We start from the raw sequence: 57,345 nt of genomic DNA on the forward strand, positions 1-57,345 counted from the left end.
GCTCACACTCATGATCCTAAGACTAAGAGTCCCATGCTCTACTGACTGAGCAAGCCAGGCACCCCTTCATGATTTTGTTTTTTAATGTTTATTTATTTATTTTGAGAGAGAGAGAGAGAAAGAGTGAAGGCAAGTGGGGGAGGGCCAGACAGAGAAGGAGAGAGAGAATCCCAAGCAGGCTCTGCACTGTCAATGCAGAGCTCGATGCGGGGCTCAGTCTCACAAACCGTGAGATCATGACCTGAGCTGAAATCAAGAGTCGGACGCTTAACCGACTGAGCCACCCAGGCACCCCCTCCATGATTTTCTTAATAACATTTTCTCTAGCTTATTTTATTGTAAGAATACAATATGTAATACATATAACATACAAAATATGTGCTAATCTACTATTTATGTTATTGGTAAGGCTTCCAGTCAACAGTGCGCTGTTAGCAGTTAAGATTTTGGGGAGTCAAAAGTTGCATATAGATTTTTGAGTGCAAGGTGTGGGGGTGGGGTCAGTGTCCCTAACCCTGTGTCGTCTAAGGGGCAACTGTAGTCAGAACTCCTTCCAAACAAGGGCAGCATAGTTCAATTAGATTTTCAATGCAGTGTAATTCTCTGGGTTATAGCTCAAGACATAAATAATTTGCATTTCAGATCTGTAGCAATGTCAGATGTGGGTACTAAAATAACACAGTATACTGAAATATCAAAAACGAGCGTTTAAACCACTAGGTAGGATAAGGATTAGAAACCTGGTCAAGGTCAGGGAGATGGTTTGCCTCAGAAAGGGCTTAGTGTCCAGGGCAAGGCTGGGATCAGAGACGGGGTGCATCTTAGGAGGGGACTGGGGTGTCAGAGACGGTAGAGAGCCAGGGATGGGGCTAGGTTAGGGTTGAGGGGAACATCAGGATAGAGTGGGGGACAGGGATTGGGATGTGAATGTATGTTCTGCTCAATGCTTGCTAATTTTTTTTTTTTTCAACATTTTTAATTTATTTTTGGGACAGAGAGAGACAGAGCATGAACGGGGGAGGGGCAGAGAGAGAGGGAGACACAGAATCGGAAACAGGCTCCAGGCTCCGAGCCATCAGCCCAGAGCCTGACGCGGGGCTCGAACTCACAGACCGCGAGATCGTGACCTGGCTGAAGTCGGACGCTTAACCGACTGCGCCACCCAGGCGCCCCAATGCTTGCTAATTTTAAGTTTTGAAAATTTGTCTTGGGGGCACCTGGCTGGCTCAGTGGGAAGAGCATGTGACTCTTGATCTCAGGGTCATGAGTTCAAGTCCCACACTGGGTATAGAGATTACTAAAAATGAATGAGTGGGGGCGCCTGGGTGGCGCAGTCGGTTAAGCGTCCGACTTCAGCCAGGTCACGATCTCGCGGTCCGTGAGTTCGAGCCCCGCGTCAGGCTCTGGGCTGATGGCTCAGAGCCTGGAGCCTGTTTCCGATTCTGTGTCTCCCTCTCTCTCTGCCCCTCCCCCGTTCATGCTCTGTCTCTCTCTGTCCCAAAATAAATTAAAAAAACGTTGAAAAAAAATTTTAAAAATGAATGAGTGAATGAATGAACTTAAATAAATAAAGAATATCAAGTTTAAAAAAAATAAAGAGAATTTGTTTTGTAGGCTTGGTTAAAATTTTCCAGCCTCCATGTAATTATGTTGAAATACACTATTTTTCCCTACCCTAGTTACACTTCTGACCGACCATGGCCCCATCACCATCTCTTGCCCTCAGTTCAGTGGCCCGTTCTTACTAGTTCCAGCAAAAACATTAATTGATAGTCTGGGTTTTATTCGAAAGGGGTTTAAGATGACCCTTTTCTGTGCAACTTGCATTCGAACTAGCGTCTTTCAGAGGCTGAAAATTCTCATAGATGCAGTCAAAATAAAAGGGCTGCCTCCTCTTTGGTCTAAGGGTCTTTCCTGAGATGTGTCTTTTCTTTTTGTTTTTTTAATTAAAAAAATTTTTTTTTAAAGTTTATTTATTTTTGAGAGAAAGAGAGAGAGACAAAGCACGAGCGGGGGAGGGGCAGAGAGCAAGGGAGACACAGAATCCGAAACAGGCTCCAGAATCTGAGCTGTCATCACAGAGCCCGACTCAGGGCTTGAAACCCAAAGCTGTGAGATCACGACCTGAGCTGAAGTCGGACGCTCAACCAACTGAGCTACTCAGGTGCCCCCTGAGATGTGTCTTTTCTGAGGTGACCACTAACCAAGAAATCATGATGGACTACAGCCTTTTGCTGCAGAGGTTGGAGAGGCCAAAGATCTGTGGGTTTGTCCCTTCTAGAAAATCCTAAGTGGCTAACACCTATGTTCTTAACACTGTTGTTTGTATCCATCCTGGTATTCTGCGTTTAAACTCAAGATCCTTCTTCCAACCTTGAGGGTAAACATGAATTAAAGAATTAGAAATATATAAAATAAACAGAACATGTTTCAGACTTTCTAAAATTAGTTTTTTAAGAAATAAAAGTATTTCATGTACATTGTTTCAAAAAAGTGAAATAGCTTTATAAAGCTTATAATGAACATTAGCAGCAACCCTCCTACACTACTCCTTGCAGGGAAAGGCAACAACTTTCAACTCTCATAGCTGTTTCATTTAATGGTGCTGTACACATTTCTTTTTTTAAAATTTTTATTTATTTATTTTGAGGCAGAGAGGGGCAGAGAAAGAGGGAGAGAGAGGATCCCAAGCAGGCTCTGCTCTGTCAGCACAGAGCCCAACTTGGGGCTCGAACTCACAAACCGTGAGATCATGACCTGAGCCGAAGTCAAGAGTTGGTCATTTAACCGAATGAGCCACTCAGGCACCCCAATAGTGATATACATGTATCTGAATATCATGCTTATTCAGCTGATTCTTGATTCCTGTCCCCTGCACCCTCCCCCCCGCCCCCCCCCCCCCCCCCCCAGTTTTAGATATCATTTATTGACCTTCTCCTTTGGCTTCTGAGGATTTAACGCTTTTTCAAACTCTCTCCAGCATTTACCACTGTCCAAGCAAACGTAAATACTGTCTCTCCCATTCTCCCAGGAAAGATAATCACACTTTCTGGTTAAACCAACATTCCATGTTTTTGCTATAATGACTATGTAAAAAATTATTCGTAGTTGGGTACAATGTTTACATTTCCTTTCTTTGTACAAGTTCTATTGTCTCTGGAATTAACAATAGGATTTTCCATTACTTTTTATTACATCATTCTCAAATGTCTCCCTCAATACATCAATATTCATCAGATAATCTATATATATATTTTTCTTTCTTGGAGACTTCATTCATGGGGCCCTTCATAGTTCTGTTTTCGATCTGGACAGGTTAACTATCCAGGCCTGCCTTTTTTTTTTCCCCCCCTAAATGGTTTTAACTACATTTCCAGATAGATTTTAGAGTCTGATAGCCAATTTCTACAAAATTATCCTACTGGGATTTTGATATGGATTATTTTGAATCTGCAGATCAGTTTGGAGAAAGTTGATATCTTAACAATATTGGGTTTTCCAATCCATAGCATGGTATCTTTCTCCAGTTTTTTATGTCTTTTCTTTAAAAAATTTTTTAAAAAATGTTTATTTATTTTTCAGAGAGAGAGAGAGAGAGAGTGTGTGTGTGTGAGCAGGGGAGGGGCAGAAAGATATGGAGACACAGAATCCAAACCACAGAGCTGTCAGCACAGAGCCCAATGCGGGGTTTGAACTCACAAGTGGTGAGATCATGACCTGAGCAGAAGTCAGACGCTTTTTGAGAGAGACAGAGAGAGTGTGAGCAGGGGAGGGGCAGAGAGAGAGGGAGAGAGAATCCCAAGCAGGCTCCGCTCTTAGTATGGAGCTGGAATCAGGGCTTGATCCCGTGACCCTGGGATCATGACCTGAGCTGAAATCAAGAGTCAGATGCTTAACTGATCCACCCAGGTGCCCCAACCAGTTTTTTTTTTTTATGTATTTCCTAATTTATCTATGCAATGTTCTGTAGTTTTCAGTACATAGATCTTGTACCTATTTTGTTAAATTTGTCCCTAGGTATTTTGTGGTTATTTTGATGCTTTTATAAATGGTATTCAAATTTTTTTCCAGTTTCTTTTTCTTACCAGTATATAGAAATATAACTGCATTATGTAACTTGACCTTGTATCCTGGGACTTCAGTAAATTCTCTTATTAGTTTTAGTGGCTTTATTTTTTTAAAGATTCTTTTGGATTTTATAGGCACATAATCATGTCCTCTGAGAATAAAGACAGTTTTATTTCTTCGTTTTATTTTTTATTTATTTATTTAAAAATTTTTTTTTTAACCTTTATTTATTTTTGAGACGGAGAGAGACAGAACATGAACAGGGGAGGGGTAGAGAGAGAGGGAGACACAGAATCTGAAACAGGCTCCAGGCTCTGAGCTGTCAGCACAGAGCCCGATGTGGGGCTTGAACTCACGGACCGCGAGATCATGACCTGAGCCGAAGTCAGACACTTAACCGACTGAGCCATCCAGGCACCCCTATTTCTTCGTTTTAAAAAATTTCTTTTAGTGGGGCACCTGGGTGGCTCAGTTGGTTGAGCAACCAACATCAGCTCAGGCCATGATCTCATGGTTTGTGAGTTTGAGCCCCTCATCGGGCTTGCTTCTGTCAGTGCAGAGTCCACTTCAGATCTTCTGTTCTTCTCTCTCTCTGTCCTTCCCCCTCTCCTCTCACTCTCAAAAGTAAATAAAGTGTTAAAAATTTTAAAATAAACAAATAAAATAAAATGTCTTTTATTCATTTTTCTTGCCTTAATTCATTGTCTAGGACCTCCAATATGATGCTGAAGAGAAGTTGTGAGAGTGGACATTCTTGCCCTGTTCCCAGTCTTAGGGGTAAAGCATTCAACCTTTCTCTATTAAATGGGATGTTAAGTGACGATTTTTCACAGAGGATCTTTATCAGGTTGAGGAAGTTCCTTTCATGAATGAGTGTTAAATCTTCCTCTTTCTTTGAGCGCATGGCTCTGGTGCTTTAATGCTTACTATAACTACTGCTTTGTGACCAAGGGCAGATTTCTCAGCTTTCTTCGACTACCTTGTAAAATGTGTATAATAACAATGCTCAGCTAAAATCTATGAGGATTAAATTAAATGAGCACACAGCCACCAATATAGCATTTAGAAGAATGCCTAGTATACAATAGGTACTATATAAATATCATCTATCGTCATTATTTTGGTTTATCCTTTATTTTGCTAGATTAGTGGGTCTTGATAAGGAAGGATATAAGGGAAATAACTTTTTGAAGACCTTAAATTTCCAAAAAAGCTTTTATTCAGCTCCTGACTGGTATTTGGGCTGAGTATTGAATTCTAGGTTGCAATTCATTTTCCTTCAGAATTTTTCAGGCTCTTAGTTTCATCTAGCTTCTAGGGTTGCTGTTGACACTGCTCGTGCTATTCTGATTCTTGACCTGTTGTATGAGACTGACTTTTCTCTTAGAAAGTTTTAGAATATTCTCTTTATCTTCTTAGTGTTATTTTAAATTTATTTTTAATTTTTATTTGAGAGAGAGAGAGAGAGAGAGAGAGAGCATGATGAAGGGAGAGACGTAGAGAGGGGGAGAGAGAGAGAGAGAGAGAGAAAGAGAGAGAGAGAGGGAATCTCCAGCAGGCTTCATGCCCAATGTGGAGCCCAATGTGGGGCTCAATCCCACAACTCTGGGATCATGACCTGAGCTAAATCAAGAGTCAAGCTCAACTGACTGAGCCACCCAGGCACCCCAATCTTAGTTATAGAATGCACAATGATGTGCCTTGGCGGGAGCTCTTTTCTCATTCATTTTGCTGGTGAATCCGTTTAATCTAGAAACTCAGATTCTGTGAAATTTTCTTGTAGTATTTATTTGGTACTTTTCTACCCTTCATTTTCTCTATTCTCTTCTTTCTGGGATTCCTTTTACTTGTGTGTTGAATTCCCCAAGGTTGATTCTCTAATATATATTTTTAAATCACTCTTTGTTTTTCAATGTCTTCATCTTTCCACGTCTCATGAAGTTACCCTTAACTTTATCTTCCAGCCTGTTAATTGGCATTTAAAATTTCTAATATCATATTTTGAATGTCTAATAGGCTTTTTTCCTGTTCCTTAAGGTTCCCTTTTAGAGCACCTCTTTCTTGCCTCACCAATGCAATATTTCCTCTTATCTTTCTGAGGTTATTATGGTTTTTGTGAAGATTTCTTTAGCTCCCTTCATTGTCTTTGTGTCTTTTCTTCTGGTCCAATAACATCTACTTTTTGATTTCTATTAAAAAATATCTCATGTATTCTTTCACATTTTCTTTGTTCTTTACCTTGTGGGATTATACCTTTAGTGTCATTTTTAGTGGATTTTTAAAAATATAATTTACTGTCAAATTGGTTTCCATTCAACACCCAGTGCTCATCCCAACAGGTGCCCTCCTCAATGGCCATCACCCAATTTCCCCTCTCTCCCACCCCCCATAAACCCTCTGTTTGTTCTCAATATTTAAGAGTCTCTTATGGTTTGCCTCTCTCTCTCTCTGTAACTTTTTTCCCCCTTCCCCTCCCTCATGGTCTTCTGTTAAGTTTCTCAAGATCCACATATGAGTGAAATTTACTGGATTTTTGAGAGGGAGAAGAGATAAAAACATTCCTTCAATCTTGCACTTTTTTAGATAAAACTCTCCTGGATTTAAAAAATATACTTATTGTTTTTATTTTATTTTATTAAAATTTTTTAATGTTTATTTATTTTTGAGAGAGACAGAGCATGAGTGGGGGAAGGGCAGAGAGAGAGGGAGACACAGAATCAGAAGCAGGCTCCGGGCTCTGAGCTGTCAACACACAGCCTCACATGGGGCTTGAACCTACGAACTGTGAGATCGTGACCTGAGCTGAAGTCGGACGCTTTGCCGACCGACCCACCCAGGCGCCCCCCAAAATATGCTTATTATAAAGGCACATTCAGATGCTCTGTTATCTCCAGTCCCTCAGGTATAAATTCTCCCAATTGTCATGTTGGCTGAGTGTTGATGGTAGAGGTATTAATTCTATGGAATATTGATTGTGAGCTCATATGTTGAAGAGCATTTTGTTTCATGGGCATCTTGCATATGTTTTGGATTATGAAGAAGTCTACCCAGGGGACGTGTCATGGCTATCTTTACTGGAGCTCTACTGGGTCACATGGTTCAGAGCATTTGTTGTTGTTGTTGTTGTTTTTCTTAGTCCTGGGTTTCCACACCATTTCAAAGGGCAGATTTGTGTCCTCACCATTTGTCACTCAGGCTTGGGATTTGGGACTCTCCCCCAGGTGGCTCTCTTTTCCCTAGGGCCTAGGGAAGGTAGTTCACTTACAGGACACGTCTCAGAGCTAACTGGTATTTTTCTATCTCCAAACAAGCGTGGGCCAACTCTTTCTTGGTTCTTAGCCTTTTTCTGGGAAACCAGTTCCAGTTCCCTGCTGCGGGGTCTGTCAAACCTACTGTAGACCTTCTGTTGTCACTATTCCCATCATTAAGATACATGACCAATTCTAGCATCCTTCTGGGTTCCTGTGGTTTTAGGTCCTTCCTAATAAGTCCAAACCTCTTTATGTTCCTCTTCTCTCTCTCTTTCTCTCCTTTTGCTTTTGATCTCACATATTTACTTAAAAACTTAAAAATACATGTTATCTAACACTTCTCTGTAGATTGTGTGTGTGTGTGTGTGTGTGTGTGTGTGTGTGTGTGTGGTTGTTGGTGTTTCCCATGCCTCCTCAGCCCAACATCATGATGATGGGATATCAGTAAAAATTGAAATATCTCATGAAATAAAAACAAAGTTTCCCTTCCTGTACTCTACTTCTTCTTTTCAATGAAGATAAGCATTGTTAAAACCTTCTTCCAATACATTTTAAATGTCAACCTGGAAGACACATTGACCAGATTTCTAGTTAACTCACAGTGTGATGTGTATGTGTGTGTTGGAGGTACATGGCACTGGGTTATCTCAGAATTATCACCCTCTTCTTTCAGCCAGGTTCAAGATTGGGGGTGTGGGAGAAGTAAGATATAAAGGTAAGTAGGAAGGTGCTTGTGAAGAAATCCAGTCATTTCCGACATTGTATTGCCCAACAGAAATGTGAGGCCACATCCGTACCTCTTTTGGTTCCCATGTTGTAAACAAGGCTATCTTCCTGAAAGGGTTGGCTTTGCTCCAACTTTGAAAGTGTTGAGGGTGGAGGGAGATTAAGGACACAGTGCAGGGCTCCCCACTTTGACAGTGTACTGTGCACTCCTCTTAGCTGGGATCCTGATGATACTTAGCATGTACTATGCCCTGTGCACATTGATTGAGGTGTTCTAGAAAACATACGTTCATAAGTTAGGATCAAATAACCAGTTATTGGATTATGTATCAAATGCCTACTATGCACCCAACTTCGAGTTAGTTCCTTAAGACAAGGGCACATACTATAGAAATGAAACTTAGGGGACAAAGGAAACTTGTGAATGGAGGATATGTGAAGAGTTATGAAATTTCCTGTCGCATCATGGTGGCCAGAACAAAGACATCTAGCTGGGGGTCCTATTGTACTACAAGCGGACTATGAAGATTTGGGAAAATGCTTCTAATTAAATAAAAGAGAGAGAAAAGAAAGACTTAGCAGCTGTGTGACCTTGAATATTCACTTACACTTTCTGAACATCAGTTTCCTCTTCATTGAATAGAAGTTTGATTAGGGAAGCTCCCTTCCAGTTCTAAGAGGTGATCTAAATCTAAGAGTCTACTGAGAAGTACACATGCATCTATATTTGTGCAGATGTATAGCTCCATGTAAACTTGATAAGAAACTTTTATCTTTGCTCAGATCATGATCATTAGTGATTAGGTACGTCACAGAAGGCCACTTTGTGCTTTCCAGGCAGATGCTGACTAGGCCTAACATGAAGGGTTCCAGAGAGGCCTCCCTTCTCTCCCTTGCTCTCCCCTCTTTCCTCCTTTCTTCCTCCTTCCCTTCCAATATCTCCTTTTCTTATCTATCAGCAATTAATTCCTTTGGGTTAGGCAGGTCATCTGGAAAAAGGGAAAATGCTCCTGGGTGAGGGAAATACTTGTCTTTCAGTCATTAAGCCTAGAACAAAAATGGTTGGAATCATTCCCTTGCACAGAAGACTCTCTCCTTCTGAGCCTTCAAGGTCATGAGAGACTTGCATGCTGCGATCTGACATGTCAGCTTAGCTTGCCACTAACAGATGTGTCTGCTAATTGAAAACCTACTCTGTGCCAGGCACTGTGAAAAGCACTTCTTACATTCATTATTTCATTTAATGCTCGCCGAGACCTTATGTTAGGAATTATTACTATCCCCATTTTACAGATGAGAGAAATAAGGCCCAAGGAGATTAAGTACCTTGCTCAAGGTAACATAGCAACAGAGAAGTGGCAAAACTGGAGGTTAAATCAAGGACTAAGTGCTTTCAGAGTCTGAGCTCTCAACTGCTCATGGTAGGTGGAGAAGCACTATGCTAGAGCGAGAGCCATGTGGGGCTTTGAGTCAGGATCGGTCTCGGTCTATCCTGACTTCTTTAATCCCGAGCAAGTAACTTAACTTGTCTGAACTCCTGTCTTCTTGAAGGGATGATAGCATGAGATGCTTGGCAATATACGGCAGACTCTTGGAATAGACCAGGGCCTTGACAAATGGCAGACATTATTATCATAGCAGAGCCTTGGAAGGGTGACTCAGTTGAAGAGCTGGCAAGTATCCTGAAACCTTCTAACTTTAATGGCAGTGCTTCCTGCATGATGTTACAGGGGTTGGGGGCTAATAGGAGACAGTTGGTATACATTACTTTCAAAGGCATCAGGCCACTCTGAGATGAAAGGACAGAGCTTGGAAAGGGGATCAATTGTCTTGCTTCATGTTCCTACAACCATTTTTTTTTTCTCCTGAATCATTCCCATTAGCATCTAAGCTCCCTTCTTATAATAATCATCCCTTCACCCCACATCCCTGTCAGCTACCGTCCTATTTCTCTGCTCCACTTTGCGGCTAAGATCTGAGTCTTATGGCTCAAGGGATGCTTCAAACCCATGAAGGGAGATGAGGGACATTGAGCAGAGTCTCAGTTGGAACCTGACCTGGGCCATTCTGGGGGTTCATGTAAGCCTGAGCACACCTGAAAGGAACAAGAGGTCAGGAGCTTTTTAGGAAGTGAGCTCATTTCTATGGGACTAGAGTAAAGTCCATGGGCCTGCAGAGGGTAATGAGTCAGAACTGGGGGCAATGGGAGTGGGCGTTGTGGTTAAGACCATGGACTCTGGCCCATGGATTCTCACCTGTCAGGGAGATGGGGCTGGGAGAGAAAATGAAAAACACTGGGAGATTTTGCCAGTGCAAGCAACATGCTCAGGGAGACTGGGCCTGTTCTTTCTAGGTGGCCAGGCTGGAATTGGCAGAGGAATGAGGGCCAGCTTGACGAAAAGGCCAAGGGGCTTCAAAGGGGCAGGTGGGAGGCAGTCCCAGAGAGGTTCCCTGAGGTGACAAATCACAGCTTGCTCACTGGGTGTCTACATACAGGTTGTAAGCAAAGAAAGAGCTCAAGAAGGAAATGGCGGGCAGATTTCCGGGACCACCAGTAGCAGAGGAGGGCATTACTTCTCCACAAACCTCACTTCCTCCTTCTTAAAGATCTATTCTCCCTGGTCTCCTGCTTTCCTTCTGCATGTTCGTCTTCTTTTCAGTCTCTTTGGAAGGCTCCTCTTCCTCTCCCAGACTCCTAAATGCTGACATTCTTCCAGATCCAGTTGTTCCCCTTTTCCTGCTCTTTATCTATTATCATCTTTCCCTGGGTGATGTGATCTACCCCTGTGGCTTTAATGATCTGCCACCTCTGTGAAAATGATGTTCAAAAATGTGTTTCTAGGGTAGCCATTTTTCCTGGGCTTCCCGAACTAAATTTTCCAAAGCACATCGACATGCCTACTTGGACCCTCACCATAAATCCAAAATGAAAGCTGGTGTCTTCGCTCCAAAACCTGCTTCCTTCAGGCTGTTTGTCCAAGCTACGGGTGGAAGAAAACTTTTTGACCCATTCCCTCTTTTTCGCTTCCTCACTCCTATCCTTGATGGCCGAGTCCTGTTGTCTTGCCCTTAAAGGTCTCTTAAACTCCACCCACATTGTCCTTACTTTGCCCAGACTTTCATCATTTCTGCTATAGCCTACTGACTGGACTCCTGCCTGAGCCTCTAGATCTCTGGGTCCATTCACACACTACTCATGGAACAGTCTGATTTCATTATTTATCAGCTGAAAGCTTTCCCAGAGCTTCTATTTCTTGTGGGATAAAGCTCCAACATTTTGGCACAACACTCAAGGCCTCCTGAGGTTTGGACTTGCCCAGTCTTATCTTTCTTATCCTCACATCTGTTATGACCTTTGCTTTGGCCAGACTGTTTTCCTTAAATTTCCCCTAATACATAATGCTGTCTGCTTTGGCCTAGATTTCTTTGCTTGTAAGTAACAGAAACTTGCTTTAAAGAGACCAAAGCCTGAAAGGAATTTAGTGGAAGGGTCATCTGATGGAACCCAAGGGTGAGGAGGTTCTAGGAGGGACAAGAACAAGGAGGAGGAAGGGAACTCTTTTCTTGGGCTCTCTTTCTTTGGGGGCTACTGATTTTTCACCTCTACTTCATTTAGCAAGTCTGTTTCACTCCTCTTTCTAGGCATACCAGCTTTCTCTGCTTCTTCCTGCTTACAGCTACTCCATAAGTGAATTTATATCACCCTAAATCAATTGAAAATTCCAGGAAACATCCCAGGCTTCCATTTCCAGGCAAGCAACTCTTGTTGGCCCAGCTTTGGCAATGGAGGCAGCTTCTGGGCAGAACATACATAGCTTCATAAGGGAGGCTTGGATGATACCTTCAAAGAAGTCTCTAAACTCTCATTGCTGAGCTTTTGCATATACGATTCCCTTTCACTGGATGCCCTTTCTTGCATCTCCAGCTGTTAAATTCTACTCATATCTCAAAAGTTGGCTCAAAATTTAGACTGTTTTGAAAACCTCCCTACACAGAGTTATGAGTCCCTCCATGTGTTCCCATAAAACTATTGTATATCTTGACTCGAATGCTTATTGCGTTTGGGTTATGTCAATTAATTTTCTCCGTCTTTCCTTTAGACCTTAAGATCTCGGGAGTAGACACTGAATCTTTTCACCTCTTTTTCTTTAGAGTCGGGGGAAGAGTGAGGCCTAAAATGGGGGTAGATCACCTTTTAGATGAATGAAGAGAAAGGTGATTAATCTCCATCTACTGCATGTAGGTATTTTTCAGGGAAGGATTCAGGCATATGGTGGGAAAAGAGAAAATACCACATTGACTTCTAATGGCAGCATGTTCTTTCACTGTTCGTCAGAGTCCTACGAGTGTCAGCCCCGAGGAAGCTGTGTGATTTAGGATTAGTGTTCTGCAGGTTTACAGGGTTCTGACTTCCTCGATAAAAAGGGCCTAATCTGATTTATAAGCTGATACAAGAAAATGAATGGCTAAACGAAGAACAGACTGGGTTGCAGAACACGTTTTAAAAATGTTACCACCTTCTTAGGACAGGCAAGTTGATAGTGGCTGTGTTCATTTTATATTAAATAGTTGGGAACTCATTTGAACTTTATTATCAATGTTGCTGTGCATAAAGTTTAGCCCAAATTATGACTGACCTCTGTAAAGTCAGAGCAAAATTAAAATTTTGAATAAAAATTAATAGCTAACATTTATCGGAGTTTACAATGCTCTATTACTGGGCTAAGTGCTTTTTTTAAATATGTTTTTTAAAAAGTTTATTTAGTTTGAGAGAGAGAGAGAGGGAGAGAGAGACAGAGAGAGAGAGAGAGAGAGAGAGAGAACACGCGTGCGCACGCGCACAAGCAGAGGCGAGGCAGAGAGAAGGAGAGACAGAATCCTAAGCAGGCTCCACGCCTTCAGCACGGAGCCCGATGCAGGGCTCAAACTCAGGAACTGTGAGATCATGACCTGAGCCAAGATCAAGAGTCGGACGCTTAACTGACTGCACCACTCAGGTACTCCTGAGCTAAGAACTTTAAAAAAAATTTTTTAATTTTAATTCCAATTAGTTAACATACAGTGTTGTATTAGTTTTGGATGTACAATATAGTGATTCCATACATCATCTGGTGCTTATCATGACACGTGCATTCCTTAACCCTCATCACTAGTTCCCCCATCCCCCCTTGCTCCTCCCTCAGGTAACCATCAGTTTGTTCTCTATGATTAAGAATCTGTTCCCCGAGTGCCTGGGTGGCTTAGTCGGTTACAGCTCAGATCATGATTCCGCAGTTTGTGAGCTCGAGCCCCGCATCGGCCTCTGTGCTGGGGCTTGGTGCTGACAGCTTGGAGCCTGGAGCCTGTTTCAGAGTCTGTGGACCCCTGTCTCTCCGCTCCTCCCCCACTCATGCGCTGCCTCTCAAAAATAAACTTAAAAAAAATCTGTTTCCTGGTTTGGTTCTCTCTCTTGTTTTTTTCCCTTTGCTTGTTTGCTAAGTGCTTTAGATGTGTTCACTAACTACTCTGATCCTTACAACTACCCTATGAGGCTGGTTTTATAATTAGTCCGTTTTGCAGAAGAGGAAGGCGAGGCACAAGAGTTTAACTAGAGTCGGGATGTGCCTGTAGGGATCTGGCCCCGAAGCTAAACCTGCTTACAGGTGGTAGACCCTGGGGCCAGACCCTTAAGTAGCTAAATCTACCACCTAAACCAGCTCCAAATGTTTACCTGCTTCTCACGATGGGTGGGAATACATGAAGAAGTGTTGGGGACAGCCCTCTAAGTCTCTAATTTTGGGTTTTCTTATCCCTTGAATCTTTATCTATAGGTGCTGGAAGAAAAAGGTCATGGGCACAATCTCATGAGTCTTGCTGTCAGTCCTATGCGAATTAGTTTCCCCGGCGACTTGACTGGAGGCTTCCTGGTCTAGTGAAGAGGGTAATGGATGGGGAATCTGGAGACCAGGGTCCAGCTCTGCCTCTGTCACTTGTAGTTCAAGACCTTCGGCAAGGGTCCATCTGCTCCCGGTCTTGAGTCACTCACCTGTCAAAAGGGGAGTTCAGACTGGAAGGGGATATTTTTAAGCTCCCTTCCAACCAGTCTAGATTTGGGTAAAGCAGTTCAGGGCCACCACTCGTAGATGGGCAGGTTTGACACTGCACAGTCTAAGGGGGGTGCCATTTGCAGAGTATGAGGTGAATAACACACACACACACACACACACACACACACACACATATATATATATATATATATATATATATATATATATATATACACATGTATGCCCTAAGCTGAATTAGCAGGACCTCCCCAAAACGGAGGGTTTTTGTGCAACCCTGACCCTGGTCCCCGGGAGCTACTATGACATTGAGAGTCCTGAGCCTTTCAGAAGCTCCCTGGAAGTCACGCTCTTGCATTTTGACAACTGAGTGAGACCCTCGGCAAGCATAGACTTATGGGACAGCAGAGTTGCCCAAAGTGCCAGCTATGCAGTCTCGTATAGTAAGTCCCGTAGCATAATGCTGGACATCCGACAAAGTCCCCTAGAAATGCTAGTTGGTATTATTACTGTAGTGGAATAGAGAAGAAACATGGGTCAGATCACCTCATGGGATTCAAGACCCAATCTCTGAGGTGGCTTGGCACAGAGCCAGCTTCGATAGGAAGCTGACCTTGCCATTTATGGCTGGGGGAACATGTCTGACATCAGACCTTGCAAGGCTCTGTTGAGAAATCAGTTGTGTGTCTGTCTTCTCCGGGAAGGTGACTTCTCCGGGAAGAATGTCTCTGAAGGGCTGGGGGAGGGGCCTTGAGTTGGGGATGTGATCTCTGTTTTCCCCGCTCTCCCTCCCCATCCCCACATCTGTTCTATTTTGAGCGGATGGAATGGTCAGGAGGAGGCTGAAATGCAAGGCCACCTTGGTTTGGGCTAGGGGTCAGCAGGAGTTGGAGGGTCTTAGAAACTGGAAGCATACACGGAGAGAGAGAGAGAGAGAGAGAGAGAAAGCAGAATACATACCTTGTGCAAGGGAAAGACTCACCTTCACACACAATTCTAATTGCAATGGGGCATTTCTCATCTCTGGTTTGGGCAGCTCGGCCATCACTGCTTCTGGGTCAGTGGGCTTTACGCTTGAGTCTTGATGATACTCCTCTGGGACTCCAGATTTCCAGGACCCCACCCTCAGCTATTCAGATTCGGTAGGACTGGGACCCTCCCCTTACATCAACCTCGGGTTGGAGCGGTGAGTTGGATACCTTCCATGCATCCACTCTCTGCCTTTCTTACCCTGCTCTATGCTGTGGGATGCTGACCGATAGGCACTACCTAAATGGATTCCCCTGTCCTCTGGATTCTGAGCTCAGCCAGCGGGAACCCTAGTAGGAGATGGGTGGGCTGAAACTTCAAGTCAGGGCATTTATTCCCCCTCCCCCCCCCCCCCCCCAGCTCTGTCCCTGCTAGTTGCTGGGATTGGCTCCTGCTGGGCGGCCATCATCATACAGCTTCCTCCCTGGGCTCCCGTAATGTCTCCCTTGCTTCACTCCTCAGACCTAGGGGCAGTGACAGCTCCCAACTGTTACTGGCCTTGGGGTGCTGCACCATCACTCATTTTCTTTTCCTCGAGCCATTTCCACATGGTATTACACTCTCACCAGTCTGATAAAACTCTCTCTCCTTGCCCAGCTTCAGTACGCCACCTGGTCCTGCCAGGGCTCTGATCCATTCAGGGATTGTCCATAAAGCTGCCTTTTAAGCAAGGGGTCCATCTTAAACATGGAGAACTTTTAGAAATACTGCTTTATGGCCTTTTATGCTCTCTAGTTCTTTTTCAGTCCCTTGGTGCTTAACTCATTTGAGACTAAGGTGATGTTTTGCAAAGGCAACTTTACCAGAAAATGAAGTTAAAAAAAAAAAAGACTGTTCAATGGGAAAATATAAAAGCATAGGAACATATCCATAAAGCCTAGCCTCCTTGTCTGTAAGGAGACCGATATGCGTGCAGCCTGGCATGCCCCCTCCCCAGACAATAGGCCTCCATTCCCCCCCATTTTTGAGAAAATCCCACCCCAATCAAATATGTGAAACAATGCAAAACTGTATGAATTAATCCTAAATATTATTCCGCTGTCTAATTCTCTTTAACTCTAACGCCTTTCGATAACTTTGTGTATATCCTCCCAGATATTTTTCTGAACATTTATAAACCCATATATATTATGGTTTTTTTTTTTTTTTACAAAAATAAGCCATTTACTGTTTTACTTTCCTTTTTCATTCAGCATGCTTTCTTAAAGATCTTTCTGTGTCCATGCATATAACCACCTCATTATTCTTTAAGGATTTTTAAAACAGCTTTATTGACTATAATTTACTTACAATAAAATTCACCTGCTTTAAGTATATACCATCCAATGACTTTTGGCAATTTTCCAGAGTCGTATGACTATTACCACAATCCAGATGTAGAATATTTCCATTGCCCCTAAGAGTAGTCTTGTGCCTGTCTTCAATCATTCCCTGCTCCCATCCCGAGCCCTACGGCTCACCTGATCTCTGTCTCTGTAGATACGCCTTTTTCAGACATTTTATGTCGATGGAATCATACAATGTGTTTTCTGTTCTGACTTTTTCCACTGAACACCATGTTTTTACCTTGTGTTTAAACCACTGCATTCAATGCATTCCATGGTGTGGATGTTCCTTCGAACCTTATTGCATCTTTCCCTCCTGTTGAACATTTAGGTTGTCTCGAAGCTTTGAGTTTTAACAGCAATGCAGTGACAAATATCCTTTGTCTACCTACGTGGGTATTTGTATAGGGTAGATTTCTAGAAGAGTAATTCCCGGGTCAGAAGGTATATACACTAAAATAATACAATCAAATTACCTTCTCTAAAGGGTGTCCCTATTTACCCTGCTACCAAGTATGGGTGATGATATTGTCTTCTAATCTGGTGGCTTCTGACCCCCAAAACTATAGGATGTGGCAGCCTCCCCTTGACTCCCTGCAGTGGCTGCTCCAAATGACCAGAGTTGTCCTTTGTTCTTCTGGTAACTTCCTTCATATTCTTTCCCTTAATTTTAGTGATTAAAAGCACTTTTATGGTGAATAGAACACATACTACAGGTTGTAGAAAACTAATGTTTTTAGCTTTAAGAATAATGATACATCAGGGGCGCCTGGGTGGCTCAGTTAAGCGTCCGACTTCGGCTCAGGTTATGCTCTCACAGTTTGTGCGTTCGAGCCCCCGGTGGAACTCAGCACAGAGCTGGCTTCGGATCCTCGGTCTCCCTGGCTTTATGTGCCCCTCCCCCACTCGCACGCACGCTCGTTCTCTCAAATATAAATAAACGTTTTAAAAAAAGAATAGTGACGCAACAAATCCCAGGTATCCATATCCTAGGTAAAGAAAGGGAATATTACCAGGAATATTACCAGGAAGCCCCTAAGTAAACATTATCCAGATTTTGGTGGTAACCATTCTCCTTCTTTCGAGTCTGCACCTATGTTTGTGTGGAAGATTTGTAATGAGTTGATGTAGTTAAACTGGAATCACGTTTCCTCAAGCTCCCTTTCTTGCCTAGTTCCGCCTTAGCCGTCGGCCAGGAGAGACTTCTGTGTGAGCTTTACCAGCAGAAGCTGCGTTCTTTTTATGCTCTGGAAGGTCAGCGCGAGGCAGCAGATGCTGATCTATGTTGTGCCTCATTTGCCGGCTCCTCTTGTCAGTGTGGGGCGGCTGCTGAATCCGCAGCACTTCCTGCTCCAGAGCCAGGTGTGCTCTGACCTTCATGACGCAGGCGTTGGCATCTCCAGCAGGCCATCACACGTTGAACCTGAAGTCCATGAGAGGCCAGTGCAGGTCTCAGTCTGTCTTTGCAACGTCCAGCTTGTCCTATTCTCTGCTTCACGTGATCTCTCCTTCTCAGCCACCTGTCCTGCCACTTCCGGGTCCCAGCACCAGAAGCAAAGACCGCAGCCTGACCTAGACTGTCTAGCCAGCTCCCACAACTGCATACAGTCAGATCCCTATAACCCATCTCTCTTCCAAGGGGTCCCGCTTTCCTAATTGAACCCTGCGTGACAGAGCGTGTGTCCTCGATAGAGGGTTTAGGGCTGCCTGTCTTTGCACTTTGTACTGGGTTCCAATTGTCTCTTTAACTGGCTTGCGTACCAGCTCAGAATGCAGTAACCCTGTTCTGAGCCTGCTCCCAACCCTGGGCCCCAAGCCTCAGTTGGCCCTTACCTCTATCATATGAGTGTAGGCAGTGAAGTAGAGACTGGCCCTACCTGCATGAGCGGAATGCTCTGAGACGTTCATGTATATATTTCCCCCATCTGTTTGTAAGGGGCCTGAAGTCTCACCACTAGAAAAGCAAAATATCTGGGGTGCCTGGGTGGCTCAGTCAGTTGAGCGCCGACTTCGGCTCAGGTCACGATCTCGCGGTCTGTGAGTTCGAGCCCCGCATCGGGCCCCTGTGCTGACAGCTCAGAGCCCGGAGCCTGTTTCAGATTCTGTGTCTCCCTCTCTCTGACCCTCCCCCATTCATGCTCTGTCTCTCTCTGTCTCAAAAATAAATAAACGTTAAAAAAAAAAAAAAAAAAAAAGAAAAGCAAAATATCTGAAAAAACGAACCACACTAGGAATTTTTATTGCAGCTCTACTCTGACCCAGCCATGAGATTTTGATGAAGTTGCTTTGTTCGGGCCTCAGTTTCCTCATTTATGTACTGCAAGGGTTGGCGGGGAGGGAGGGGGGCTCCAGGTTGCCTCCGGCTCCACTATGGCAGTGGTGGCATGGTTTTCCACGTGGGTCTGCATGCGATGAATTTCAATGTGATATGCAAACTGGAGGTACTTCTTTTTTTATTTTTTTTTATTTTATTTTTTTTTTTATTTTTGGGACAGAGAGAGACAGAGCATGAACGGGGGAGGGGCAGAGAGAGAGGGAGACACAGAATCGGAAACAGGCTCCAGGCTCCGAGCCATCAGCCCAGAGCCTGACGCGGGGCTCGAACTCACGGACCGCGAGATCGTGACCTGGCTGAAGTCGGACGCTTAACCGACTGCGCCACCCAGGCGCCCCTGGAGGTACTTCTTTATGTCACCCAAGAGAGACTGGAGGCTGTCCTGATCTCATGAACAGAGGGAGCCCATCCCGCAGAGAATGGGGAGGGGTTGCTGTGGAGGAAGGCGGTATAAACTTGGGCCACAGAGAAAAAAGGGTGTTTGTGCAAGTAGGGGAATATATCTCCAGAAGCAAGAGCCCCCCTCTCCCCCCTCGCCCCCCTGCTTAGATGGAGCAGGCAGGTCTAGACAGAAAGGAGCTGGGCCCTAGGGACGCCTGGGTGGCTCAGTCAGTTAAGCGTCTGACTTCGGCTCAGGTCATGAGCTCACGGTTCTGTTTGTTCTGTTTGTGAGTTTGAGCCCCGCGTTGGGCTCTGTGCTGACAGCTCCGAGCCTGGAGCCCGCTTCGGATTCTGTGTCTCCCTCTCTGTCTGTGCCCCGCCCCGCCCCCCCTGCTCGCGCTCTGTCTCTCTCTCTCTCTCTCTCTCTCAAAAATAAATAAACCTTAAAAAAAAAAAAAAAAAAAAAAAAAGGAGCTGGGCCCTGCCAGTGGGTCTCGGGCCTGGAAACTTGGGAGGGAAGGAAGAAATCAACAACTCAAAGGCAGGCCTGGGATTTGCCTCCTCCTAGTGATGGCTTGGTCCGTCAGTCCCTTGTGCCAAGGGAGGAGGGAGGGAGAGAGTGAGAAAGAGAAACATTAACAGACACCTAATTGCAACTGAGTCTCTGCCTGATTGCTTCTGGGCTTGTTTTATATCCTCTTATTTTCCTTGGAGAAACATGCTTCCTCGAGCCCTTGTTATAGGAGGAAAGAGCAGAGCCCCGGAACCAGAGTGAAACTTCTCACTGACAATGATCTCAGGGAGCCATCTGGCCCATCCACTGTGCCAGGTCAGAACACCACTGGGCCCTCTGGCAACTCGGGTGTTCCCTCTAGTAAATACATGCTCACCTGCCTTTCCCACCTGCTGAATCAGAAGCTGCTCTGGAGGCTTGGCCAGAGCGGTGGGTCATGCCTGAACCTGAGCTTAGCACAGTGCCTGGCACAGAATGAGCTCAGAACAAGGGATAAATCGTTGCCTGGATTAATCCTGTTTGCACTTTCCTGAGTTGGGAGTGCTAGTTACGTGCCCTTTGAACACTCCAGCTCAAGAGATTTGCTCCTGCCTCCCTGGTGAGGCCTGTTTTCAGGCCTCCGATTTAGTGGTCAGAGAGCTGGTAACAGGAAGGGGATCAGAACCTGGTAAAGTTTGGGGACAGCGCACTTCAACTCCCCTTGACGTCTTATTTCCTTAGCAGGCTGCTCAGAGCTCTCTTGTCCCCTGCAGAGACAAGGCCTGTGAACAGGAGGGCTGCCGGGGAAGGCTCTGCCATATTCCAGAGCCCTGGGCTGGCAGGCCCTTAATAAATACTGCTAAAGCAGTGAGTTGAAGCCTTTGTTTTGTGCGGAAATCAGTTCCCCATGCTGCAAGAGTGTGCTTTTGCCAGTCTGGACGATGGGCGTATGTGTGCACGTGTGTGTGTGAGTGTACGTTTTGTGTGAGACTCGAAGTAGGGGTTGCTGACTGGGCTCAGGAGAGCTCTCTGACTTCCTGCTCCCCCGTCTAGCTGATCTGGTCAACACACTTGGCTTTTCTAATCCCATCCTTGACACTCTTGACTATGGTTTCACCCAAAGTCACGAGAAGCACTAGATGACCCCGGGACACATTTCCTTCCGTAACACATGACCAGCAACAACAGGCTTGGGCTCAGGATGAAGGAGATAGAAAGGCTGGCCTCGATCTCTATTTCAATCCTTCTCTCTGTGTGTCCAATAAACAGCAAAGGGGTTTATTTATTGTAAATAAATTTACACTCGGGACCTCTGCTCACCCTTATCTGACTTTCCAGTTTGGATGCTTTTTGTTGCAAGTCATTAAATACTCGACTAAAAGTGGTTTATATATAAAAAAAGACATTTAATTATCTCCCTTAACAAGAAATTATTGGTAGATGGTTCCATGGCTGGTTCAGTGGCTACAATTTGTCTTTTGGGAACTAGTTTTTTTTTTTTTTTTTCATTGTAGTAAAATACACATAACATAGAATTTACCATTTTTACCATTTTTAAGCGTACAGTTTAGGGGCATTAAGCACATCCACACCTTTGTACAACTATCACCACAAGCCATCTTCAGAACCTTTCATCTTCCTCGAATGAATTCTGTACTCATTAAACAATAACTTCCCATTTTCTCCTCTCCCCGTTTCCTGGTAACTGTTATTTTACTTTTCGTCTATGAACTTGACTCTTCTCGGTACTTCCAATAAGTAGAATCATACGCTATTTCTGTCTGACTTATTTCGCTTAGTGTAATGTTTTCAAGGTTCATCCATGTTGTAGCCTGTATCAGAACTTCATTCATTTTTAAGACCGAAGACAAAATTCCATTGTACGTATATCCAACATTTTGTTTGTCCATCATCCACTGAAGGACATTTGGGTTGTTTTCCCCTCTTGGCTATCGTGAATAATGCTGCTATGAACACTGGTGTACCAATATCGGAGTCTCTGCTTTCAGTTCTTTTGGGTATACACTTAGACATGGAATTGCCAGATCGTATAGTAATTCTAGGTGTCATCTTTTGAGGCACTGTTTCTCACGGCAACTGCACCATTTCACATTCCCACCAACAGTGCACGAGGGTTCCACCAGTTTTTCCATACCCTTGCCAACACTTGTTGTTGTCTGTTGTTGTTGAATTGTAGGAATTCTTTATATATCGTGGAAAGTAACCTGTATAAGATACGATTTGCAAATATTTTCTTCCATTCCGTGGTTTCCCTTTCCACTCTGTTGATGGTACCCTTTGACGTACATAAGGTTTTATTTACCTTTGATGAAATCTAATTTATCTATTTATTCTTTTGTTGCCTGTGCTTTTGGTGTCATATCCAAGGAATCATTGTCGAATCCAATGTTATAAAATTTTTCCTCTATGTTTCTACTAAGAGTTTTATCATTGAAACTCTCATGTTGAGGTCTTTGATCCATTTTCAGTTAACTTTTGTGTATAGTGTAAGAGAAGAGACCAAGTTCATTCTTGTGCACGTGAATAGTTTTCCCAGCACCATTTGTTGAAAGACTATCCTTTCCCCACTGAAGAGTCTTGACGCCTTTGTTGAAAACAATTTGACCATTTATGCTTAGGTTTCTTTCTGGGCTCTTCATTCTCGGGTCTTTTTATACTTTGACTCCATCTGCCTAAGTATGTTGGGCATACTTAGTTTTTGCCACTTTGTCACATTATATCCTACAACCATATTTAAAGGCAAGAACCAAGGGTGTGTGTGTGTATGTGTGTGTGTGTGTGTTTAATCAGGAGTACTTCCCAGGAGTCCTCCAGTCCCAGCAGACTTCCTCTTAAGCAATGGTGCACTGAAGCCAGTTTGTACCTGCTTGTGAAAGCAGATCATTACATTTCCTAGATTTTTGTGAGCTGGTTACTAAACACCACCACCCGTGACATCGCCACGGTGGAGCATTTACACCAGGCAACTTGGCAAATGCTACAAATCAGGACTTTTTTTTTTCCCCAGGACAGTGGTTGACCAGCACACTATTGCCCTTAAATCTTATTAGTCAGAAGTGAATGATAAGGCCACTCCTAGCAAAAAGGAGTCTTAGAAAGGAGTACCTGTCCTTTTTGGCCTCTCTCAAGGGAAGTGGACTTTGCTGACAGGCAAGAAAGAGAGAGTTGGGGCAGCAACCAATGCTGTTTGCCACTAATGGCTCCCAAAGGTGGGAACTTTCTGTAGTCACTTAAAAGAATGTCTGTTAAATGTCTTTAAGTGTCTCAGGGGACAGGGTGCTATGGGCTCAGTGGTAGGATGGACTGAGCTCTAGCAGCTGACATAGCAACTACAGTAAGGGGAGGGGCAGCAGGGCAGGCTTTCTCAACCATACAAGGAGGGCCTGATGAGGACGTGACCCCAGTAACTTCCTGTAACCACAACGGGGGCTGCCTTGACATAGAGACTGTGGACAGCCAGTGGGCGTGAGGCTTAGAATGGGGTGTTGATGGCAAGGGAGGAGCCCCGAGGGGCTGCAACAGGGGCAGGGGCCTAGAAGGTAGTAGAAGTGTTCCCTGAAGAAGAGCCAACAAAGGAAGGCCTGCTGTCCTTGGACAAGTGCTCCTTGCTGATGAGGCCATGGATGGCCATGATCTTGATGAGTCCATGGCGAAACTTCTGGCCAATGAAGGCGTAGATGATGGGATTGAGGCAGCTGTGGAAGAAGCCCAGAATCTCGGTGGCATCCAGGGCCCGGCCAATGTCATTGCGGCGCTCACAGGTCTCTTTGATCGCCCGGAGCCTCATGAGGGTGTCTGCGACCAGGACCAGGTTGTAGGGCAGCCAGCAGAGCAGGAAGATGAGCACGACAGCAAAGATGACCCTCATGGCCCGGTGTTTCTGCCCCATGTGGGCCTCAAACAGCGTGCGCAGGGTGAGTCCATAGCAAAACAGCATGACCATCAAGGGCAGGAGGAAGCCAAAGGTCTGGGGCAGGACCCGCATCACTATCCGCCATTTTGTAGTATTGGCACCCATGTCCTCATAGCAGACTGGGCTGGAATAGGGGGGATAGATGGCCCTGCGGAAGACGAAGATGGGCAGGGACAGGATCAGGGACAGGGCCCAGATGCCTAAGCATATGAACTTGACCCAGTGCCGCTTCTGAGTCAGCGTGCGTGTGGCATGGACAATGGCCAGGTAGCGGTCCACGCTGATGCAGGCCAGCAGCAGGATGCTGCTGTAGAAGTTGATTTCTTTCAGGAGCGAGACCACCTTGCACAGGGCTGTGCCAAAGATCCAGCCCTTTGCCTTGGAGGCAGCCCACATAGGCAAGGTCAGGGCAAAGAGCAAGTCGGCTATGGCCAGATTCAGCAGGTAGACGTCAGTGACAGAACGACTCACCCGACTATATAAGACAACCAGTATCACCAGGGAGTTTCCCAGCAGGCTGAGCACGAAGACCAGGGCATAGATGACCACCATGGCATACTGATTGATTTCCAGAGATTCTGGCCTGCATGGGGCAGAGTCTGACAGAATAGTGGGCAGGTCAGGGTTGTAACTATAATTTTCCATGTCGAAGAGATCTTCCAAGCTGTAATTATCCCAGTCTACTTCCATATTTGAGGCAAACTTAAATCCTGGCCTAGAGAAGAGAGGTGAGAGTTACTGCACAGGAACATCTCCCCAGACTCTAGCCTGTTTGCCCATAAACCTCCGACAGGACTCTTCCTTTTGGCTTGTATATTACATGCAAGCAAGTTTCACGTTAGGAAATAATGGCTCTAGGGTTTTGAGACTCATTTACTTAGTGATAAGTGGTACATTGCATGAAGAGTGTAGTTCCCTTCAAAGCCAGAGAGGTTCTGAGCACTTTCCACGACACCACCATCACCCAAAACATTGTTGAAACTTCCCTTCAAATAATCCCTATAGAGCATGTCTTGGATTCTTCAGTGGTGAGCATGTCTGACTGTTGAGGCTGAATTTAATGTCAGAAACATGAGGTACCATTTAGTTCTTGATCTGGGGGATGAAGCAGGCAATCCAGTTGGGTTTGACCACTAGAAAAAGATCAAGGTTTGACTATAAAGGTGAGGGAGGAAGCTCTTTGTCCAACTTTTTGAAAGTTATTTAAAAGAAGTGTGCGGGGAAACAGATTTAGTGGTAACAGCATACAGTTGCAAGATACTTGAGCTAGAAGAAGGAGAGTTTACTCAGTACAACCCAGTATTTTCCTTTCAGGATGCAGGAGACCTGCAGTGGGAGTATTTGTGTAGTTTGGAAAAAAATATATTAAAAATCCTAAGCAGGTGGCTGATTGATTCTCCAAGTGGGTGGCAATGAAACAGGGTGTCTTGGGAGCTCTGAGGAGCCATATTCTGTCATGCAGAGGTGAGCAGAGAAAGCCAGCGTGCTCCCAGCATGAGGAGCAGAGGCAGCAAGAAGCAGAGAAGACAGGTGGAGACACACTATCCTTGTTTTGGTGGCTTTCCAGTTCTGGTGGGGATACTCTCTGTCCTGCTAGGGAGTGCCTTCATCCGTCATTGACTCCCCAGCACCCCCAGACTCTCCCCAGGTAAACCTACTTCTGTTGGCTCTGCCCTTGTTACGGGGATAGCCCAAAGCCTGCCTCTGGAGGAAGCTGCAGTCACTCTGAAATATGAACCCAGTTTTCAAACAGGAAGTAAATTAAAATAGACTAGCTACCAAATTAGTTCCTTTTGAACCACAAAATATGTCACCATTGTGCCATTTCTTTATACCGAGGTATGACATTCCTGTGACCATATGCAAGTCTGTGACCCACCTCAAAATGGAACCAGTGTCAAAGAGAAAAAACATAAAGTAAATGGTTCTGGAATTACTTCAATACTAACTAGGATCACCATAATAAAACAAGATGGACAGCAACGATGTTGACAAGGATGTGGAGAAATTGGACCCCACATACATTGTAAGTGGGAATGTAACATGGTGCAGCTACCTTGGAAAACAGTCTGGCAGTTGTTCAAAAAGTTAAACACAGTTACCAATGGCCCAGCAATTTTACTTCTAGATATGTACGCAAGGGAATTGAAAATGTATGTCCACACAAAAACTTGTACACAGATGTTCATAGCAGCATAATAGCCAAAAAGTGGAAACAATCCAAATGTCCATCATCCAATTAAAGGATAAACAAATTGTGGTCTATACAAACAAGGCAATATTATTCAACCACAAAAAGTACTGATCTATGCTACAACGTGAGTGAATCTTGAAAACATTATTCCAAGTGAAAAAAGCCAGACATAAAAGGCTTCATACTGGATGAGTCCATGTATGAAGGAATAGGCAAATCAGTAAAGACAGAAAGCAGATCTGTGGTTGCCAGGGGCTGGAGGGAGGGGAATATTAATGAGTACGGGCTCTCTTTTCAAGGTGATGAAAGTGTTCAGGAATCAGACAGTGGTGATGATTGTATAACTTTGTGCGTATATTAAGAACCACTGGTTGTACATTGGAAGTGGGTGACTTTGACAGTGTGTGAATTATATCTCAACCAGAAAAAAAAATAACCAAAGGGCAAATACATTGAAAAGCAAATACAAATAGTAAAACAATAGCATCAACAACGAAACTCCCAGGGAGCTTTTCTCTTTAACAGAAGAAAGTCTGTTATTGTCAATCACACATAGTAAAGAAGAAAGCTGGGTAGGGATAAGAGACACCAGAAAGGTAATGCCCTTTCCCCTAGAGTGACAGAATTCTTAGCCTTCACTTTCCTGAGAGGTTATTACTTTTTTGCCTAGATGATGGAGGTCAGTTAAGTTAGCCTCTTAGCCCATGGAGACCACGCACAGAGCAGATTCGATCAGTCTGTGCTGGTGGTGGTGCCCTGTTTGGCCAGGAGGATAAGGTGGTTGTGGGATAGTCAGATGGTACAGCTGGCTCCATGGTTGTTGGCAAGACCTGCAAGTCATTGGCTCCACAGTCCCATAGTCAAGAGCATGTTTATCCCAGGGTCACATCCAAGGAAGTCACAAGGTCAAGGGTAGGTCGCCTCTGGGAACTGATGATCAAAGGTGCTCTCAAGGGAAACAAGTGACCTAAGAGAAGGCCCACTTTTGAAAATGGATGCAGAACTTGTGCCCACAGAGGAGACCCCTTCCTCCCCCTAGTTATGAGCATTGGCTGTGAGAAGACAGGGCTAAGGCGGCCACAGAAACTTCCCCATCAGGACAGGACAAGCAGCAGTCAAGTATATTTCACAGATATGCCCTCATTCTGGATAATCCAGTGCTCAGCTGTACTTCCACAAAGTATCAGTTGGAGGGTCCAGAGGAGGCCCCGCAAATCAGGATAGAAGGTAGAGAACTCAGGAAAGAGAACCAGGCCAGGGCAATGACCCCCAGCCACTGGGGGATGGGGGGGATGAGGTTTGTTGTTGCTTGTTGGGTTTTCAATTTACCAATCTCTAGGGAGGATGTTTTGACAGTTAAAGGGAGAAACTAAGGGAAGGGAGTTAACATATCTGAGATCTGCTTTGTGCCTCATAGGTACGTGATCTCCCTTGATGGTTACAAATAGATATGATTAGCCCCTGTTTACAGATGAGAAGAGAGGCCCAGAGAGGCACAAAAACCAGCCCAGGGTCACAGAGCCTACAAGTGCTGCAGCCAGGACTCCAAGTAGGTGTGGAGATCTCCACATGCTACTTACAGTCTACAGACCTGCTTCAGGAAAAAAAAAGAAAAAACATACCTCATATATAAAATATACTTCTAAGTTAAGTTCTCAAGATCTCATGAAGTCAGACTGTATACGGTTGACTCCCATCATTTGCTGTTTTGTGGAGTGCTTTCTTAGCTATTCTGTAGACCCAGAATGAAATCTACAGCCCTTGCAGGAATGATAAACCAAACGCCTTTGAACTGGCTAGCTGCTACTGACCACCCAGTCCTGTTCTCGGTGAACAAGCAGGAGACTCCCTCATTGAGTGAGATGGCCATACCCTTGATGACTCATGGCCGTTCAGAAACTCCACAGATGGGATGAGATGAGTCCAATTTATTTTATGAAAATGCTATAAAACGGAGACATTTATAAGATCCCAAACATTGAAGGCAATCTTTTCAACAGCAATGGAAAATTCAATCATCTCAATACAATTTTAGCATTCTTTCTCTCTATAAATATAATCCACACATATTTGCATTTAATATAGTGGACGGGGTGGCGGGGGGGAACTCAGCAATGTCTGTCCCTTCCTCAGACCCAATCCTAGCCAAAGCAGGAGAGCTCACTGAGTTAGGAAGGGAAGGGGGTGTGAAGAGAGTTGCCCTAAGTGGTTGTTGGAGAGAGGTCTGTAGAGATGAAGGGCAGAAGCTCTCCCTTTGGGGGCAGGGAGGCCTAAAAGTGGATAAAGCCCACCCAGGGTGGGGAGAGGTGTCTGGGATAAACAGAGGCTGGGTGTTAAGAGGAATAGAGAACAGAAACATTCTGGAAGGTGAGAGGGTAGGTGTTCCAAGACTTACCAGGAGTCTGGGACTTTCACCTGTACAATGCGATGCGTCCAGGAGGGCAGATGTGCCTGACTGACAGGGCGGCTGTGGTGAGAACACAGTGGAGGAAGTGAGCGGAGGATTTAGATTGCTCAATTCTAGGGTGGAGTCCTGAGGGTGCTGGATGCTTTTGATAACTTGAATAATTAATTCCCAGGTCAGCTCTTGGATCACAAGTAATTTTCTGGACCGGTAGAGTTCCATATTGGTAAGGGACATATGGTGTTTTCTAGACAATCTTTTCCATTTCACAGATGAGGCAATTGAGGCCCACACAAAGGCAGCGGTTTGCCCAGGACAGCATGGGTTTATCTCACCTTTGCCCTGGTCTCAGCAGCCCCTGGTTCTTTCAGCTGCCTTGTCTGACTCTCTCCACACTCCAGCTGCCTCGGGCAGCTCCCGGCTCATAAACCTCTTTCACATCTCACAGGAGAGTGACTCATGAAGACGACAGAGATCGTTTCCTCCTGCCTCCTGTCCCATCCCATTCACCCCAGGAACTTTAAAGCCTCACAGATTCCTTCTCCATGTCACATCCCTGTGAGAACTCCCACCCCCAAATGGGGGCCCCACTCTCTTGTCTTCCACCTCCCTGCCCAACCATCTGCCCTGACCAGGGGCTCCTCTAAGGGCATTGGGATTCTTTCTCGGCTTGTACACTTGGGATTGGCTCTGCTGTAGCTACCGTCTTTGGAGCCAAGACCATCGGATTTGGAAAGAAAGCCTTTCGGGAAAAATTAACAACGTATCCAAGTCCAAACAGTTTTGAAAGCAGTGTTGGGTGGCACTAGGAATGGATTTTGTCACATTGGCTATCGATTACAATGGAAAGGATGAACACGGGCAGAGCAGTGAACACGAATTCACGGCTCCCTCCCAAGCCCCCACCCCAGCAAACGATACCTCCATCCCCTCCACTACGCCTTACCCTAGCCTGTTAGTCCGTGTGTCCCTGCAGAAAATTCTCAAAGCCTGCAGCAGACTCACCCAGGCTGCCTGCCCCTACAAAAGAACCTCTGAGTCCAACTGTTTAGCACACATTCTTCGTCACCCTTCTCTTTCCCATGCCGGAGAAGAACGCAGTGACTCCTGACCGGGTGATGCCAAAACCAGACAGAAGCTCGTTATACACGGAGAGAGGAACATGAAAGCAGGATAAGGATTCTGCTAGCCGAGCAGCTCTAGGCAAGTGACTTTTCCTTTCCAAGTCTCAGTTTACTCATCTGTCAGATGAGACCAATGATAGCATCTAACTCGTCAGGTTGTCCTGAGGATTGACTAAAGAATTACCCGTAAAATTCTTAAGACACACAGAAAGCGTGATGTTAGCCTTTGTCCTCGTGATCTTTAAAAAAATTTTTTTTTCGGGGCGCCTGGGTGGCGCAGTCGGTTAAGCGTCCGACTTCAGCCAGGTCACGATCTCGCGGTCTGTGAGTTCGAGCCCCGCGTCAGGCTCTGGGCTGATGGCTCGGAGCCTGGAGCCTGTTTCCAATTCTGTGTGTCTCCCTCTCTCTCTGCCCCTTCCCCGTTCATGCTCTGTCTCTCTCTGTCCCAAAAATAAATAAAAAACGTTGAAAAAAAATTAAAAAAAAAATTTTTTTTTTCATGTTTATTTTTGAGAGAGAGAGAGACAGAGCGTGAGCAAGGGAGGGGCAGAGAGAGAGGGAGACACAGAATCCGAAGCAGGCTCCAAGCTCTGAGCTGTCAGCACAGAGCACAAAGTGGGGCTCGAACTCACAGACTGTGAGATCATGACCCGAGCCGAAGTCGGACGCTTAACCGAGTGAGCCACCCAGGCGCCCCTATCATTGTGATCTTTATTACTGAAATAGTGTATCAACTATACGATGACGTCTCTCCACTATACCCCCAAGCAAGGAAAAGCAGTGGGTATGCTTTCCAGGCTGACTCTGATGTACATCTTCACTTTCTCTGACCTGGATAACAATAGTCACATTAGCTATAATGTTGAGTGCCTACCAGGGTCCAGCTCCTGGGAAAAGTGCTTTCCAGAATTTGTATTTTAGGGGCGCCTGGCTGGCTCAGACAGTGGAGTAAACAACTCTTGATCTCAGGGTCATGAGTTTGAACCCCATGTTGGGTGTGAAGAGTACTTAAACATAAAATCTTAAAAAAAAAAAAAAAAGAATCTGTACATTTAATCCTCTCAACAAACCCATGAAGTACACATTTGGTGAATGAGGAAACTGGACTCTGAGAGTTAAGCAACTTCGTCAGAGTGATGCAGGGAACTGGGTTTTAAACAATTTTTTTAAAAAAATGTATTTATTTTTGGGAGAGTGCAAGTGGGGAAGGACAGAGAGAGGGGGACAGAGGATCTAAAGTGGGCTCTGTGCTGACAGGCTGACAGCAGTGAGCCCGATGTGGGGCTTGGACCCACGAACTGCGAGATCATGACCTGAGCTGAAGTTGGACGCTCATCTGACTGAGCCACCCAGGTGACCCTTAAACAATTTTTAAGCAATGCTTTTTACCGGACCTTAAATCCTGTATTCTTTCCACTGTTAACAAGGGGCCGGATCCTAGCCTCAGGTTTCTGAGCTCTGTTAGGTACCTCTCTGTCCCAGACAACTAAATGAAAAGGTGTCGAAAGGGGAGCCCAGATTTTTTTTTTTTTAATGTTTATTTATTTTTGAGACAGAGAGAGACAAAGCATGAACGGGGGAGGGTCAGAGAGAGAGGGAGACACAGAATCTGAAACAGGCTCCAGGCTCTGAGCTGGCAGCACAGAGCCCAACGTGGGGCTCAAACTCACGGACCGTGACATCATGACCTGAGCCGAAGTCGGACGCTTAACCGACTGAGCCACCCAGGTGCCCCGTAGGGGGAGCCCAGATTTGACATTTCCCCACCTGCCAGCTTCTTGACGTCCACCGGGTTGATTTCATTTCCCCTGAACCCACCACCTGCATATGGATGTTGGGGTGAATAAAGAACAGGCTGGTTCTGCTGCTGATGGTCATGAACTAGGACAAGTCAATTCTCTCTGGGCCTTGACGTGGCCCGTCGGAAAATGAGGCGATTGTTCTAGATCTGCATTGTCCAGTACGATAGCCACTAGACACATGGAGCTACTTAACATGAGTTAAAGTGAAACAAAACATTTAGTTCCTCAGTCATAGCAGCCATCTTTCAAGGGTTCAAGAGCCACGCGTGGCTATCACGTTGGACGGTGCAGATACAGTCTCTCACACTTGCAGTAAGTTCTTTTGTACCATATGCTGTCCGGGTGAAGATTTTGTTAGCTTTAGCTCGAAAACTCATCACCCCGGTTCTCGGGGGCTCAGTGGAGGAGACTGAAGTTTCAAAGTCACGTCCATCAGAAAAATGCCCCCGGCGGCCCTCAGCCCGAACACTCACTTACCTGCTGTCGCCGCTACAGCTGCTGTTGTAATTGGAGTGGTCACTGGTACCTCCTCTGTGACTCAGGGCTGCAAGCAGTCAGGGCTGTCGGACAGGAAAAAGAGTGAAGTGGACTTTATGGGGAAACCTCGAACCTGGAGTTGCCCAGGGTGAATTCCAGGAGGCGCGCCAGGGGGAGAGTTCCCTCGGAGGAATGAGGTCTGTCCGGAGACTCTGACTCCAGGCCCAGGATCCGCCTGGAGATTCTGTGATGAGCGCTGGGGATTTTCATGCCTACCTGAAAGTCTAATGGGTGCTGGAGGAGCCTGCCAGTCTGAAGGTGGAAGTATGCCTAGTCTACCTCTGTCCCCGAGCGTGCGGAAACTGCACCTCCTTCTTTACAAGGAAGATGCGGGCGACCCCGGTCCCCGTGAACAGGCTTGCGTGCCCTTGTTGCACACCTTCTTCCTTCCTCGTAGAGTCAGCGTGAGAAGTGTCCCTCCTTCTCTTTCTGGTAAATTCCTGCACTGTCTGTGGAACACACTGCCTCTCACATCCTGGAGGGTCCTGCCTCCCGGCCTCTCTGCCCCATCCCCCATCCCTTTCCCTGAGCTCACCCTCCCTCTGTCGGAGGACCCCTCCAGCTACCACTCCCCTAGTGCCCTCCTCGCAGGCAGACTTCTGGAGAAAGCGGGGACTGTCTTCACCTCGCCACCTCTTGTTCACCGCTCAGCCCGCTGTAGCTAGCTCCCTTCCCACCCCTCTGCTGACGCAGCTCTTGCCAACATTACCAATGACCTCAGGCCATGGCCTCCAATAAGCCCTTTTCTGAAATTAAGCCACTTAAATATTGGAAAAACCAAGCAGGACTATGGTAAAGAATAGAGGTGCCACAGAAGCATCTGAAGTCAAACAGGAAGGACTCTTTCCGTCCTTAGATTCACATATACCTTGTGTCCATCTTTCCAGACTTTTCCCCATGCATATACAAGCGTGTTTTCCTTCCTTCCTTCCCTAAAACAAGTGACAGTTAACTAGATGTACCGTCCTGCACCTTAATACGCTGTCGCGGGCCTATTAACACATCAGTGCATGTAGATCCGTCTTTCTCTTTTCAGTGACACATACTGGCCCGTGGTGCGGATGTATCACGATTTATCCGATAATTACCTTATGGACGAATATTTAAATTTTGCTACGAGCATCTTTGGGCGCAGGTCTTTGGGAACTTGTATGATTGTATGTGTGACTTAATTATAATTTTGCTGGGTCATATCTGTGCATGTTTAAATTTTGATAAGGCTGTACCAGCTTACGGGGGCTCTACTTACCGTGATGAGCAGGGCGTGATGTGCAGAATTGTCCACACCACCGTGTTGTATGCCTGAAAGTAATATAACATTATATGTCAACCATACTTCAAGAAAAAGACTGTATCAATTTATTCTCCCGTTGTCAGTTTACAAAAGGGCCCCTTACCCCATCTACTCATGTCTGCCAATTATGTTAAAATATTCCCCCCCCGCCCCCGTTGCATGCCCTGTAACTGTATTTATAGTGAAATGGTTATTGTTCAAGTGTTATTTAGCCTCTGTAGCACTTAATCCCCCTGACCTCATTCTTCTTTTTATTTCTCCTGCACCTCTCTTCATCTCACTTTGGGGCATTATTTCTCAATTCATTCCTCAAATCTGGATGTTCCTCTGGGCTCTGCCTGGGTCCTCCCCTCTCCCTGCCCTCCCCAGGCCAGCCCACCTGCCCCCCGTTGGCTTCAAGGGCCACCCAGTAAGGGCCAGGATCTCCCATACCTTTTGCTCCTGACTCGCCTCCTGCACTTCTCGCCTAAGCTCCAACTCCTCACGGGGCCACCTCTTGAAATTTCTGCTGAGGCTCCACAGGTGCCGCAAGCTGAGCAGGTAGAAAACCAGTCTCGTGGAATTCTGACCCCACCCTCCCAGCCGGGCATCTGCCCAACCGGAACGGCCCGCCCCTCGCACACCCCTGTCTCAGAGGCTATCTCTTTAGCATCTCTTGATTATCGCCATCTTCACTGACAGTGTTAGGCAACACCGCAGTCCTCATGCAACAGCTGTGGATTCTGGAGCTGGACTGTAGACCGTGGGGAGGTTATTTAGTCTCACTGGGTCTCAGTCTCATCGTCTGGAAAATGGGGCTGTTGAAAACACCCACTGCATGTTAGAGTGTTGTCATGCGGATTAAATGAGTCTATATTTATAAAGCACTCGGAATGGTGCTTGGCACCATTTGCTACTGCTGTTCCTACTACTACTAATCACCAATACCACTAGATCATCGTCCCCACCACCACGACAGCTACAACTATTCTCCTAAGTGATCTCGGCCTCAAATCTTTCCCCTTTAAACCATCCTCTATTCTGCTCTCAGAACCATCTTCCAAAAGTGTGAATTTGATCGTGTTCTTTTCTTTTTAAAACCCTTGGAGGACCCCCATTGAGCTCAGGTAGAGCCCATCTCCCGATTATGGGCAACTGGTGCCCCTGCATGTGACCTTGTGTACTTCTCCAGCCTTGCTGCTGGCCACATCCCCCTGACCCCTTAACTACAGCCACAGGGAACTACTTGCAGTTCCCCAAAGAGCTGTTTGGTTCCCCCACAGAGCCTGGCATGCATTTCCCTTCCCCTTGGAAGGTTCTTCCTTACCCTCTTGGTCTGGTCAACTTTCCATTTTCCTTTAAAAATTTTTTTAAGTTTGGGGTGCCTGGGTGAGCCAGTCAGTTAAGCATCCAACTTCGGCTCAGGTCATGATCTCGCAGTTTGCGAGTTTGAGCCCCATGTTGGGCTCTGTGCCTACAGCTCAGAGCCTGGAGCCCACTTCATAATCTGCGTGTCCCTCTCTCTCTCTCTCTCTCTCTCTGCTCCTCCCCCTCTTGCTCTGTCTGTCTCTCTCTTTTTCTCTCTCAAAAGTAAACATTACAAAACTAAAAAATTTTTTAAAGTTTACTTATTTTGAGAGAGAGTGCACACAAGTAGGGTGGGGACAGAGAGAGAATCCCAAGCAGGCTCCACACCATCAGCACAGAGCCTGACGCGGGGCTCGAACTCACAAAACTCGAGATCGTGACCTGAGTGGAAATCAAGAGTCAGATGCTTAACTAACTGAGCCACCCAGGCACCTCTCTTTTTTCCTTTTAGATTCAGCCCAGTCATGACCTGTATGGAATGCAGCCCTTTCTCTCTGTGTTGTCCACACCCTTAGGCTTACCTCTATCATGGCTTCAGTTAGGGGTTTTGTAATCTCTGGCTGCTCCCTCCTCCCCACTGTGAGGTTCTTCAAAGCAGGGATTTTATATATAATAAGTAATATACATATAAAAATATAAACATAAATAAATATATACAGACTATATATATAAATTATATATTATATAATATATATAAATTATATATATTATATATATATAATATATATATATTATATATATATATATATATAATATATATATATATATAAAATCTCTGTATCCCCAAACCAATCACAGTTGTTTGGCACATCCTGGGTGCTTCCTATAATTTTGTTGAGCACTGAATGAGTTGACAAAGTAGGGGGATTGATGTACATTGGAGGATCTGAATGACATCTAATTGAAAGACATAATTATGTTGCCAAAATTTCCCATCACATCAATAGCAGTAATAGTCAATAGTCACATCAATAGCAGTAAACCCAAACAGCACTGGCTTAAACCCTCTGTGCTCATTCAGGGCTTCATCCCCCTGTAAGGTGCTCTCCAGGAATTTTGAGGGGGTCTGTTGGGAGTGTCCTGGGTGCTCCTGTGCGGGCTGCTGCGCTAGACATGTGTGCTGGAGTCACTGCTGAAGGACTGGTACTCTTGGTGACCCTTGTGGAACCTTCTGCCAGAGGATTCCCCAAGGTCTAACAAGCTCTTCTAATGTCTTTGTGGAGCTTTTGTGCTCTTCGTTGGAGTTGGTGTGGACTCTTTGGGGGGCAGTGTTGAGCTAGAGACTGGTCCTCATCATAGCCCTTCCATCCCACCTAAACGGGGAGAAGGTCAAGCTCCCCCATTTCTGGCCCCTGATTTCCTTCTAATGAGTTCTTGTCCAGGAGCATCTTGCCTTCTCTTTGAACATTGGCTTCTGCTACCTCTCTTCTCTCCCATCAGTTCATCAGGCAGGCCTGAACTCGACACTGGAGTTCAACTAGAACATGATGCCGTCCACTATAGTAAGAACCTAATAAAAGTATCCGAGCAAATCTAATCCTTAACAAGGGATCGCTGTCCTTTAGGGTAGGGGTGATTCTATTGCCCTGATTGCTCCAGAGCCCCAGCCCTGCCCCCCTCCACCCCCTCCATTCTGTGCCCCTCACCTTGTTGTAGCTTTTGCTAAGGAGAAGTTCTTACCAGCTCTCCAGGGCAGGAACTGCTATTGCAAAACTCTTGCTCCATGCTATGGTAATGGGATGCAACTCTGGGTGTCCCTGACCCCAAGAGGCGGTCCACAGGCGCTGGTCAGAGCCACAAGGTTGCCCAACTACTGCAGAGGCTCTGGCAGTCTGTGTGAGGCAGAGGGGATGGGGATAATAGCACGCATGCCTATTTGGGGCCACAGAGTCTGCCCTGGAGCCCAGATAGGGCAGCTAATCCCTATCTGGTACAGAGTGGGGCCTGTGCTTCTTCTGAAACAGTATTCTCAGAAGCACCACAATTGGGAGTCCAGTGAATGACACAGAATTTGTGTAAGACTTCTTGGGCAGTCAGGGGATATGATCTTGTACCATGAAGGTACACAAATCCTCATAACTATCTTTACTAAAGTTTAGTTGAGTGAGCACTGCATAGAGAGTTACCTAGTCTCAGCTCCTCCGTCCAGGCACTCACAACTGGGGACTGACCAAGTCACCACAGTGGTTGGAAGGGCAGGACAGAGAGGCCCAAGCCTCATGTCTGAGCCTCCTCTCCTGCCCACTAAACCAGATGCTCTGCGAAGCGGCCGGCCCTCCCACACACTGCTGGTGGGAGGGGCCAACACACAACTCTTTTGGGAACAACTCAGCAGTTTCTTAAAAGTTAAACATATACTTATCATATGACCTGGCAAGTTCATTCCTAGGTATTTACCCAAGAGAAATAAAAGCAAAGGTCTAGGGGCACCTGGCTGGCTCAGTGGATAGAGCATGCAACTCTTGATCTTGGAATTGTGAATTTAAGCCCCACATTGGGTGTACAGATTACTTTAAAAAACAAAAATCTTAAAAAAAAAGTAAACGTCTATGCAAAGATTTGTACACAGATGGTTATAGGAAATGTATTTGTAACAGTCTCAAACTGGAAATAATCCAAATGTCAGGCAACAGTTACATGTGTAAACAAATTGTGGTATATCCATGCAGTGGAATACTACTCAATAGTAAAAAGGGACTATTGAAGGCAGACAATAGAGAGTGTAAAATTAGGATTCCATTTATATAAAATTCTGGAAAACTAGTCTCCAGTGATAGAAAGCAAGTAAGTGGGTGCCGGGGAGAGAGGAGGAGGAGGGAGAGGTTACAAAGGGCATGAAGAAATTTGGGGAATGATGGGAATGACGTTCATTATTTGGAGTATGGCGATGGTGTCATGGGTATATATTAAAGTGAAAACTCATCAAATTGTACAATTTATGTGAAGTGTGTTAAATGTCAATAGTAACTCAGGAAAGATGTTAAAGACGAAAACACAACAAAAGCAGACCTTCAAAGCAGACAGGATGCTCCTGAGTGTGGTGAGCGGTGGGCTGGGTGAGGTGGGAGTGTGGGAAATGTCAGGGTCTCTGGGTCTTCTTCTTGGTCAAGGACATTCTGGGCCTGGAGGAACTTTAGAGAGGATGGTGCCCGGCTCCCTCACTTACAGAAGAAGCCCAAACAGCTGTGAGCTCTCTCAAGTCACCCAGCTCATGGATGGCGGATGCAGGGCTTCAACCTGCCTCCTGCCTCCTGCCTGCCAGCCTGGCTCCTTCCACTCCCACACTACAGAATGCGCACACAAGTGCTGTCCGCCTTAGGTCACCAACTTCCAGAAGGCAGGACAGGTCAGACCAGAGGGGTGGGAAGGGAGGAGGGGAGGGAGCTGACGGGATGGGGTGGGTGGCCATTCCTGGGTGATCTCATTGGTCGAACTGAGCTGCTCCCTTCTGGGAGCAGGGTGGGCAGTGGCGCCCTCTCTTCTTGTAATCCACAGAGCAGGCATGGCAAACCAGGCCTCCGCAGAGCCTAGGAGCAGAGGTGGGAAGAGTGGGGAGCTCAGGGATGTGTTTGGGGGAGGGAAGCATGTTTCTCATCTCCCATCAGAGCAGTGTGTCTCAGGAGGCCTCCCCTTTCCTAAAGGGCGTCCCAGTGCCCCACCCCCTCCAGAGTCCTCTAAATGGCAATGACAGGTTCTCCTGCTGGCCCCCCTCCCTCTCTCTCATGGCTGGTCCTGCCACCATGTTCCTGGAGGAAGATGAGGGGAGCAGCTTCCTCTGTATAGGAGATCTCTCCCAGACCAGGAGCCTGTTAATCAGTCTCTTCTTGGAAGGCTGGCACAGTCCCATCCTCCAGACACTGTTGCTTGTCTGACTCCTTTCCACTGTTCTAGCTCATGGCTATGCTAAGTGTTGTGTAAAGTGAATGGCCAGCTTTAAGTGGCTCTCATAAAAGCCCAGTTCCTGTGACACCTCCCTTCCCAGAGAGGGCAGAGTGCTGTGGGCTGGTGGAAGCAGGGCTGTCCCAGAGGAAAAATTCTGTGCTCTCCCATTACCTGCATGGGTACCGCCGAGACAGCCGGCCAAAGACCTTGCTGCAGTCAACACAGCATCCGGGGGCCATGGAAGAGAGATGCTGGACCTTCTGCCACAGGTCATCCTTCTCTCTGATGAGTGGATGGAGGTGGGGACACACACACACACACACACACACACACACACACACACACACACACACCAGGAGGATGGAGATGACACAGGTAGAGATACCGAGACCGGGAGAAAGAGAAACACAGAGACCAAAGGAAGAGTGAGAAAGGGAGAGAGAGACAGAGAGAGAGAGAGTCATACAGAGATACACACACACAGAAACAAGAAAAGGAAGTCAGGGGGTTGGAGAGGGAGACAGAGACAGAGTGGTAGGTAGGGAGATAAATGTAGAGAGAGAGGGAAAGGCCAAGAGAAAAAGATGTGGAGACAGGGACAGAGACACAGAGAGGGAGAGAAAAATACAGAGAAAGATGGAGAGAGAGACATAGTGACAGAGAAGGAAAGAAATGAAGAGATCATGAGAGACACACACACACATAAGAGGTGAATGAGTCTGCAGTCTTTGGGAAGATGGATGGTGACACCCCAGTCCCCTCCCCCAATACAACCTTGATCCATTATTTAAGAACCTTCATATCCCACCTCCTCCAAGGAGTGTTCCCTGATCATAGAAGCCCCCATAAGTTTCTTACGATGCCCTTATCTTTTATTTGGCACTTGATACAACCCCCCTTGTATTTATGTATGTTATACTCCTGCAAAACTATCTTTACTGTTTTTTTTTTAAAGGATGTTTAGGAATGTGGGTTTAAAGTCTTTCTTTTTTTATCAAGATGATATATACACACGATTTAAAAATCCAACAGTGCAGAAGAACTTATATCAAAAGGAAATAGACACCCTCCCTACTCCTTCCATTCTCAATGGCAAACCACCTCTTACACTTGTCGCTTTTTCTCTTTGATATTACTTCCACACTTAAGTAATATGCTCATATCCTCTTTTTTTTGATATGTCAAGAGAGAACATCTACAGAGCTCCTTACCTTGATGTCAGAGGACTTAGCTTGTTTATTACCATCCCCACTAACTCCACCTCCTTCCTCCCCATGCGGCTATATCCCTATTTTTGGTTCCTCTATTACTACTGTAGTTTTACAGAATATACTCACACATTTATTTCTCACTCATTCTGTGAAGCACAGATAGCATCCTGACTGCCATTCTGTAATATGATGATACCAGCATCACTTCCTCTTCGGTTGGCCTCCTTCATCCACCTCCTACTCGTTATCTATTCCTGCTATGTCCAATATGGTAGCCACTAGCCACATGGGGCTACTTAACTTTATATTTCATTTAACTAAAATTAGAACTTCAGTTCCTCAGTCACATCAGACACATTTGAGGTACTCGGTCACTACATGTGACTGGTAGCTGCTGTATTGGACAGGGCGAGTATAGAACATTTCCATCTTCACAGAAATTTCTATTGGCTTCTATTTTGTGTACTTAATGTTGTTTAGGTAATAACATTACATTTGTTCTATAATTACAATTGTTTACTGTGCTTTGTCTTTAGGTTGATTCTAACATTGAAAAAACCAAAAAATAGTATTTGTATTATTAGAAAATATATAAGCATATTGCTTCAAGGAGAGCTAAGATGTGTTCTAAACATTTCCTTGGAAATTTTTTGTTTTTCCAGGACTTTTTAATTGCCTTTCTTTGCTCCTTGCAAAGTCCTTGCATGACTTGCCTTTAACACAGCCTAATTGTTCCCTCTCCTCAACAAATTCTTCATCATATCAGGTATGGCATTGATTCTCTTTTTCCCCGGAGACCTTCCTCCTCAGTACTTCTGTTTCAGCCTGGATGTACTGCTCCTTGGGTTTGACAGCCACTTGTCATCTTGGAAATTCCCTTTTCTTCTCTCCCGGGCTAGAGCTACTGTTTCCTGAATTCCACATCTTCTTTCTTGGTAAGCCAAGCTTACTTCCTTGTTTTTCCGAAGCACATCCTTAATTAACTTCCCAAGAAGGGCCCTGTGGGAGGTAAATTTTCTATAACCTGTCTTTCTGAAAAATGTCTTTTCCCATATCACCTTCTCTGCTTGTTTTATAGTTTGGCTGGATCTAGAATTCTAGGGCAAAAGTTAGCTTTCCTCAGAACTTGAAAGTATTGCACCATTGATTCTTAACATGTTTTTCTGTGTCCTACTTCCTTTATAGGTGACGTGTCTTTGAGTATATTGTCCTCATCTTTGTTTTATGGCGATTTCACAACAGTGTATCTCAATGTGGGTTTTGCTCCCTTTCACTTATTGTGCTGGTCACTCAGTGAAATCTTTACATCTGAAGATCTGCAACCATTAGAGCCTGGAAAGTCTCGCATACTTTTATCTTATATTCTCTCTCTCTCTCTCTCTCTTTTTTTTTTTTTGAATTCTTATCAGTTGGAGAAGAGATAGTGAGATAGTGAATCTCCTGGAATGATTCTTTATGTTTCTAACTATCTCTTTCATGTATTCCGTCTTTTTATGCCTTTTATTCTACATTTTGAGAGATAGCCTCCTCTTCCTCTTCCTATCCTCGAGTTAAAATTTCAGAGATATTTTTAATTTCCAAGAACATTTCTCATCTTTTGTAGGTCACTTTTCACATTATCCTGTTTCATAGGAGACCGATCTTTTTTGTTTACCTTTGTCTCTGCTTCTATGTTCTAGACTCTTCTCAAACATCTGAGGATCCATGGTCATGATTTCATGTTTAAGCTGCTGGAGCTTCAACAGTGGACAGGGGTGGTTGACTTGTGGCTTCTCTTTAGGAAGGATGGGGCAGGAAGCTAACTGCCACATCAGACTGTCAAATGCCAGAACACACTGTTGTTTATTTGGGACATTTAACTTTGTTTAGAGAAGGAAGTTTTAATTATTTGCCTGGGAGATAGACCCCTCAGGGTTGATATTCTGAAGTTGGGGAAGCAGGCTGAAAGCAGGGGATATACACTGATCTTTCCAATGACTTTATCGGTCAATATTCCTGATTACTGTCCCTTATCTCATTTCTGCCATCTGTGTTCCTAGTGTCTCTGGTCCCTGAAGTTCTAACTTGGGCTAAATCCAGTCTCTACTTCTTCATACATTTTCTGGCTTCTGGAAATTAGCTGTAATGTCTTATCTGTGGTTGGCTCCTCCACCTTTCTCTCTATTAGAAGTTTTATTCATTCATTTATTCATTTATTTATTTATTTATTTATTTGTTTGTTTGTTTATTTATTTATTTATTTTTACAATCATTCTACTGAGATCTCAGGATGGAAAGCAGATGATGTGTTGTCTACCACCTTGATGTAGAAATCAGCCTCTATAGCTTGCCTGCCCACTTTGTGCTTAGGGCCATATTTTCCATGATGCTTCCGCAAGGGACATTATATTATGTATCTTGGGATCTCGTGATGAGTTTCTTTAACACAGGAAAAAAAATTTCCTTTCCTGATGAACTGGTATATTTCCTTGGAATGCATAGTGACATTTAGGCAATTTACTGTGTTTCCATTTCTGATTCTGCCAAGATGCTCAGAGCTAAGTTTTAACCCTAATCCTTATCCCTCAAAAGTATGAATGTTTCCTCTTCCATTTCATCTATTTTTCTTAACAATCATATGTATATGTCTTTTATTGTTGGCTACCTTAAATTCTTTTGTGAGATACATGGCTAATTTTTTATATCTCCCTTTCTCCCCATTGACAGCTCTGTAGAGGAGGTCATTCTTAAATTCTTTGTTTGTTCTTTCCAGGTTGACTTCTCCCTTCTCTCATCTTTAATATCACTTGGATTTTTTGCAAGAGGATTTAGTCCTGGATGATCCCTCGGTGACCCTCCAATTCTAATGAAACCCAAGTCCAATGCTGTCCTGTTTCCTGAACTGGGTCAAAGTATAGCATTAGTTCCCTACTAGACTGAAGGGCGGAAACCAGGCTTTACACACCTCCTCCATTGCTCAGTGGTTTAGTGGTTTGGAATCCATCCTGGTGAGCTCTCTGGTACCTAGGGCAGCTGACCTGGGATGGCCCACAGGCCCAGTGGTCTCAGGAAGTCGACCAGGCAGTCAGGGGTAGCACATATGATTACCTCTTGGTTAACCTCCTTTTTTCTTCTCTCAAATCCTTCTCCATCTATGGGCTCTTTTCCCTTCCCCTAACCTTAGTAGGTATGCGTGTATGTGGGGGTGTGTTGGAGTGGTGGCGTGCCTTAGAGCTAGAGGAATCCATGCAATTTATATGCAGTGCGTCCTTGGTGTCCAAGTCAGCATCTCTGACCCTCAGTTTCCTCATCTGTGATATGAGGAGAACAGCTGGGGCGGCTAAAAGAAGATGAGTTAGCATATATTAAAGTTCTGCTCGATAGTTCTCCGCGGAGTAGAATTTTCATTACCCAGTCTCTACATCCCATATCATCCCCTCTTCTGCAGTCCCGCCCTGCTGTGTCCACCCTTACTGAATCAGTTCCAGCACCCTCATCTTCATGGCGTGGACCAGGTCCCGCTGCCCTCCAAGCTCCTTCTCATACATGGCGTCCCTCCTCTCAGCCTCCTGCTGATTCTGCTCCAGCTCTGTCTGCAGCCGGGCCCTCTCTTCCTGACACCTGGGCACAGAAGGAAGACTCAGTTCCCAGCATCTGTGACCAAGCTAGGCTGGGCCTCTACCTGACAGGGAGCTCCTGGGGGAAGCTGGTGGTACCTCCTATAGCTGATGCGCACACACACACACACACACACACTCACACACTCCCTTCCACACACACACACTGCATACATTCTCCATACCCCCGCGCCCTCCCACGCCACGCATACTCACACGCACATAAAACACGCCATACCACACACCAAGCTGAACACCACGGATAGCGTGCCATCTATAGGCTGACTCCTTACCAACCGTCCAGAGGAATGAAAACAGGGTATAGCCTCCTGTGTTTCTTTAGAGAAGGTGAGCCAACATCTCCATTGGTTGTATTTCTTTTCTTTTCTTTTTTAACATTTCCATCTTAAAATGTAATTTTCTTGAAAGGCATGCCCACAATTGCAGCAGCTCTCTGGAGGGAAGGGGGGTATCTGGCAACCCAGGCTGGATGGGCTTTGCCCAGCTGAGAACAACAGTTGGTTTGGGAGTGGGGTAACTGGTGTAGGACTCAGGGGGATATTTTTAGGTTTTAAAATATTTTGAAAAATTATGGTACATTGTCTTTTCAATTAAGAAAATAATGTTAAACATATGGCTTCCTTAAATTTTTGTTTCAGTTTGGGCTTAGAATCTCCTCAGCTCTATTCTTGCCTCTTTTTTTTTGTCTTTGGTGGCTTCTTAGAAGGTTCCAAGAAGTCTACTGCACTAGAAATAAGAAAGTCCCAGCCCCGCCCTCCATCACTCAGATGAGGAGGGTGTTGCAAAGGTGGGTGCACATCCTGTGACCTCAGGGTGTGTGTGTGGGGGGTGTGTGTGCGCACGCACACGCACGCACGGCCACACCCCTGGCTTTCAGTGTGTTTGAGGCTCGCAGGAGGCTTGCCAATGAACTGAATTATGAATTTTTACAACACTGCCGTGTAGCACACCTCAGAGAAGAAAGCTGGGTAGGCTGTAAAGTCAAACTGACAACAGAGATCCACCATAATTCCAAAAAGACCAGTCCCTGCAGCTTTAAGGAAGGGTGTTCTTGTGTTCGGGCACTGGACCAGGGCTGTATTTATTTTAATGAACATCTTGGCCTTCAGTGTCCTTGTTTCTTAATATTGGTATTTGATTTTCCTGAGCTAGTTTACTTGCACACTGATCCCAGGGCCTTTGGTGTGGCCAGTGCAGGTCCCAATGTGAAAACCGTGGTTAGTGTGTGTCTTTGAGGTGGGAGGGAACACTTATTAAGCACCATCTGTGTGCCAATGGCTGTTTGAGGTGCCAGGAATACAGCAGTGCCTACGGCTCCTGGTGGAGCTTATAGTGTGTTGGGGACAGTGGTCAAAAGAAGTGATAAACCAATAGCATAATTAAGCTACATGTGTGACGGAGATAAATGAGGGGCGGATAGAGGCTTGGGAGGGTGTTCAGGAAAGGCTTCTTAGACAAGGTGACCTTTAAACAGATGTAAGAGATGAGAAGTCAGCCAAGCAGAGCCAGCGAAGGTCACATGGAAAGGTCTGCAAGTTGGCAAGAACTTGCTTGTTTGAGGAACTGAAAGAAGACTAGGGAAGCTGGGATACCATGAAGTTGCAGGAGGTGGGGGTAGGCAAGAGATGAGGTGGAAAGGGGCAGGGCTCTCTCCCTCACTGGCCCCAGGAGGAGTGGACTTGAACCTCAGTGCAATGGGAAGCCACTGAAGTATTTCCAGCAGGGGCTGACAGACACTCCTGGTGCAGGAGAGGACACGGGAGGAATTAAAGTCTAGAGCACCTGTTACACGCTAGCCCCCGAGCTTAGTGCTTTATGCCCTATTTCATTTAATTTTCACAAATATGGCAGACAGGTGATATGGTCATAATTTTACAGGAAAGAAAATAGAGCTTCAGAGAGGAAATAACACTTGCCCAGGGTCACACTGTTTGATATGTGGAGGGAGAAGAAATCTGGACGCAGGCCTGTTGAGCCATAAGCTCTATTGGCCTCCCCAACTGGCCTCCCCATACTTTTGTCCGTGCAGGGCCTGGTCGCCAGTGGTTTATGGCACAAGTGCTGAGTGGGCAGCAGGTGGGAGCAAAGCATAGATCCTCATGAGCCCCTGGTGTGCCCCAAAGGAGCTCAATGGGGGGCGGGGTGGGGAGAAGGGTGATGTCTGCCTAATTCTGTCTGAGGACCTTCCACTTATACTTGCCCTAATCACTTTTGCTTTGAGGTCTTATCCAGGGGCAGAGGAAACCTACCTACTTGGAAAGATGGTCCCACAGCGCATCTGAGCTGGAAGGAGGAACTTTAGAGATCCAACTGTCTCCTTTTGCAAATCAAGGACCAGAGGCCAGAGAGGGAAGCCCAATTTCTCAAAGTGCCACAGCCAGAAAGCTAGGAAGTGGGTACTAGGTGGCCCATAGCTCAGTTCCAACTGTGTTTTCATAGCCCCTGGTTGGTCTGCTAAGGCCTGAGGCCAGGCTTAGCTGGCCCACTGTGTCTTCCCTATGTGTCCAGCCTGGGGCTCTGTGCCCAACTGGCTCTACGCTGCCCGCCTTCTGTCTATTCTCCACACCAACAGACAAAGTAGTCCTGAAACCCATGGGGCTCTCCACTTCCTGCTCAAGACTCTGTTCCAGCCTTCCATAGCACAGGGAGTCTGTCCACTCCAGCCACATGGGCTTGCTTGATTACAAGTGCACTTCTGGGATTTTGCCTTTGCTGGCGTTCCTGCCTGGAGCACTACTCCCACGGTCTTTGCACGGTCATCATTTTCCCAGTGGCTGGGGTTTCTCCTCAACTGTCACTTCCTCAGAGAGGAAACCCGGGACTCTAAATCTAGGTGAATCTCCTGTCTCTGTCCCCTTTCCTGGACTGATTTTTTTTTTAACAGCGCCCATGACTACCTGACATCCTATTCCTATTTGTTGATCTAGTGTCTGTGTCCCCAGGTCTGTGAGAGCAGACACTGACTGTTCTATCCACTGCTGTCACCATGCTCATGGCCGCAGGAGAGTCACAATATACTATCTGCTGACCGAGTGGGCTCCCTGGCACTTCAATCCGGCGGTAGTGAAACAGTCGCCCCCAGCTTGATGCCCGTGGCCCCTTTTCCCTGGAGTGATGTGTTCCTCCTGAGTCCCTGGATGCCAGGAGGATCCCTCCTGGCCACGGGAGCTTCCGTCCTGCTATCTGCATTCTGACGACTCTCCCGCAGATCCCCAGCCCAGGCTTCTCTGAGCTCCACACTCAGCTGTCTGCTCAACAGCTCCACTGGCATGCCTAAGGGGTGTCTCACACTTGGCATGCTCTCCCCTCAACTCCTGAACTTTCCCCACAAGCGAGCCCTGCCACAGCACACCGTCAGCTGTGACTCTAGCTTTCCAGCTGGTCAGGCTGGAAAATGAGTCACTCCTGACTCTGTCTTTCCCTCTCCCCCCAGGAAGCCCCGGCTCACGGTGAATCCAGAATCTCGCAGCTTCTCTGCACCTCCACGACCGGAGAACATTCAGAGGCACTCCCCTGCCCTCCCCTTCCTCATCGCTGTCCCTGCTTCCACCTTGGTTCCTTACAGACTAGCTCCACAGAGCAGCGGGCTCGAGCCCTTGAAAGCACAGATCAGTCCAGAATAGGCACATCTATGGGGACAAATCAGCAGTTGCCTAGGGCTGGGGGGGGGGGGGGTTGGGAGGAAGTGGGCAGTGGATGCTAATGGTACAGGGTTTCTCTTTGGGCTGATTAAAATGTCCTAAAACTGATTGTGGTGATCGATGCACAATTTCATGAATACACTAAAACCCACTGAACTGTTAAAAAAAATGCAAACCTACTTAACCTTAAAGCACATAGTCACATCTCCCCCTCTGCTGTGAACTCTCAGTGGCTCCTATCTCACTCTGAGTCAATGCCAAGGTCCTTTTGATGACCTGTGAGGGTCTCCTGTTACCCAACTGACCTCCTCCTACCTCCTCTCCCTCCTCTACTCCCCTGAACCTCCATGATGTTCCTAGGACCTGACATGCCCATTCCTGCCTCAGGGCCCTTGCTCTTGCTCTTCCTCTGCCTGGAATGTTCTACCACATGCCCAAACAGCCCATTCCTCATTTGCTTCAAGTTTTTAACTCAAATATCACTTTTTCAGGGAGGTCTTCCCTGGCTGTGTTGCCTCATTTAATATCACCCCTGACACTCCCATTTACTGCTTTATTTTAATCTTCCTAGAACTCGTCACCTCTGACATTCTACGTAATTAACCTGCTTATCGTGTTTACAGATTGCTTTCTGCACTAGAAGGTAAGCTCCACAAGGACAGGCATTTGGTCTGTTTTGTCCGCAAGAGGATTTCTGGCACACAGAACAGGACTGGAGCAGCTCTGAGGGTCTGTGGATAACGGACTGGATGACAAGTGAAGAATAATCGGCTGTGAGACAGGGGCTCCCCCAGATGAGGGAGCAGCCTGGGCCTGGTTGTCTCCTTGGAGCCTCCCAGCTGCTTCCTCCAGCCTGTCTTGATTCCCAGAGAAGGCCCCTGGGTGGGCAAGGCCTCTGCATTCACCTAGGGCCTGAATCATGGGAATCCTTGCTGACCAAACTGCAAGGCTCAGCTGAGTGTCTGGTGGGAAGAGCCCCTGGGGGCCTTTTTGGGTTGGTTTCTGGGCCTATAGTGTCTCTCAGCCTTTGAAACAGAGACTCAGTAAACCGCTCCATGATTCAGTCTGAATCACAGCTACCCAGGCTCTGATGGGGTTCAGGCTGGTGCCTCTGGCCCTGGGGCAGGTGTCAGCCATGTGCAAGAGTCAGGGGCAGGTGAACTGACTGGGGCACACAGAGCTAAGGGAGAGAGGGACAGAGAGACCAAGTCAGACCAAGGAAGATCTTTGCATAGCAGAGGTATTTTTTAAAATTATGAAAGAGAAACTCGGACACTGAGAAAGTGTTCTCTGGGCCCTTGTGGTTAATGTAATGACAGGAAGTAGGAGAAGGTGGAGGTGAGAGTAGCTGAGGGGGAGGCAGAATGAAATAAATACAGGCACACAAAATATTGGCGGAGGGCCCGTGTTTAGGCCCACAGGTTCTGGAATCATCTACCAGGGTGTAGACCTCAGCTCCTCCACTAGTGACACTGGGTGAATTGTGTGGCACCTTTGAGCCTCAGTTTTCCTATCTATACAATGGAAATTCTTAGAGAACTTATCTTATAAGTGTGTTGGGAGGAAATGCCTAGAACAGTGCCAGGGACATAGTAAACGCTCAGTACATGATAGTTATGATGATGATTATGCATTAAGAGAGTGAAAGAAGACTGTGCAACAGGGAACAGGAAAATGAGAGACAGAGGACCAGAGGAAAGATGGACACTGAAGGGGCAGGAGTGTGGAGGGGCAGGGAGGGAGACTGGGAGAGAGGGGAATGGCAGTGGAAGAGGCAGCAGAGAGATAAAGGTGAGTGTGGGAGGGACAGGAGGCATGCACCCGTCCTGCAGGCTGTTGGGAAGGCCAGTGAGGGAGGGTCTGCCAAGGGGAGGAGAAGGGTCGGTGGGAGCTCCTCCAGGAGCCCTAGGAGTAGTGCCCTGAATGCCTCAGTGTCCCAAAGCTGTGCCCAGCACAGGGCCTGATGTACCAGAGACGCTCAGAAGCCACTTGCTGGTGTGACCATGAAGGTGAGCGGGCGCCGGGGGGGCGCCTCCTGTCCTGCTGGCCTCTGCTGCCCACCTGGCAGCAGTTGCCAAGGTTGCCAAGGTTACCTGCTGAGCCGCTCCTGTAGTGTCCGCAGCTCCCCTTCCTTCTCCTTCAGCAGCTGCTCCTGGTGCTGCGCCCGCTCCTCGGTCTTCCGGAGCCCACGTCTCAGGCTCTTGGGGGTGGGAGGTAAAGGAAAGGAAAGGGGAGCTGAAGGAGGAGGGCAGAGATCCCAGCCCCGGGTGTGACCTGACAAACATCCCCATGAGACCCCAGGGCCATGCGAGATAGCCCTTGGGTGGAGGGCTGGACTGAGGACAGCACTGGGAGATGAGAAGCCCGGCTCTGACTGCCCCTGGGAGAGGATGATGATCACAATTCAAGAGAGTGAGAGGGGACTGTGCAACAGGAACAGGAAAATGAGAGACAGAGGAACAGGTGAAAGATTTCTTCCTTTGCTGAAGGATGAAAGTTACAGAGCTCAAGGATACAAAGAAGGTGGAAGGAAGGCTTGAAATTGATCTTGGGGATCTCCAGGAGAAACATCTACAACCAGAGCTGCTTGGTGGGATGTGCAACAGCAGAACTTAGACATTGGTGGGAAATCCGCCAATAATGAGGGCTACCGAACTTGAGAACCTGTCATTGCCCCCAAAGAACTGTTGGGGGAGGGGGGGGGTCTTAGACTCCAGGGCCTGCAGGAGCCAGGCAGGTAGTACTGGTGAATAAAGTGGGCTTGCCGTGAGGCCGTAGGGAGAGGCAGGGACTGTGGTGACCTGAAGAAGACCTTCTCAGAGAATAATAACCCTGTGCAGACCAGTCAGAATTATCTGTGGGCTGGAACGCACCCCTCCCCCCGGACCACTGAAGACTCCCACCTGGGGGCCAGGTTAGAGAGGGGAAAGGAGACAGGTACAGAGCTCAACTGCTCTCACCTTGACCACATCCTGCAAGGCCACTTCTGCTTGCTCCTTCCTCCTGGTCACACTGGTCTCTCCTGTTTCCTCCTGTGGTTCCTCTGGGGTGAAGTCTTCCTTTGTTCCCAGGCCCCAAAGGACCCGGGGCTCCCCTGGAATGCTAGGCACCTCCCACTCTTGCTGGTTCCCTGACATTGTGTCCTCTATTGTCCCTGTAGGGCTGGAGGCCAGTAGCCTACGGACATGACCCCGCTCTGCTCCCCCTTCATGAGTCCCCTCCGCACTGGGAAGAATCCTTCTGCCCTTGGCCTCTGTGCCTGTCACCTCCTTTGGAGCCCCCTCAGACCCCTCTCCCTGTTCCTGGATGCTGGGTGTTGAAATCTCCAGGCAGATCCCAGTTCTTGGGGCTCCTTTCTCCTGGGCTTGCTGAAGTTCCTCCCCTGCTGGTTCCCACATGCCCTGGGAGGACCCGAGGCTCCTGGGATCTTCTCTTTTCTTTTCCAAATAGGGAGGAAGGTGCCTTTGTTGCTGGGACCTGGGGAGTCCGGCTAACCAGTCTTCCCTGGGTGCATCTTGCAGACAGCTGGTTTGGCTAGTGTGCAGCTCCTCTGGCTGGACTGCTGTGGGGTTTCCACGTGTGGCTGAGATCTGCAGAGAAGCCCCAAAGCCATCACTGCTCTCAGCACCAATTTGCCAACCAGGTGGGTGGGAGAGGCCACAGACCTAATCCAAGGAACTTACTAAATCTAAAGGAATATTGATTCAGGGCCCAGGAATCGGAATGTTAACATCGCCCCAGGTGGAGGGGGGGCCCCAGCTTTGATCCTGGTCAGGGAGCAGTAGTGTTTCTCAGTGCTCTTTTCTGTCCCCCACTCCCTGCCTCCCCTGCGTCTTCTGCAGCGATCTGGTTTCTACTTCCCACCCTCTCCTCTGACCCTGCCCCCTGAAATTCTCTGGGTTTCAGTTTTCTTGTCTGTAAAATGGGAATAATAACGCCTGCCTTGTAGAGTTGTGGTGAAAGCTTAAACAGACCGACAGCAGCTAAGGGTCACCTCTCCTGAGAAGCCGTCTCCAGGCTCCCCTGTTCCTCCGTGCATGGCTGCATCACCGCACTTAACAGGTGGCGTTGCAGTGTGTTCCCCCTTCTGGGCACAGGCTGAGTCCTCACGGTATCCGTACCTGGTGCTAGGAAGCTGGTGGAGTGTAGAGTGAGATTGGGGAATGACAATGGCCATGAGCTACCACTTACGGAGCACGTGGCCAGGGGCCTTGCTCTGTGCTACACGCAGGCTGTCTCTACACTTCCTCACAATCACCCTGCAAGGCAGGGCAAGTACCTTGCCAAAGGCCTTGGTTATTAGGGCCAGAGCTGGGATTTGAACCCAGAAACCTGACTCTTCAATGTCTCCAACTGAATGAACTGAGACGTTTGCAAACTGTCCAACGGAGGTTGTTTCCTTGATGTGCATCCTACACGCTTCCGGTTACCCTCCCCACCGCCGCCTCCTCTCCTGGGCCCCATGGCTCCCGCAGATGGTGCCAGTGGCCCTCCTCTCTCCCTGATATCCTCACCACCGTAGGACTACGAGCCCTTTCTTGTCCTGTGGCTACCCAGTCCCCAGGTCTACATGCCGGCCTCTCTGTCTGTCTGTCTGTCTCCTCAGCTACTGCCCATCCTGTGGGGCCCGGCAGAGACGGAGAAGAGGCAAATCAGAATGAAGTTGGGCAGAGGCACCTGCTTTGGGGAGTCTTTGGTCTTTCTGGGTCTTCTTCCCTGGGTCCGGCTGGGGCAGCAGGACCTGCAAGGGAAGGTGGCAGGGGGACCACGGGCCTCTCTCCAGCAGTGGTCGTGGTGCTCAGCGGCAGGACATCCCATCTTTCCACCCACCCACTCATTTCGCTTCCGCTCCCGCCTTCCCACCTTCCCACCCTTCCATCCTCATGTGTGCATCCCCCTCTCCATCCATCCACGAGCCTTGCCCACCACTCGTCCTAAAGCCACCATGCGCTCGTCCTTCTAACCCTCCACCCCAACCATCCAACGACTCTTTAGGGAGTGTGCAGTCTATGCAGCATCATGTGACAGGACAGATCGTGCCGGGAAAATAGAAGTCTGGGGAGGTGGAGAATCAGAGGCTCAGACAGCAAGGAGGGAAGAACTGATGGGACCGGAGGCTGAGTTTGGAGCTTGCTTGGGATGCATGGTGGTCAAACGGCAGGAAGGCACTGAAGAGAGGCTTCCCTTCAAGCTAGACGCACTCACTCTGAGAACATGGGCCAGGCTTCATCTAGGTCCGGCCACCGCAGGTTCAAGTCGAAGGTCACTCCATTGAGAGCATAGAGAGAATCCAGGAGGTCTTCCCGGAGTTCAGGGCACACCAGAGGGCTCCGGGGGCCATACCATTCCCTGTGTTATCAGTAATCAGCAGACTTGGCCTTTGGTACTTGGCCTTGGTGCTGTGGCCGCCCCCGCCCCCAGGGGATCTTCCTCTGCTATACACCACCATGGGATGGTTCCCCAAGCAGGGCTGTGGCCCTTGGGGAGCAAGAGGCTTAAGCATCATGGTGCTACCAGGACTCCTGGGTTCTGACGCCCCCTCTGCCCTTTCTTCCTGGACTTTTCCCTCATGGCTGTCATTTTAGTTGTCCTTGATATTAATCCATCCATCTGGGGGGCAAAGAGGCATCTTTCACAAGGGACAGACAGTAGACTCAGAGGGTGTCAGTAGGATCATGTCCCAACAGCCCCACCTGGTGAGCTCGGGGTTCAGAAGGCAGAGCTGCAGGGACTCGGCCAGCTGTCCGTGGGCTAGGCAGAAGCGGATGAAGGCACGGCCTTTTGCTAGAGAAGTCTTCAACTGCAGAGTGCATAGGGGGCGAAATGGTGGGGAAGAGGTGGGGAGGTGGGGGCGTGGTGTGGTATTAGATCAGAGGGAACTCGGCCAGGACAGAGAGACAGGATGGGGACTTGTGTTGTTTGGGAACGAAAGGGGTGGCTGGAGGGCTGCTGAGGGCAGGGCTAATGAGACATGAGGGCCGGGTGAGGGGTCTGTGGTCAGTGGAGCGGGGATGGGTGAGAAAGGGGCTCCCGGAGGCCATCCCCATCAAGGGCCTGGTGGTGGGACCCCCTCATGCTGAGGCCAGTCTCCCTGCCAGCTGGCTCTGGATACCTTGTCCTGTGAGCAGACGAAGCGGGCCGGCTCCGTGCTGCCCCGCTGTTGCCGTAGGCCAGAGCAGAGGAAGTCCCAGTAATCCTTCCGAGGCCTCAAGAGGCTCTTCTGCTCTTTCTGGTCAAACTGGGAGCAAGACCAGGGAAAGGAAGGCATGGAAATGTTTCCTCCCGGAACCAACCTTGCATTCCAGCACGCTGAGAATGGAGGGGAAAGGGCTACTGCAGACAGACCTGGCTTCAGGGGCTGGCTCTGCCCTCAAAGGCTGTGTGACCACGCTCAAGGTGCAGGACCTCTCTGAGCCTTTGGTATTCTCATTCATTCATTCCAGTAATACTTACTGAGCACTTACTATGCGTCAGGCTTTGCTCTGTGCCCTGGGAATACAGCAGTGAGCAAACTGACCTCATGAGCTTATACCTTGGTAGTGGAGACAGACAATGTGCAGAGTAAGTAGAACATATAGGATGTTAGATGGTGCTGACTGCTAAGGAGAAAAATAGAGCAGGGAAAGAGAATAGAAAGCACGTGGTATGTGCACAAGTGTGTGTATGTGGTGTGTGTGTGAGATGTGTGCGGGGTGTGTGATGTCTGTGAGCGTGTGGTGTGTACGTGTGTGTATGTTTTAAAAAATTGTGTTAGGGTGGCTAGAGAGAGCCTCACTGAGGCGATACTATTCAAAGTCCAGATCCAAAGGAAATGAGAAATTGTGCCGTTCAGATTTCTGGGGGAGAGCATTCCAGGCAGAGGGCAAGTGCAAAGGCCCTGAGGTAGGTGCATGCTTTCGGAAGATCAAGGAGGTCAGTGTGAATGGAATGCAGCAAATGACGGGGGTAGACTGGCAGAAGATTCACACATGCATACTACCAACCTCACATGTACACTCACACCACACACATGTGCATAACACGCAGAGAAGTAGGAAGGGTATGTGTGCGTATGTGGGGCTGGTAAGGTCATCCAGCACCTCAGGGGGTTAGAATGAGAATTTAAGGGGCACCTGGGTGGCTCAGTCGGTTAAGCATCCTCCTTCGGCTCAGGTCATGATCTCACGGTTTGTGGGTTCAAGCCCCGCGTCGGGCTCTGCGCTGACAGCTCGGAGCCTGGAGCCTGCTTCGGATTCTGTCTCCCTCTCTCTCTCTCTGCCCCTCCCCTACTTGTGTGCATGTGCTCTCTCTCCCTCTCTCTCTCTCTCTCTCAAAAATAAGTAAATAAACATTTAAAAAGAAAAGAACGAGAATTTAATAAGGTGGGGCAAGAGAAGGGCTTTGCCCGGCCCTTGGTAAGTGCTCAACAAAAGGGCCAGCAGCAGAAAGGTCCAGCCCTAGGACATCTCAGCTCTGAGACTTCAGTCCTCAGAGAAAGGTGGCTGCCCTACCCCACCCCACTCCGCCCTGCCCCAGCCTCCTGTCCACCTCGTGCCCCCGCCTGCAATGTCAACCTCCAAGGGTGAGATTAGATGTCGGGAAGGGCTTGCTGACTCTGAGGGTGCTGAGGCGGCCAGTGGCTCTTCCTGAGTATCTGGGAAATAAATCCCTGCTGGTGACCTGGGCCTGGAGAGAGCGGGGTGGGAAGGGGGCGGGGCGGGGGGGTCACCTGTAGCAGCAGCTCCAGGCAGCCACAGAGTCTGTGCAGCTCAGCGCTGGCATCTGTCACTGGAGGCTGCCCGCCAGGGTAGCCCTGGAGGATGGCGGAGACAGCAGCTGCAGGGGCGGGGGCGGGGGGGATGGTGGACATCAGGCACTAGGTAGGGAGGGCTCTGACGGAGGGGCTCCCAAGAGCCCTCACCTCTCTCCCAACTCAATCCCAGAAAATCTCTCAGGACACACTCACCTTTCAGGTTCCTGGTGAGGATGGCCCCTTCCTCTGCCATGAGTATTTCAAAATGATGTGATTCTTTGTGGCTCTGCAGGGTCAGTCCAGGCAGGAGCCTCCGGGCTCAGCTGCCCAGTGGTCTCCTTATACAGAGGAAGAATCAGAGCCTAGGCCAGGAATGGGAAATATCTTCAGTCACACAGTGAGTCAATTGGTAGGATAGACACTTCGGCTCTTCCTCGTAGGCCAGCATGGGAAGGGGATGGTATGGGCCCCACAACACCAAGGGAGCAGTTCCCGGGTGCTAGGCCCTATGTTCTGTGCCTGACATCTTTGTCTTGTTCAGTCCCCATAATAACCTAGGAGGTCATTAACTCCATGAAAAATTTTTTTAATGTTTATTTTGAGAGAGAGAGAGAGAGAGAGAGAGAGAGAGAGAGAGAGAGAGAGAAAGCGTGAGTGGAGGAGGGGCAGAGGGAGAGAATCTCAAGCAGCCCCTATGCCCAGCTCGGAGCTGGACTCGGGGCTCGATCTCATGACTGTGAGATCACAACTGCGAGATCATGACCTGAGCCGCTATCAAGAGTTGGAAGCTTAACTTACTGAGCTACCCAGGCCCTAAGTGGAGAAGCTAGAGTTTGAACTCAGGTCTGAGTGTCCACACACAGGGCAACCTGATGTGAGGGGCCCTGCGAGGGCTCACGCCATGAGGACACTGGGCTGAGGGAAGGTCACCCCTCTCTGCCACAGGGAGCCTTGCCAGAGCAGTCATCATCCTTGAGGCGCACATTCATCCTTTCCTGGCCCCCAGCTGAGTGGAAAATGTGTGTTGTTTGAGGAAAGGGAGGCAGAAGTAAAATGAGGCCCTAGAGCTGGGACTGGGCCAGGATGCTGGGTGTGTGTGGGGGGCAGGGCACCTGGTTTTAATCCTGTGGTTCTCCCCCGCCGGGGGATCACAGCCTTTCTTCCCCCGTGGGTCCTGGGGCTCAGAGAGGAATACTGTGGCCGCTGGGGGCCAGTGGCTTATCCTGATGTCACCTGGAATAAAGACCAGTCATGGGAAACCCCAGGGGTCCTGTCTCTCAGACCACAGTTGCTGGAATTCGGGGGTGTGGGTAGGAGTAAAGAAACAGGGGACACAGTGGAGGGAGAAGGGGAGGGAAACAAAGGTAGACGAGGGTGGAGGGTGGAGATGGTGTTCAGGAAACACTGAGCTGGACGTTGAGAGCCCTAGGTCTTCATCCTGACCCTGCTACTAACTCACTGTGTGGCCTTAGGCTCATCATTTGCCTTCCCTGGGCCTCAGTTTCCCCATCTATAGGGTTTCTGCACCCCCTTCCAGTCCAGATCCACTTTGAACTCCATGAACACCTAGATGTGCCTCATCGTCTCTCATTTCTATCCAAGTGTCCCTGCCTCTCGCTCCCAGCATTGCCCCATTTCTCCAGCCACCCCTAGACCCCTTCCCTGCTACCCACCTGGGAAGGCCTGGCTAGCTGGGAGACGGAGAGCCGGCACTGCAGCCCGAGCCTGTCACTTGTGACCGTGGGTCCCGCGCAGCCTTTCCCAGAGTCCCGCCTGGGAAGTGACTCAGGCCCAGTCCAGCAGGAGCAGGAGGAGCAGAAAATCATGGGGGACATGTGGGAGAGGCGGGATCCAAGGCACCAGGGCAGAATGGGTGAGCTGGGGGATGGTACCCTTCGGGCAGATGGGGTGGCAGATTCACTTGTTGGCCAGACACCAACTCACCCAGAGCCATAGCGGCAATTGCCCCTATATGCGAGTTTCCTTCCCTTTCTCAACAGGGTCACTGGCTCTTGCCTTTCTTCCTTGTGGCCACCAGGCGGCACAGAGAGGCTGTGATTGCTGCTCTACCAGATATTCTGTCTTTTCGAGCCTCGGTTGAACTGCGGAGCAGGTGGGGAGGAGGAGGACAGGGTCCCACCACGTATCTCCCTCCCCTTCCCCACCTCAGTCTCCGGGTCACCAGCGCCATCCTGCTCCGCCCCGCACTCACCCCTAAAAGATTGGAAGTGAAGCCACTGTGAACCCGGGTTCACAGCTGGGTTGCCCTGGTGGGCCGTGTTCTCGCACCCTGGCTGTGCCCCGCCTCCTCGAGGCCGGGGTCTTTCCACCTCCGGGTCCTCATTTTTCCAGGCTGGGATGCCCCGAGGGCTAGTATTGGGGGCCGAGAACAGAGGGGCAGGCACCTGCGAAGACTACTGTTTCACAGACCTCAGGAACCGCCTGGAAACAGTGGCACTCGAGGTGGCCGAGCCCGGGTCCGCCGTTTCGCCGCGGACTTCCTGCCCGTCTCTCCCTCTCTGGGAGTCGGTCTCCCCGCGCAGAGGCTCCGGCCCCCCTCTCTGTCCCCCGTGTCCCCGTGTCCCCGGTCTCTCTCTCACTGCTTCCTGCCTCCCCTTCGCGCCGTCGGTCTTCTTCTCGCCCTCCCCAGACTCGGCCGGCCGCCGCCCGGGCCCCCGAGACCCCGCCGCCGCTCCTCCCCGCGCCCCCGCGTCCCCCTCCGCCCCTGGCTGCGTCCGGGCGCCCGTGTCGCCGCCCCTCTCCCGGCCCGCACTCCCCGGCCGCCAGGCGGTGCGGGCCCAGAAGGCTCCGGGCGGAGACGCGCCGCCCCCCCACCTCCCGACGTGCGAGGCTCCCCGGGCGGCGCGGTCGCCAGGCGGGGGGAGGGGGCCCGGCTGCCCCCGCGCCCGCGTCCCCGCCCCCTCCCCCCAGCCGGGCGCCCGGCCGGATGGGCTGCACCGTGAGCCTGGTGTGC

The 57,345-nt window shown here is 47.8% G+C and overlaps 2 protein-coding genes across 8 annotated transcripts; both read right to left on the reverse strand.

Annotated features, from left to right (window-relative positions):
- Nucleotides 1–21,037: 21,037 nt before the first annotated feature.
- LOC131498309 (C-X-C chemokine receptor type 2) lies at nucleotides 21,038–31,664 on the reverse strand. 2 transcript variants are annotated; one of them, XM_058705441.1, is made up of 2 exons: nucleotides 31,588–31,664; nucleotides 21,038–24,301 (listed from the first exon to the last, which is right to left on the reverse strand). In XM_058705441.1, the coding sequence occupies exon 2, from the start codon at nucleotides 24,274–24,276 to the stop codon at nucleotides 23,206–23,208; it is 1,071 nt and encodes a 356-aa protein (XP_058561424.1). In that variant the 5' UTR covers nucleotides 24,277–24,301; nucleotides 31,588–31,664; the 3' UTR covers nucleotides 21,038–23,205. The 2 variants fall into 2 exon arrangements, with proteins under 2 accessions (XP_058561424.1, XP_058561413.1); XM_058705430.1 differs by lacking the exon at nucleotides 31,588–31,664 and adding an exon at nucleotides 28,176–28,247.
- Nucleotides 31,665–33,609: 1,945 nt separating this feature from the next.
- On the reverse strand, nucleotides 33,610–56,918 carry RUFY4 (RUN and FYVE domain containing 4). 6 transcript variants are annotated; one of them, XM_058705405.1, is made up of 15 exons: nucleotides 56,045–56,918; nucleotides 55,241–55,604; nucleotides 54,585–54,733; nucleotides 54,348–54,454; nucleotides 52,752–52,877; nucleotides 52,333–52,439; nucleotides 51,845–51,988; nucleotides 51,317–51,380; nucleotides 49,600–50,229; nucleotides 48,733–48,839; nucleotides 42,835–42,981; nucleotides 38,342–38,452; nucleotides 37,298–37,815; nucleotides 35,969–36,120; nucleotides 33,610–34,875 (listed from the first exon to the last, which is right to left on the reverse strand). In XM_058705405.1, the coding sequence occupies exons 3-13, from the start codon at nucleotides 54,622–54,624 to the stop codon at nucleotides 37,710–37,712; spliced, it is 1,689 nt and encodes a 562-aa protein (XP_058561388.1). In that variant the 5' UTR covers nucleotides 54,625–54,733; nucleotides 55,241–55,604; nucleotides 56,045–56,918; the 3' UTR covers nucleotides 33,610–34,875; nucleotides 35,969–36,120; nucleotides 37,298–37,709. The 6 variants fall into 6 exon arrangements, with proteins under 6 accessions (XP_058561388.1, XP_058561364.1, XP_058561381.1 ...); XM_058705381.1 differs by lacking the exons at nucleotides 33,610–34,875; nucleotides 35,969–36,120 and adding an exon at nucleotides 50,634–50,774 and having other exon boundaries at nucleotides 36,847–37,815; XM_058705398.1 differs by lacking the exons at nucleotides 33,610–34,875; nucleotides 35,969–36,120; nucleotides 37,298–37,815; nucleotides 38,342–38,452 and adding exons at nucleotides 39,082–40,380; nucleotides 41,036–41,196; nucleotides 50,634–50,774.
- Nucleotides 56,919–57,345: the final 427 nt, after the last annotated feature.

The sequence above is a fragment of the Neofelis nebulosa genome, chromosome 2, assembly GCF_028018385.1.
Source record: "Neofelis nebulosa isolate mNeoNeb1 chromosome 2, mNeoNeb1.pri, whole genome shotgun sequence".
Taxonomy (NCBI): domain Eukaryota; kingdom Metazoa; phylum Chordata; class Mammalia; order Carnivora; family Felidae; genus Neofelis; species Neofelis nebulosa.

What these genes read in the sequence shown, in the direction of transcription:
- LOC131498309 (XM_058705441.1), bottom strand. Translation starts at nt 24,276, where the DNA reads ATGGAAGTAGACTGGGATAATTACAGCTTGGAAGATCTCTTCGACATG.
- RUFY4 (XM_058705381.1), bottom strand. Translation starts at nt 54,624, where the DNA reads ATGGCAGAGGAAGGGGCCATCCTCACCAGGAACCTGAAAG. An exon ending in CCTTGCAGGATGTGGTCAAG is followed by an intron (nt 48,840 to 49,599) that starts GTGAGAGCAGTT and finishes CCCACCCCCAAG; the next exon opens with AGCCTGAGACGTGGGCTCCG. An exon ending in CTACAGGAGCGGCTCAGCAG is followed by an intron (nt 42,982 to 48,732) that starts GTAACCTTGGCA and finishes TTCTGTGCCCAG; the next exon opens with GTGTCAGGAAGAGAGGGCCC.